This window comes from Harpia harpyja, chromosome 10 (genome assembly GCF_026419915.1).
Source record: "Harpia harpyja isolate bHarHar1 chromosome 10, bHarHar1 primary haplotype, whole genome shotgun sequence".
Taxonomy (NCBI): Eukaryota; Metazoa; Chordata; class Aves; order Accipitriformes; family Accipitridae; genus Harpia; species Harpia harpyja.
In genome coordinates this window covers 9,782,349-9,852,557 of record NC_068949.1, presented here as the reverse complement: position 1 = coordinate 9,852,557, position 70,209 = coordinate 9,782,349, and positions in this window count along the sequence as shown.

The following is a 70,209-nucleotide window of genomic DNA, read 5'->3' as shown; positions in this document are numbered from 1 at the left end:
GTTCTGCCTGTAGATAGTGCACCAAGAGAAGGTGAAGAGCAGCACTAGCTTTCAGGGCTGCGACCTTCCTTGTGGGAGAAGGACTCGGACGTTTGCCTTTTCGGAAAGAGGCTCTGCCGAGGACGAGCACCATGAGACGTGCTGTCTCTAGGAAAGCGCAGATCCCCAGTGCTATTGTGCCTGTAGATAAGGTGCCAAGGGAAGGTGAAGAGCAGCACCAGCTTTCAGGGCTGCGACCTTCCTTGTGGGAGAAGGAGTGGGACGTTTGCTTTATTGGAAAGGGGCTCTGCCGAGGACGAGCACCATGAGAATGTGCTCTGTCTAGGAAAGCACATATCCCCAGTGCTTTTGTGCCTGTAGATAGTGCACCAACAGAAGGTGAAGAGCAGCACCAGCTTTCAGGGCTGCGACCTTCCTTGTGGGAGAAGGAGTCGGACGTTTGCTTTATCGGAAAGAGGCTCTGCCGAGGACGAGCACCATGAGAATGTGCTGTGTCTAGGAAAGCACATATCCCCAGTGCTTTTCTGCCTGTAGAGAGTGCACCAAAAGAAGGTGAAGACCCGCAAATGCTTCAAGGGCTGCGCCCTTCCTTGTGGAAGAAGGAGTGGGACGTTTGCCTTTTCGGAAAGAGGCTCTGCCGAGGACGAGCACCAGGAGATGTGCTGTTTCTAGGAAAGCACAGATTCCCAGTGCTGTTGTGCCTGTAGATAGGGCACGAAGGGATGGTAAAGAGCAGGAAGATCTTTCAGGGCTGCGACCTTCAATGAGGGAAAAGGAGTGGGACGTTTGCCTTTTCGGAAAGAGGCTCTGCCGAGGACGAGCACCAGGATATGTGCTGTGTCTAGGAAAGCACAGATTCCCAGTGCTGTTGTGCCTCTAGATAGGGTGCCAAGGGAAGGGGAAGATCAGCACCAGCTTTCAGGGCGGCGACCTTCCATTTGGGAGAATGTGTCGAACATTTGCATTTTCGGAAAGAGGCTCCGCTGAGGACGAGCACCATGAGATGTGCTGTCTCTAGGAAAGCACAGATCCCCACTGCTGCTGTGCTTGTAGATAATGCACCAAGAGAAGGTGAACACCCGCAGGTGCTTCAAGGGCTGCGACCTTCCATTTGGGAGAAGGAGACGGATGTTTGCCTTTTCGGAAAGAGGCTCTGCCGAGGATGAGCACCATGAGATGTGCTGTCTTTAGGAAAGCACAGATACCCACTGCTGTTGTGCCTGTAGATAGTGAACCAATAGAAGGTGAAGAGCAGCACCAGCTTTCAGGGCTGCGACCTTCATTGTGGGAGAAGGACTGGGACGTTTGCCTTTTCAGAAAGAGGCTCCGCCGAGAACGAGTACCATTAGATGTGCTCTCTCTAGTTAAGCACAGATCCGCACTGCTGTTGTGCCTGTAGATAAGGTGCCAAGGGCAGGTAAAGAGCAGCACCAGCTTTCAGGGCTGCGACCTTCCTTGTGGGAAAAGGAGTGGGACGTTTGCCTTTTCGGAAAGAGGCTCTGCCGAGGACGAGCACCATGAGATGTGCTGTCTCTAGGAAAGCACAGATTCCCAGTGCTGTTGTGCCTGTAGATAGGGTGCCAAGGGAAGGGGAAGGTCAGCACCAGCTTTCAGGGCGGCGACCTTCCATTTGGGAGAATGTGTCGAACATTTGCATTTTCGGAAAGAGGCTCTGCTGAGGACGAGCACCATGAGATGTGCTGTCTCTAGGAAAGCCCATATCCCTACTGCTGTTCTGCCTCTAGATAGGGCGCCAAGGTGAGGGGAAGAGCAGCAGTAACTTTCAGGGCTGAGACCTTCCTTGTTCGTGAAGGATTGGGACGTTTGCTTTATCGGAAAGAGGCTCTGCCTATGATGAGCACCATGAGATGTGCTGTCTCTAGTTTAGCACAGATCCCCACTGCTGTTCTGCCTATAGATACGGTGCCAAGGGAAGGTGAAGACCCGCAAGTTCTTCAAGGGCTGCGACCTTCCATGAGGGAGGAAGAGTGGGACGTTTGCCTTTTCGGAAAGATCTCTGCCGAGGACGAGGACCACGAGATGTACTGTCTCTAGTTTAGCACAGATCCCCAGTGCTGTTCTGCCTGTAGATAGGGTGCCAAGGGAAGGTGAAGAGCAGCACCAGCTTTCAGAGCGGCGACCTTCCTTGTGGGAGAAGGAGTGGGACGTTTGCCTTTTCGGAAAGAGGCTCTGCCGAGCAAGAGCACCAGCAGTTGTGCTGTCTCTATGAAAGCACAGATCCCCAGTGCTGTTGTGCCTGTAGATAGGGCGCCAGGGTATGGTAAAGACAAGCACCAGCTTTCAGGGCAGCGACCTTCCATTTGGGAGAAGGTGTCGAACATTTGCATTTTCGGAATGAGGCTCTGCCGAGGACGAGCACCATGAGATGTGCTGTCTCTGGGAAAGCACAGATCCCCAGTGCTGTTCTACCTATAGATAGGGTGCCAAGGGAAGGGGAAGGTCAGCACCAGCTTTCAGGGCGGCGACCTTCCATTTGGGAGAATGTGTCGAACATTTGCATTTTCGGAAAGGGGCTCTGCCGAGGACGAGCACCATGAGATGTGCTGTCTCTAGGAAAGCGCATATCCCTACTGCTGTTCTGCCTCTAGATAGGGCGCCAAGGTGAGGGGAAGAGCAGCAGTAACTTTCAGGGCTGCGACCTTCCTTGTTGGTGAAGGATTGGGACGTTTGCTTTATCGGAAAGAGGCTCTGCCTATGATGAGCACCATGAGATGTGCTGTCTCTAGTTTAGCACAGATCCCCACTGCTGTTCTGCCTGTAGATAGTGCACCAAGAGAAGGTGAAGAGCAGCACCAGCTTTCAGGGCTGCGTCCTTCCTTGTGGGAGAAGGAGTCGGACGTTTGCTTTATCGGAAAGAGGCTCCGCCGAGGACGAGCACCATGAGATGTGCTGTCTCTATTTAAGCACAGATCCCCAGTGCTGTTCTACCTATAGATAGGGTGCCAAGGGAAGGGGAAGAGCAGCACCAGCTTTCAGGGCTGCGACCTTCCTTGTGGGAGAAGGAGTGGGACGTTTGCCTTTTCGGAAAGAGGCTCTGCCGAGGACGAGGACCACGAGATGTACTGTCTCTAGGAAAGCACAGATCCCCAGTGCTGTTCTGCCTGTAGATAGGGTGCCAAGGGAAGGTGAAGAGCAGCACCAGCTTTCAGAGCGGCGACCTTCCTTGTGGGAGAAGGAGTGGGACGTTTGCCTTTTCGGAAAGAGGCTCTGCCGAGCACGAGCACCATGAGATGTGCTGTCTCTAGGAAAGCACAGATCCCCAGTGCTGTTGTGCCTGTAGATAGGGCGCCAGGGTATGGTAAAGACCAGCACCAGTTTTCAGGGCTGCGACCTTCCATTTGGGAGAAGGTGTCGGACGGTTGCATTTTTGGAAAGAAGGCTCCACCAAGGACGAGCACCATGAGATGTGCTGTCTCTAGGATAGCACAGATCCCCAGTGCTGTTCTACCTATAGATAGGGTGCCAAGGGAAGGGGAAGATCAGCACCAGCTTTCAGGGCTGCAACCTTTCATTTGGGAGAAGGAGTAGGACGTTTGCATTTTCGGAAAGAGGCTCTGCCGAGGACGAGCACCATGAGATGTGCTGTCTCTAGGCAAGCACAGATCCCCACTGCTGTTGTGCCTGTAGATAGGGCACGAAGGGATGGTAAAGAGCAGCAAGATCTTTCAGGGCTGCGACCTTCCTTGAGGGACAAGGAGTCGGACGTTTGCCTTTTCGGAAAGAGGCTCTGCAGAGGACGAGCACCAGGATATGTGCTGTGTCTAGGAAAGCACAGATTCCCTGTTCTGTTGTGCCTGTAGATAGGGTGCCAAGGGAAGGGGAAGATCAGCACCAGCTTTCAGGGCGGCGACCTTCCATTTGGGAGAATGTGTCGAACATTTGCATTTTCGGAAAGGGGCTCTGCCGAGGACGAGCACCATGAGATGTGCTGTCTCTAGGAAAGCGCATATCCCTACTGCTGTTCTGCCTCTAGATAGGGCGCCAAGGGAAGGGGAAGACCCGCAAGTGCTTCAAGGGCCGCGCCATTCCTTGTGGGAGAAGGAGTGGGACGTTTGCCTTTTCGGAAAGAGGCTCTGCCGAGCACTAGCACCATGAGATGTGCTGTCTCTAGGAAAGCACAGATCCTCAGTGCTGTTGTGCCTGTAGATAGGGCGCCAGGGTATGGTAAAGACCAGCACCAGTTTTCAGGGCTGCGACCTTCCATTTCGGAGAAGGTGTCAGACGTTTGCATTTTTGGAAAGAAGGCTCCGCCGAAGACGAGCACCATGAGATGTGCTGTCTCTAGTTAAGCACAGATCCCCAGTGCTTTTGTACCTGTAGATAGGGTGCCAAGGGAAGGGGAAGAGCAGCACCAGCTTTCAGGGCTGCGCCCTTCCTTGTGGGAGAAGGAGTGGGACGTTTGCCTTTTCGGAAAGAGGCTCTGCCGAGGACGAGGACCACGAGATGTACTGTCTCTAGTTTAGCACAGATCCCCACTGCTGTTCTGCCTGTAGATAGGGTGCCAAGGGAAGGTGAAGAGCAGCACCAGCTTTCAGAGCGGCGACCTTCCTTGTGGGAGAAGGAGTGGGACGTTTGCCTTTTCGGAAAGAGGCTCTGCCGAGCAAGAGCACCAGCAGTTGTGCTGTCTCTATGAAAGCACAGATCCTCAGTGCTGTTGTGCCTGTAGATAGGGCGCCAGGGTATGGTAAAGACCAGCACCAGCTTTCAGGGCAGCGACCTTCCATTTGGGAGAAGGTGTCGAACATTTGCATTTTCGGAATGAGGCTCTGCCGAGGACGAGCACCATGAGATGTGCTGTCTCTGGGAAAGCACAGATCCCCAGTGCTGTTCTACCTATAGATAGGGTGCCAAGGGAAGGTGAAGAGCAGCACCAGCTTTCAGAGCGGCGACCTTCCTTGTGGGAGAAGGAGTCGGACGTTTGCATTTTCGGAAAGAGGCTCTGCCGAGGACGAGCACCATGAGATGTGCTGTCTCTAGGCAAGCACAGATCCCCACTGCTGTTGTGCTTGTAGATAACGTGCCAACGGAAGGTGAAGAGCAGCACCAGTATTCAGGGCGGTGACCTTCCTTGTGGAAGCAGGCGTGAGACGTTTGCCTTTTCGGAAAGAGGCTCTGCCGAGGACGAGCACCATGAGACGTGCTGTCTCTAGGAAAGCGCAGATCCCCAGTGCTATTGTGCCTGTAGATAAGGTGCCAAGGGAAGGTGAAGAGCAGCACCAGCTTTCAGGGCTGCGACCTTCCTTGTGGGAGAAGGAGTGGGACGTTTGCCTTTTCGGAAAGAGGCTCCGCCGAGGACGAGCACCATGAGATGTGCTGTCTCTAGGAAAGCAGAGATCCCCACTGCTGTTCTGCCTGTAGATAGTGCACGAAGAGAAGGTGAAGAGCAGCACCAGCTTTCAGGGCTGTGACCTTCCTAGTGGGAGAAGGACTGGGACGTTTCCCTTTTCGGAAAGAGTCTCCGCCGAGGACGAGCACCAGTAGATGTGCTGTCTCTAGGAAAGCACAGATCCCCACTGCTGTTCTGCCTGTAGATAGTGCACCAAGAGAAGGTGAAGAGCAGCACCAGCTTTCAGGGCTGCGACCTTCCTTGTGGGAGAAGGAGTGGGACGTTTGCCTTTTCGGAAAGAGGCTCTGCCGAGGACGAGGACCACGAGATGTACTGTCTCTAGGAAAGCACAGATCCCCAGTGCTGTTCTGCCTGTATATAGGGTGCCAAGGGAAGGTGAAGAGCAGCACCAGCTTTCAGAGCGGCGACCTTCCTTGTGGGAGAAGGAGTGGGACGTTTGCCTTTTCGGAAAGAGGCTCTGCCGAGCACGAGCACCATGAGATGTGCTGTCTCTAGGAAAGCACAGATCCCCAGTGCTGTTGTACCTGTAGATAGGGCGCCAGGGTATGGTAAAGACCAGCACCAGTTTTCAGGGCTGCGACCTTCCATTTGGGAGAAGGTGTCGGACGTTTGCATTTTTGGAAAGAAGGCTCCACCAAGGACGAACACCATGAGATGTGCTGTCTCTAGGAAAGCGCAGATCCCCAGTGCTATTGTGCCTGTAGATAAGGTGCCAAGGGAAGGTGAAGAGCAGCACCAGCTTTCAGGGCTGCGACCTTCCTTGTGAGAGAAGGAGTCGGACGTTTGCTTTATCGGAAAGAGGCTGTGCCGAGGACGAGCACCATGAGATGTGCTGTGTCTAGGAAAGCACATATCCCCAGTGCTTTTGAGCCTGTAGAGAGTGCACCAAAAGAAGGTGAAGACCCGCAAGTGCTTCAAGGGCTGCGACCTTCCTTGTGGGAGAAGGAGTCGGACGTTTGCCTTTTCGGAAAGAGGCTCTGCCGAGGACGAGCACCAGGAGATGTGCTGTCTCTAGGATAGCACAGATACCCAGTGCTGTTCTACCTATAGATAGGGTGCCAAGGGAAGGGGAAGTTCAGCACCATCTTCCAGGGCTGCGACCTTTCATTTGGGAGAAGGAGTCGGACGTTTGCATTTTCGGAAAGAGGCTCTGCCGAGGACGAGCACCATGAGATGTGCTGTCTCTAGGCAAGCACAGATCCCCACTGCTGTTGTGCCTGTAGATAACGTGCCAAGGGAAGGTGAAGAGCAGCACCAGCTTTCAGGGCGGCGAACTTCCTTGTGGGAGAAGGAGTGGGACGTTTGACTTTTCGAAAAGAGGCTCTGCCGAGGACGAGCACCACGAGATGTGCTGTCTAGAGTTAAGCACAGATACCCAGTGCTGTTGTGCCTTTAGATAGGGTGCCAAGGGAAGGGGAAGACCCGCACGTGTTTCAAGGGCTGCGACCTCCCTTGTGGGAGAAGGAGTCGGTCATTTGCGTTTTCGGAAAGAGGCTCTGACAAGGACGAGCACCATGAGATGTGCTGTCTCTAGGAAAGCACATATCCCCAGTGCTGTTGTGCCTGTAGATAGTGCACCAAGGGAACGTGAAGACCCACACGTGCTTCAAGGGCTGCGCTCTTCCTTGTGGGAGAAGGAGTCGGACGTTTGCCTTTTCGGAAAGAGGCTCTGCCGAGGACGAGCACCATGAGACGTGCTGTCTATACGAAAGCACAGATCCCCACTGCTGTTCTGCCTGTAGATAGTGCAACAAGAGAAGTAGAAGAGTAGTACCAGCTTTCAGGGCTGCGACCTTCCTTGTGGGAGAAGGAGTGGGACGTTTGCTTTATCGGAAAGAGTCTCTGCCGAGGACGAGCACCAGGATATGTGCTGACTTTAGAAAGCTACAGATCCCCCGTGCTTTTGTGCCTGTAGATAGTGCACCAAGAGAAGGTGAAGAGCAGCACCAGCTTTCAGGGCTACGACCTTCCTTGTGGGAGAAGGAGTCGGACGTTTGCCTTTTCGGAAAGAGGCTCTGCCGAGGACGAGCACCATGAGATGTGCTGTCTCTAGGAAAGCACAGATCCCCAGTGCTATTGTGCCTGTAGATAAGGTGCCAAGGGAAGGTGAAGAGCAGCAACAGCTTTCAGGGCTGCGACCTTCCTTGTGGGAGAAGGAGTGGGACGTTTGCCTTTTCGGAAAGAGGCTGTGCCGAGGACGAGCACCAGGAGATGTGCTGTCTCTAGTTTAGCACAGATCCCCAGTGCTGTTGTGCCTGTAGATAGGGTGCCAAGGGAAGGGGAAGATCAGCAACAGCTTTCAGGGCTGCGAACTTCCTTGTGGGAGAAGGAGTGGGACGTTTGCTTTATCGGAAAGAGGCTCTGCCGAGGACGAGCACCATGAGATGTGCTGTCTCTAGGAAAGCACATATCCCCAGTGCTTTTCTGCCTGTAGAGAGTGCACCAAGAGAAGGTGAAGACCCGCAAGTGCTTCAAGGGCTGCGCCCTTCCTTGTGGGAGAAGGAGTGGGACGTTTGCCTTTTGGGAAAGAGGCTCTGCCGAGGACGAGCACCATGAGATGTGCTGTCTCTAGAAAGCTACAGATCCCCCGTGCTTTTGTGCCTGTACATAGTGCACCAAGAGAAGGTGAAGATTAGTACCAGCTTTCAGGGCGGCGCCCTACCTTGTGGGAGAAGGAGTCGGACGTTTGCCTTTTCGGAAAGAGGCTCTGCCGAGGACGAGCACCATGAGATGTGCTGTGTCTAGGAAAGAACATATCCCCAGAGCGTTTCTGCCTGTAGAGAGTGCACCAAAAGAAGGTGAAGACCCGCAAGTGCTTCAAGGGCTGCGACCTTCCTTGTGGGACAAGGAGTCGGACGTTTGACTTTTCGGAAAGAGGCTCTGTCGAGGACGAGCACCAGGAGATGTGCTGTCTCTAGGAAAGTAAAGATCCTCAGTGCTGTTGTGCCTGTAGATAGGGCACCAAGAGAAGGTGAATACCTGCAAGTGCTTCAAGGGCTGCGCCCTTCCTTGTGGGAGAAGGAGTTGGACGTTTGCCAATTCGGAAAGAGGCTCTGCCAAGGACGAGCACCATGAGACGTGCTGTCTCTAGGAAAGCACAGATCCCCACTGCTGTTCTGCCTGTACATAGTGCAACAAGAGAAGTAGAAGAGTAGTACCAGCTTTCAGTGCTGCGACCTTCCTTGTGGGAGAAGGAGTGGGACGTTTGCCTTTTCGGAAAGAGGCTCTGCCGAGGACGAGCACCATGAGACGTGCTGTCTATAGGAAAGCACAGATCCCCACTGCTGTTCTGCCTGTACATAGTGCACCAAGAGAAGGTAAAGAGCAGCACCAGCTTTCAGGGCTGCGACCTTCCTTGTGGGAGAAGGAGTGGGACGTTTGCTTTTTCAGAAAGAGGCTCTGCCGAGGACGAGCAACATGAGACGTGCTGTCTCTAGGAAAGCACAGATCCCCAGTGCTATTTTGCCTGTAGATAAGGTGCCAAGGGAAGGTTAAGAGCAGCACCAGCTTTCAGGGCTGCGACCTTCCTTGTGGGAGAAGGAGTGGGACGTTTGCTTTATCGGAAAGAGGCTCGGCCGAGGACGAGCACCATGAGATGTGCTGTCTCTAGAAAGCTACAGATCCCCCGTGCTTTTGTGCCTGTATATAGTGCACCAAGAGAAGGTGAAGAGCAGCACCAGCTTTCAGGGCGGCGACCTTCCTTGTGGGAGAAGGAGTCGGACATTTGCCTTTTCGGAAAGAGGCTCTGCCGAGGACGAGCACCATGAGATGTGCTGTGTCTAGGAAAGCACAGATCCCCACTGCTGTTCTGCCTGTAGAGAGTGCACCAAAAGAAGGTGAAGACCCGCAAGTGCTTCAAGGGCTGCGACCTTCCTTGTTGGAGAAGGAGTCGGACGTTTGCCTTTTCGGAAAGAGGCTCTGCCGAGGACGAGCACCATGAGACGTGCTGTCTCTAGGAAAGCACAGATCCCCAGTGCTTTTGTGCCTGTAGATAAGGTGCAAAGGGAAGATGAAGAGCAGTAGCAGCTTTCAGGGCCGCGACTTTTCTTGTGGGAGAAGGAGTCGGACGTTTGCTTTATCGGAAAGAGTCACTGCCGAGGACGAGCACCATCAGATGTGCTGTCTCTAAGAAGCCACAGATCCCCAGTGCTTTTGTGCCTGTAGATAGTGCACCAAGAGAAGGTGAAGAGCAGCACCAGCTTTCAGGGCGGCGACCTTCCTTTTGGGAGAAGGAGTTGGAAGTTTGCCTTTTCGGAAAGAGGCTCTGCCGAGGACGAGCACCATGAGACGTGCTGTCTCTAAGAAGCCACAGATCCCCAGTGCTTTTGTGCCTGTAGATAGTGCAACAAGAGAAGTAGAAGAGTAGTACCAGCTTTCAGGGCTGCGACCTTCCTTTTGGGAGAAGGAGTCGGACGTTTGCGTTTTCGGAAAGAGGCTGTGCCGATGACGAGCACCATGAGATGTGCTGTCTCTAGGAAAGCACAGATGCCCACTGCTGTTCTGCCTGTAGATAAGGTGCCAAGTGAAGGTGAAGAGCAGCACCAGCTTTCAGGGCTGCCAATTTTCTTGTGGGAGAAGGAGTCGGACGTTTGCTTTATCGGAAAGAGGCTCTGCCAAGGACGAGCACCATGAGATGTGCTGTCTCTAGGAAAGCAGAGATCCTCAGTGCTGTTGTGCCTGTAGTTAGGGCACCAAGAGAAGGTGAAGACCCGCAAGTGCTTCAAGGGCTGCGCCCTTCCATGTGGGAGGAGGAGTGGGACGTTTGCCTTTTCGGAAAGAGGCTCTGCCGAGCACGAGCACCATGAGATGTGCTGTCTCTAGGAAAGCACAGATCCCCAGTGCTTTTGTGCCTGTAGATAGGGCGCCAGGGTATGGTAAAGAGCAGCACCAGTTTTCAGGGCTGCGACCCTCCGTTTCGGAGAAGGTGTCAGACGTTTGCATTTTTGGAAAGAAGGCTCCGCCGAAGACGAGCACCATGAGATGTGCTTTCTCTAGTTAAGCACAGATCCCCAGTGCGTTTGTACCTGTAGATAGGGTGCCAAGGGAAGGGGAAGAGCAGCACCAAATTTCAAGGCTGCGACCTTCCTTGTGGGAGAAGGAGTCGGACGTTTGCTTTATCGGAAAGAGGCTCTGCCGATGAGGAGCACCATGAGATGTGCTGTCTCTAGGAAAGCACAGATCCCCAGTGCTGTTGTGCCTGTAGATAGGGCGCCAGGGTATGGTAAAGACCAGCACCAGTTTTCAGGGCTGCGACCTTCCATTTGGGAGAAGGTGTCGGACGTTTGCATTTTTGGAAAGAAGGCTCCACCAAGGACGAACACCATGAGATGTGCTGTCTCTAGGAAAGCGCAGATCCCCAGTGCTATTGTGCCTGTAGATAAGGTGCCAAGGGAAGGTGAAGAGCAGCACCAGCTTTCAGGGCTGCGACCTTCCTTGTGAGAGAAGGAGTCGGACGTTTGCTTTATCGGAAAGAGGCTGTGCCGAGGACGAGCACCATGAGATGTGCTGTGTCTAGGAAAGCACATATCCCCAGTGCTTTTGTGCCTGTAGAGAGTGCACCAAAAGAAGGTGAAGACCCGCAAGTGCTTCAAGGGCTGCGACCTTCCTTGTGGGAGAAGGAGTCGGACGTTTGCCTTTTCGGAAAGAGGCTCTGCCGAGGACGAGCACCAGGAGATGTGCTGTCTCTAGGATAGCACAGATACCCAGTGCTGTTCTACCTATAGATAGGGTGCCAAGGGAAGGGGAAGTTCAGCACCATCTTCCAGGGCTGCGACCTTTCATTTGGGAGAAGGAGTCGGACGTTTGCATTTTCGGAAAGAGGCTCTGCCGAGGACGAGCACCATGAGATGTGCTGTCTCTAGGCAAGCACAGATCCCCACTGCTGTTGTGCCTGTAGATAACGTGCCAAGGGAAGGTGAAGAGCAGCACCAGCTTTCAGGGCGGCGAACTTCCTTGTGGGAGAAGGAGTGGGACGTTTGACTTTTCGAAAAGAGGCTCTGCCGAGGACGAGCACCACGAGATGTGCTGTCTAGAGTTAAGCACAGATACCCAGTGCTGTTGTGCCTTTAGATAGGGTGCCAAGGGAAGGGGAAGACCCGCACGTGTTTCAAGGGCTGCGACCTCCCTTGTGGGAGAAGGAGTCGGTCCTTTGCGTTTTCGGAAAGAGGCTCTGACAAGGACGAGCACCATGAGATGTGCTGTCTCTAGGAAAGCACATATCCCCAGTGCTGTTGTGCCTGTAGATAGTGCACCAAGGGAACGTGAAGACCCACACGTGCTTCAAGGGCTGCGCTCTTCCTTGTGGGAGAAGGAGTCGGACGTTTGCCTTTTCGGAAAGAGGCTCTGCCGAGGACGAGCACCATGAGACGTGCTGTCTATACGAAAGCACAGATCCCCACTGCTGTTCTGCCTGTAGATAGTGCAACAAGAGAAGTAGAAGAGTAGTACCAGCTTTCAGGGCTGCGACCTTCCTTGTGGGAGAAGGAGTGGGACGTTTGCTTTATCGGAAAGAGTCTCTGCCGAGGACGAGCACCAGGATATGTGCTGACTTTAGAAAGCTACAGATCCCCCGTGCTTTTGTGCCTGTAGATAGTGCACCAAGAGAAGGTGAAGAGCAGCACCAGCTTTCAGGGCTACGACCTTCCTTGTGGGAGAAGGAGTCGGACGTTTGCCTTTTCGGAAAGAGGCTCTGCCGAGGACGAGCACCATGAGATGTGCTGTCTCTAGGAAAGCACAGATCCCCAGTGCTATTGTGCCTGTAGATAAGGTGCCAAGGGAAGGTGAAGAGCAGCAACAGCTTTCAGGGCTGCGACCTTCCTTGTGGGAGAAGGAGTGGGACGTTTGCCTTTTCGGAAAGAGGCTGTGCCGAGGACGAGCACCAGGAGATGTGCTGTCTCTAGTTTAGCACAGATCCCCAGTGCTGTTGTGCCTGTAGATAGGGTGCCAAGGGAAGGGGAAGATCAGCAACAGCTTTCAGGGCTGCGAACTTCCTTGTGGGAGAAGGAGTGGGACGTTTGCTTTATCGGAAAGAGGCTCTGCCGAGGACGAGCACCATGAGATGTGCTGTCTCTAGGAAAGCACATATCCCCAGTGCTTTTCTGCCTGTAGAGAGTGCACCAAGAGAAGGTGAAGACCCGCAAGTGCTTCAAGGGCTGCGCCCTTCCTTGTGGGAGAAGGAGTCGGACGTTTGCCTTTTCGGAAAGAGGCTCTGCCGAGGACGAGCACCATGAGATGTGCTGTCTCTAGAAAGCTACAGATCCCCCGTGCTTTTGTGCCTGTACATAGTGCACCAAGAGAAGGTGAAGATTAGTACCAGCTTTCAGGGCGGCGCCCTACCTTGTGGGAGAAGGAGTCGGACGTTTGCCTTTTCGGAAAGAGGCTCTGCCGAGGACGAGCACCATGAGATGTGCTGTGTCTAGGAAAGAACATATCCCCAGAGCGTTTCTGCCTGTAGAGAGTGCACCAAAAGAAGGTGAAGACCCGCAAGTGCTTCAAGGGCTGCGACCTTCCTTGTGGGACAAGGAGTCGGACGTTTGACTTTTCGGAAAGAGGCTCTGTCGAGGACGAGCACCAGGAGATGTGCTGTCTCTAGGAAAGTAAAGATCCTCAGTGCTGTTGTGCCTGTAGATAGGGCACCAAGAGAAGGTGAATACCTGCAAGTGCTTCAAGGGCTGCGCCCTTCCATGTGGGAGGAGGAGTGGGACGTTTGCCTTTTCGGAAAGAGGCTCTGCCGAGCACGAGCACCATGAGATGTGCTGTCTCTAGGAAAGCACAGATCCCCAGTGCTTTTGTGCCTGTAGATAGGGCGCCAGGGTATGGTAAAGAGCAGCACCAGTTTTCAGGGCTGCGACCCTCCGTTTCGGAGAAGGTGTCAGACGTTTGCATTTTTGGAAAGAAGGCTCCGCCGAAGACGAGCACCATGAGATGTGCTTTCTCTAGTTAAGCACAGATCCCCAGTGCGTTTGTACCTGTAGATAGGGTGCCAAGGGAAGGGGAAGAGCAGCACCAAATTTCAAGGCTGCGACCTTCCTTGTGGGAGAAGGAGTCGGACGTTTGCTTTATCGGAAAGAGGCTCTGCCGATGAGGAGCACCATGAGATGTGCTGTCTCTAGGAAAGCACAGATCCCCAGTGCTTTTCTGCCTGTAGAGAGTGCACCAAGAGAAGGTGAAGACCCGCAAGTGCTTCAAGGGCTGCGCCCTTCCTTGTGGGAGAAGGAGTGGGACGTTTGTCTTTTCGGAAAGAGGCTCTGCCAAGGACGAGCACCACGAGATGTGCTGTCTAGAGTTAAGCACAGATACCCAGTGCTGTTGTGCCTTTAGATAGGGTGCCAAGGGAAGGTGAAGACCCGCACGTGTTTCAAGGGCAGCGACCTCCCTTGTGGGAGAAGGAGTCGGACGTTTGCCTTTTCGGAAAGAGGCTCTGCCGAGGACGAGCACCATGAGATGTGCTGTCTCTAGGAAAGTAAAGATCCTCAGTGCTGTTGTGCCTGTAGATAGGGCACCAAGAGAAGGTGAATACCTGCAAGTGCTTCAAGGGCTGCGCCCTTCCTTGTGGGAGAAGGAGTTGGACGTTTGCCAATTCGGAAAGAGGCTCTGCCAAGGACGAGCACCATGAGACGTGCTGTCTCTAGGAAAGCACAGATCCCCACTGCTGTTCTGCCTGTACATAGTGCAACAAGAGAAGTAGAAGAGTAGTACCAGCTTTCAGTGCTGCGACCTTCCTTGTGGGAGAAGGAGTGGGACGTTTGCCTTTTCGGAAAGAGGCTCTGCCGAGGACGAGCACCATGAGACGTGCTGTCTATAGGAAAGCACAGATCCCCAGTGCTTTTGTGCCTGTAGATAAGGTGCCAAGGGAAGGTGAAGAGCAGCACCAGCTTTCAGGGCTGCGACCTTCCTTCTGGGAGAAGGAGTGGGACATTTGCTTTTTCGGATAGAGGCTCTGCCGAGGACGAGCACCAGGAGATGTGCTGTCTCTAGGAATGCAGAGATCCTCAGTGCTGTTGTGCCTGTAGATAGGGCACCAAGAGAAGATGAAGACCCGCAAGTGCTTCAAGGTCTGCGCCCTTCCTTGTGGGAGAAGGAGTCGGACGTTTGCCTTTTCGGAAAGAGGCTCTTCCGAGGACGAGCACCATGAGACGTGCTCTCTATAGGAAAGCACAGATCCCCACTGCTCTTCTGCCTATAGATAGTGCAACAAGAGAAGGAGAAGAGCAGCACCAGCTTTCAGGGCTGTGACCTTCCTTGTGGGAGAAGGTGTCGGACGTTTGCCTTTTCGGAAAGAGGCTCTGCCGAGGACGAGCACCATGAGATGTGCTGTCTCTAGGAAGCCACAGATCCCCTGTACTTTTGTGCCTGTAGATAGTGCACCAAGAGAAGGTGAAGAGCAGCAACAGCTTTCAGGGCGGCGACCTTCCTTGTGGGAGAAGGAGTGGGACAATTGCTTTTTCGGAAAGAGGCTCTGCCGAGGACGAGCACCGTGAGATGTACTGTCTCTAGGAAAGCACATATCACCACTGCTGTTCTGCCTGTAGATAGTGCACCAAGAGTAGGTGAAGAGCAGCACCAGCTTTCAGGTCTGCGACCTTCCATTTGGGAGAAGGATTCGGACATTTGCCTTTCCGAAAAGAGGCTCTGCCGAGGACGAGCACCATGAGATGTGTTGTCTCTAGGCAAGCACAGATCCCCAGTGCTGTTGTGCCTGTAGATAGTGCACCAAGGGAAGGTGAAGACCCTCAAGTGCTTCAAGGGCTGCGCCCTTCCTTGTGGGAGAAGGAGTGGGACGTTTGCCTTTTCGGAAACAGGCTCTGCCGTGAACGAGCACCATGAGATGTGCTGTCTCTAGGAAAGCACAGATGCCCAGTGCTGTTATTCCTGTAGATAGGGCGCCAAGAGAAGTTGAAGAGCAGCAAGATCTTTCAGCGCTGCGACCTTCCTTTTGAGAGAAGGAATGGGACGTTTACCTTTTTGGAAAGAGGATCTGCCGAGGACGAGCACCATGAGATGTGCTGTCTCTAGGAAAGCACATATCCCCACTGATGTTCTGCCTGTAGATAGTGCACCAAGAGAAGGTGAAGAGCAGCACCAGCTTTCAGGGCTGCGACCTTGCATTTGGAAGAAGGAGTAGGACGTTTGCATTTTCAAAAAGAGGCTCTGCCGAGGATGAGCACCACGAGATGTACTGTGTCTAGTTAAGCACAGATCCCCACTGCTGTTGTGTCTATAGACAGGGTGCCAAGGGAAGATGAAGACCCGCACGTGCTTCAAGGGCTGCGACCTTCCCTGTGGGAGAAGTAGTCGGACGTTTGCTTTATTGGAAAAAGGCTCTGCCGAGGACGAGCACCACGAGATGTGCTGTCTCTAGGAAACCACAGATGCCCAGTGCTGTTGTTCCTGTAGATAGGGCACCAAGGGATGGTAAAGAGCAGCAAGATCTTTCAGGGCTGCGACCTTCCTTGTGGGAGAAGGAGTCGTATGTTTGCCATTTGGGAAAGAGGCTCTGCCGAGGACGAGCACCATGAGATGTGCTGTCTCTAGGAAAGCACAGACCCGCAGTGCTCTTGTGCCTGTAGATAGTGCGCCAAGAGAAGGTGAAGATGCGCAAGTGCTTCAAGGGCTGCACCCTTCCTTGTGGGAGAAGGAGTCGTATGTTTGCCTTTTCGGATAGAGGCTCTGCCGAAGACGAGCACCATGAGATGTGCTGTCTCTAGGAAAGCACAGATCCCCAGTGCTGTTGTGCCTGTAGATAGGGCGCCAAGGGAAGGGGAAGACCCGCAAGTGCTTCAAGGGCCGCGCCCTTCCTTGTGGGAGAAGGAGTGGGACGTTTGCCTTTTCGGAAAGAGGCTCTGCCGAGCACTAGCACCATGAGATGTGCTGTCTCTAGGAAAGCACAGATCCTCAGTGCTGTTGTGCCTGTAGATAGGGCGCCAGGGTATGGTAAAGACCAGCACCAGTTTTCAGGGCTGCGACCTTCCATTTCGGAGAAGGTGTCAGACGTTTGCATTTTTGGAAAGAAGGCTCCGCCGAAGACGAGCACCATGAGATGTGCTGTCTCTAGTTAAGCACAGATCCCCAGTGCTTTTGTACCTGTAGATAGGGTGCCAAGGGAAGGGGAAGAGCAGCACCAGCTTTCAGGGCTGCGCCCTTCCTTGTGGGAGAAGGAGTGGGACGTTTGCCTTTTCGGAAAGAGGCTCTGCCGAGGACGAGGACCACGAGATGTACTGTCTCTAGTTTAGCACAGATCCCCACTGCTGTTCTGCCTGTAGATAGGGTGCCAAGGGAAGGTGAAGAGCAGCACCAGCTTTCAGAGCGGCGACCTTCCTTGTGGGAGAAGGAGTGGGACGTTTGCCTTTTCGGAAAGAGGCTCTGCCGAGCAAGAGCACCAGCAGTTGTGCTGTCTCTATGAAAGCACAGATCCTCAGTGCTGTTGTGCCTGTAGATAGGGCGCCAGGGTATGGTAAAGACCAGCACCAGCTTTCAGGGCAGCGACCTTCCATTTGGGAGAAGGTGTCGAACATTTGCATTTTCGGAATGAGGCTCTGCCGAGGACGAGCACCATGAGATGTGCTGTCTCTGGGAAAGCACAGATCCCCAGTGCTGTTCTACCTATAGATAGGGTGCCAAGGGAAGGTGAAGAGCAGCACCAGCTTTCAGAGCGGCGACCTTCCTTGTGGGAGAAGGAGTCGGACGTTTGCATTTTCGGAAAGAGGCTCTGCCGAGGACGAGCACCATGAGATGTGCTGTCTCTAGGCAAGCACAGATCCCCACTGCTGTTGTGCTTGTAGATAACGTGCCAACGGAAGGTGAAGAGCAGCACCAGTATTCAGGGCGGTGACCTTCCTTGTGGAAGCAGGCGTGAGACGTTTGCCTTTTCGGAAAGAGGCTCTGCCGAGGACGAGCACCATGAGACGTGCTGTCTCTAGGAAAGCGCAGATCCCCAGTGCTATTGTGCCTGTAGATAAGGTGCCAAGGGAAGGTGAAGAGCAGCACCAGCTTTCAGGGCTGCGACCTTCCTTGTGGGAGAAGGAGTGGGACGTTTGCCTTTTCGGAAAGAGGCTCCGCCGAGGACGAGCACCATGAGATGTGCTGTCTCTAGGAAAGCAGAGATCCCCACTGCTGTTCTTCCTGTAGATAGTGCACGAAGAGAAGGTGAAGAGCAGCACCAGCTTTCAGGGCTGTGACCTTCCTAGTGGGAGAAGGACTGGGACGTTTCCCTTTTCGGAAAGAGTCTCCGCCGAGGACGAGCACCAGTAGATGTGCTGTCTCTAGGAAAGCACAGATCCCCACTGCTGTTCTGCCTGTAGATAGTGCACCAAGAGAAGGTGAAGAGCAGCACCAGCTTTCAGGGCTGCGACCTTCCTTGTGGGAGAAGGAGTGGGACGTTTGCCTTTTCGGAAAGAGGCTCTGCCGAGGACGAGGACCACGAGATGTACTGTCTCTAGGAAAGCACAGATCCCCAGTGCTGTTCTGCCTGTATATAGGGTGCCAAGGGAAGGTGAAGAGCAGCACCAGCTTTCAGAGCGGCGACCTTCCTTGTGGGAGAAGGAGTGGGACGTTTGCCTTTTCGGAAAGAGGCTCTGCCGAGCACGAGCACCATGAGATGTGCTGTCTCTAGGAAAGCACAGATCCCCAGTGCTGTTGTGCCTGTAGATAGGGCGCCAGGGTATGGTAAAGACCAGCACCAGTTTTCAGGGCTGCGACCTTCCATTTGGGAGAAGGTGTCGGACGGTTGCATTTTTGGAAAGAAGGCTCCACCAAGGACGAACACCATGAGATGTGCTGTCTCTAGGAAAGCGCAGATCCCCAGTGCTATTGTGCCTGTAGATAAGGTGCCAAGGGAAGGTGAAGAGCAGCACCAGCTTTCAGGGCTGCGACCTTCCTTGTGAGAGAAGGAGTCGGACGTTTGCTTTATCGGAAAGAGGCTGTGCCGAGGACGAGCACCATGAGATGTGCTGTGTCTAGGAAAGCACATATCCCCAGTGCTTTTGTGCCTGTAGAGAGTGCACCAAAAGAAGGTGAAGACCCGCAAGTGCTTCAAGGGCTGCGACCTTCCTTGTGGGAGAAGGAGTCGGACGTTTGCCTTTTCGGAAAGAGGCTCTGCCGAGGACGAGCACCAGGAGATGTGCTGTCTCTAGGATAGCACAGATACCCAGTGCTGTTCTACCTATAGATAGGGTGCCAAGGGAAGGGGAAGTTCAGCACCATCTTCCAGGGCTGCGACCTTTCATTTGGGAGAAGGAGTCGGACGTTTGCATTTTCGGAAAGAGGCTCTGCCGAGGACGAGCACCATGAGATGTGCTGTCTCTAGGCAAGCACAGATCCCCACTGCTGTTGTGCCTGTAGATAACGTGCCAAGGGAAGGTGAAGAGCAGCACCAGCTTTCAGGGCGGCGAACTTCCTTGTGGGAGAAGGAGTGGGACGTTTGACTTTTCGAAAAGAGGCTCTGCCGAGGACGAGCACCACGAGATGTGCTGTCTAGAGTTAAGCACAGATACCCAGTGCTGTTGTGCCTTTAGATAGGGTGCCAAGGGAAGGGGAAGACCCGCACGTGTTTCAAGGGCTGCGACCTCCCTTGTGGGAGAAGGAGTCGGTCCTTTGCGTTTTCGGAAAGAGGCTCTGACAAGGACGAGCACCATGAGATGTGCTGTCTCTAGGAAAGCACATATCCCCAGTGCTGTTGTGCCTGTAGATAGTGCACCAAGGGAACGTGAAGACCCACACGTGCTTCAAGGGCTGCGCTCTTCCTTGTGGGAGAAGGAGTCGGACGTTTGCCTTTTCGGAAAGAGGCTCTGCCGAGGACGAGCACCATGAGATGTGCTGTCTCTAGGAAAGCACAGATCCCCAGTGCTATTGTGCCTGTAGATAAGGTGCCAAGGGAAGGTGAAGAGCAGCAACAGCTTTCAGGGCTGCGACCTTCCTTGTGGGAGAAGGAGTGGGACGTTTGCCTTTTCGGAAAGAGGCTGTGCCGAGGACGAGCACCAGGAGATGTGCTGTCTCTAGTTTAGCACAGATCCCCAGTGCTGTTGTGCCTGTAGATAGGGTGCCAAGGGAAGGGGAAGATCAGCAACAGCTTTCAGGGCTGCGAACTTCCTTGTGGGAGAAGGAGTGGGATGTTTGCTTTATCGGAAAGAGGCTCTGCCGAGGACGAGCACCATGAGATGTGCTGTCTCTAGGAAAGCACATATCCCCAGTGCTTTTCTGCCTGTAGAGAGTGCACCAAGAGAAGGTGAAGACCCGCAAGTGCTTCAAGGGCTGCGCCCTTCCTTGTGGGAGAAGGAGTGGGACGTTTGCCTTTTCGGAAAGAGGCTCTGTCGAGGACGAGCACCAGGAGATGTGCTGTCTCTAGGAAAGTAAAGATCCTCAGTGCTGTTGTGCCTGTAGATAGGGCACCAAGAGAAGGTGAATACCTGCAAGTGCTTCAAGGGCTGCGCCCTTCCTTGTGGGAGAAGGAGTTGGACGTTTGCCAATTCGGAAAGAGGCTCTGCCAAGGACGAGCACCATGAGACGTGCTGTCTCTAGGAAAGCACAGATCCCCACTGCTGTTCTGCCTGTACATAGTGCAACAAGAGAAGTAGAAGAGTAGTACCAGCTTTCAGTGCTGCGACCTTCCTTGTGGGAGAAGGAGTGGGACGTTTGCCTTTTCGGAAAGAGGCTCTGCCGAGGACGAGCACCATGAGACGTGCTGTCTATAGGAAAGCACAGATCCCCACTGCTGTTCTGCCTGTACATAGTGCACCAAGAGAAGGTAAAGAGCAGCACCAGCTTTCAGGGCTGCGACCTTCCTTGTGGGAGAAGGAGTGGGACGTTTGCTTTTTCAGAAAGAGGCTCTGCCGAGGACGAGCAACATGAGACGTGCTGTCTCTAGGAAAGCACAGATCCCCAGTGCTATTTTGCCTGTAGATAAGGTGCCAAGGGAAGGTTAAGAGCAGCACCAGCTTTCAGGGCTGCGACCTTCCTTGTGGGAGAAGTAGTGGGACGTTTGCTTTATCGGAAAGAGGCTCGGCCGAGGACGAGCACCATGAGATGTGCTGTCTCTAGAAAGCTACAGATCCCCCGTGCTTTTGTGCCTGTATATAGTGCACCAAGAGAAGGTGAAGAGCAGCACCAGCTTTCAGGGCGGCGACCTTCCTTGTGGGAGAAGGAGTCGGACATTTGCCTTTTCGGAAAGAGGCTCTGCCGAGGACGAGCACCATGAGATGTGCTGTGTCTAGGAAAGCACAGATCCCCACTGCTGTTCTGCCTGTAGAGAGTGCACCAAAAGAAGGTGAAGACCCGCAAGTGCTTCAAGGGCTGCGACCTTCCTTGTTGGAGAAGGAGTCGGACGTTTGCCTTTTCGGAAAGAGGCTCTGCCGAGGACGAGCACCATGAGACGTGCTGTCTCTAGGAAAGCACAGATCCCCAGTGCTTTTGTGCCTGTAGATAAGGTGCAAAGGGAAGATGAAGAGCAGTAGCAGCTTTCAGGGCCGCGACTTTTCTTGTGGGAGAAGGAGTCGGACGTTTGCTTTATCGGAAAGAGTCACTGCCGAGGACGAGCACCATCAGATGTGCTGTCTCTAAGAAGCCACAGATCCCCAGTGCTTTTGTGCCTGTAGATAGTGCACCAAGAGAAGGTGAAGAGCAGCACCAGCTTTCAGGGCGGCGACCTTCCTTTTGGGAGAAGGAGTTGGAAGTTTGCCTTTTCGGAAAGAGGCTCTGCCGAGGACGAGCACCATGAGACGTGCTGTCTCTAAGAAGCCACAGATCCCCAGTGCTTTTGTGCCTGTAGATAGTGCAACAAGAGAAGTAGAAGAGTAGTACCAGCTTTCAGGGCTGCGACCTTCCTTTTGGGAGAAGGAGTCGGACGTTTGCGTTTTCGGAAAGAGGCTGTGCCGATGACGAGCACCATGAGATGTGCTGTCTCTAGGAAAGCACAGATGCCCACTGCTGTTCTGCCTGTAGATAAGGTGCCAAGTGAAGGTGAAGAGCAGCACCAGCTTTCAGGGCTGCCAATTTTCTTGTGGGAGAAGGAGTCGGACGTTTGCTTTATCGGAAAGAGGCTCTGCCAAGGACGAGCACCATGAGATGTGCTGTCTCTAGGAAAGCAGAGATCCTCAGTGCTGTTGTGCCTGTAGTTAGGGCACCAAGAGAAGGTGAAGACCCGCAAGTGCTTCAAGGGCTGCGCCCTTCCATGTGGGAGGAGGAGTGGGACGTTTGCCTTTTCGGAAAGAGGCTCTGCCGAGCACGAGCACCATGAGATGTGCTGTCTCTAGGAAAGCACAGATCCCCAGTGCTTTTGTGCCTGTAGATAGGGCGCCAGGGTATGGTAAAGAGCAGCACCAGTTTTCAGGGCTGCGACCCTCCGTTTCGGAGAAGGTGTCAGACGTTTGCATTTTTGGAAAGAAGGCTCCGCCGAAGACGAGCACCATGAGATGTGCTTTCTCTAGTTAAGCACAGATCCCCAGTGCGTTTGTACCTGTAGATAGGGTGCCAAGGGAAGGGGAAGAGCAGCACCAAATTTCAAGGCTGCGACCTTCCTTGTGGGAGAAGGAGTCGGACGTTTGCTTTATCGGAAAGAGGCTCTGCCGATGAGGAGCACCATGAGATGTGCTGTCTCTAGGAAAGCACAGATCCCCAGTGCTGTTGTGCCTGTAGATAGGGCGCCAGGGTATGGTAAAGACCAGCACCAGTTTTCAGGGCTGCGACCTTCCATTTGGGAGAAGGTGTCGGACGTTTGCATTTTTGGAAAGAAGGCTCCACCAAGGACGAACACCATGAGATGTGCTGTCTCTAGGAAAGCGCAGATCCCCAGTGCTATTGTGCCTGTAGATAAGGTGCCAAGGGAAGGTGAAGAGCAGCACCAGCTTTCAGGGCTGCGACCTTCCTTGTGAGAGAAGGAGTCGGACGTTTGCTTTATCGGAAAGAGGCTGTGCCGAGGACGAGCACCATGAGATGTGCTGTGTCTAGGAAAGCACATATCCCCAGTGCTTTTGTGCCTGTAGAGAGTGCACCAAAAGAAGGTGAAGACCCGCAAGTGCTTCAAGGGCTGCGACCTTCCTTGTGGGAGAAGGAGTCGGACGTTTGCCTTTTCGGAAAGAGGCTCTGCCGAGGACGAGCACCAGGAGATGTGCTGTCTCTAGGATAGCACAGATACCCAGTGCTGTTCTACCTATAGATAGGGTGCCAAGGGAAGGGGAAGTTCAGCACCATCTTCCAGGGCTGCGACCTTTCATTTGGGAGAAGGAGTCGGACGTTTGCATTTTCGGAAAGAGGCTCTGCCGAGGACGAGCACCAAGAGATGTGCTGTCTCTAGGCAAGCACAGATCCCCACTGCTGTTGTGCCTGTAGATAACGTGCCAAGGGAAGGTGAAGAGCAGCACCAGCTTTCAGGGCGGCGAACTTCCTTGTGGGAGAAGGAGTGGGACGTTTGACTTTTCGAAAAGAGGCTCTGCCGAGGACGAGCACCACGAGATGTGCTGTCTAGAGTTAAGCACAGATACCCAGTGCTGTTGTGCCTTTAGATAGGGTGCCAAGGGAAGGGGAAGACCCGCACGTGTTTCAAGGGCTGCGACCTCCCTTGTGGGAGAAGGAGTCGGTCCTTTGCGTTTTCGGAAAGAGGCTCTGACAAGGACGAGCACCATGAGATGTGCTGTCTCTAGGAAAGCACATATCCCCAGTGCTGTTGTGCCTGTAGATAGTGCACCAAGGGAACGTGAAGACCCACACGTGCTTCAAGGGCTGCGCTCTTCCTTGTGGGAGAAGGAGTCGGACGTTTGCCTTTTCGGAAAGAGGCTCTGCCGAGGACAAGCACCATGAGACGTGCTGTCTATACGAAAGCACAGATCCCCACTGCTGTTCTGCCTGTAGATAGTGCAACAAGAGAAGTAGAAGAGTAGTACCAGCTTTCAGGGCTGCGACCTTCCTTGTGGGAGAAGGAGTGGGACGTTTGCTTTATCGGAAAGAGTCTCTGCCGAGGACGAGCACCAGGATATGTGCTGACTTTAGAAAGCTACAGATCCCCCGTGCTTTTGTGCCTGTAGATAGTGCACCAAGAGAAGGTGAAGAGCAGCACCAGCTTTCAGGGCTACGACCTTCCTTGTGGGAGAAGGAGTCGGACGTTTGCCTTTTCGGAAAGAGGCTCTGCCGAGGACGAGCACCATGAGATGTGCTGTCTCTAGGAAAGCACAGATCCCCAGTGCTATTGTGCCTGTAGATAAGGTGCCAAGGGAAGGTGAAGAGCAGCAACAGCTTTCAGGGCTGCGACCTTCCTTGTGGGAGAAGGAGTGGGACGTTTGCCTTTTCGGAAAGAGGCTGTGCCGAGGACGAGCACCAGGAGATGTGCTGTCTCTAGTTTAGCACAGATCCCCAGTGCTGTTGTGCCTGTAGATAGGGTGCCAAGGGAAGGGGAAGATCAGCAACAGCTTTCAGGGCTGCGAACTTCCTTGTGGGAGAAGGAGTGGGACGTTTGCTTTATCGGAAAGAGGCTCTGCCGAGGACGAGCACCATGAGATGTGCTGTCTCTAGGAAAGCACATATCCCCAGTGCTTTTCTGCCTGTAGAGAGTGCACCAAGAGAAGGTGAAGACCCGCAAGTGCTTCAAGGGCTGCGCCCTTCCTTGTGGGAGAAGGAGTCGGACGTTTGCCTTTTCGGAAAGAGGCTCTGCCGAGGACGAGCACCATGAGATGTGCTGTCTCTAGAAAGCTACAGATCCCCCGTGCTTTTGTGCATGTACATAGTGCACCAAGAGAAGGTGAAGATTAGTACCAGCTTTCAGGGCGGCGCCCTACCTTGTGGGAGAAGGAGTCGGACGTTTGCCTTTTCGGAAAGAGGCTCTGCCGAGGACGAGCACCATGAGATGTGCTGTGTCTAGGAAAGAACATATCCCCAGAGCGTTTCTGCCTGTAGAGAGTGCACCAAAAGAAGGTGAAGACCCGCAAGTGCTTCAAGGGCTGCGACCTTCCTTGTGGGACAAGGAGTCGGACGTTTGACTTTTCGGAAAGAGGCTCTGTCGAGGACGAGCACCAGGAGATGTGCTGTCTCTAGGAAAGTAAAGATCCTCAGTGCTGTTGTGCCTGTAGATAGGGCACCAAGAGAAGGTGAATACCTGCAAGTGCTTCAAGGGCTGCGCCCTTCCTTGTGGGAGAAGGAGTTGGACGTTTGCCAATTCGGAAAGAGGCTCTGCCAAGGACGAGCACCATGAGACGTGCTGTCTCTAGGAAAGCACAGATCCCCACTGCTGTTCTGCCTGTACATAGTGCAACAAGAGAAGTAGAAGAGTAGTAACAGCTTTCAGTGCTGCGACCTTCCTTGTGGGAGAAGGAGTGGGACGTTTGCCTTTTCGGAAAGAGGCTCTGCCGAGGACGAGCACCATGAGACGTGCTGTCTATAGGAAAGCACAGATCCCCACTGCTGTTCTGCCTGTACATAGTGCACCAAGAGAAGGTAAAGAGCAGCACCAACTTTCAGGGCTGCGACCTTCCTTGTGGGAGAAGGAGTGGGACGTTTGCTTTTTCAGAAAGAGGCTCTGCCGAGGACGAGCAACATGAGACGTGCTGTCTCTAGGAAAGCACAGATCCCCAGTGCTATTTTGCCTGTAGATAAGGTGCCAAGGGAAGGTTAAGAGCAGCACCAGCTTTCAGGGCTGCGACCTTCCTTGTGGGAGAAGGAGTGGGACGTTTGCCTTTTCGGAAAGAGGCTCTGCCGAGGATGAGCACCATGAGATGTGCTGTCTATAGGAAAGCACAGATCCCCATTGCGATTGTGCCAGTAGATAATGTGCCAAGGGAAGGAGAAGAGCAGCACCAGCTTTCAGGGCTACGACCTTCCTTGTGGGAGAAGGAGTCGGACGTTTGCCTTTTCGGAAAGAGGCTCTGCCGAGGATGAGCACCATGAGATGTGCTGTCTATAGGAAAGCACAGACCCCATTGCGATTGTGCCAGTAGATAATGTGCCAAGGGAAGGAGAAGAGCAGCACCAGCTTTCAGGGCTACGACCTTCCTTGTGGGAGAAGGAGTCAGACATTTGCCTTTTCGGAAAGAGGCTCTGCCTAGGACGAGCACCATGAGACGTGCTGTCTCTAGGAAACCAGAGATGCCCAGTGCTGTTTTGCCTGTAGATAGGGCACCAAGAGAAGGTGAAGAGCAGCACCAGCTTTCAGGGCTGCGACCTTCCTTGTGGGAGAAGGAGTCGGACGTTTGCCTTTTCGGAAAGAGGCTCTGCCGAGGACGAGCACCAGGAGATTTGCTGTCTCTAGGAAAGCAGAGATCCTCAGTGCCGTTGTGCCTGTAGGTAGGGCACCAAGAGAAGGTGAAGACCCGCAAGTGCTTCAAGGGCTGCGACCTTCCTTGTGGGAGAAGGAGTGGGAAGTTTGCCTTTTTGGAAAGAGGCTCTGCGCAGGACGAGCACCATGAGACGTGCTGTCTATAGGAAAGCACAGATCCGCACTGCTGTTGTGCCTGTAGATAGGGCACCAACGGAAGGTGAAGATCCGCAAGTGCTTCAAGGCCTGCGAATTCCCTTGTGGGAGAAGGAGTGGGACGTTTGCTTTTTCGGAAAGAGGCTCTGCCGAGGACGAGCACCATGAGATGTGCTGTCTATAGGAAACGACAGATCCCCACTGCTCTTCTGCCTATAGATAGTGCAACAAGAGAAGGAGAAGAGCAGCACCAGCTTTCAGGGCTGCGACCTTCCTTGTGGGAGAAGGAGTCGGACGTTTGCCTTTTCGGAAAGAGACTAGGCCGAGGACGAGCACCATGAGATGTGCTGTCTCTAGGAAACCACAGATCCCCAGTGCTTTTGTGCCTGTAGATAGTGCACCAAGAGAACGTGAAGAGCAGCACCAGCTTTCAGGGCTGCGACCTTCCTGGTGGGAGAAGGAGTGGGACGTTAGCCTTTTCGGAAAGAGGCTCTGCCGAGGACGAGCACCAGGAGATGTGCTGTCTCTAGGAAACCACAGATCCCCACTGCTGTTGTGCCTGTAGATAGTGCACCAAGAGAAGGTGAAGAGCAGCACCAGCTTTCAGGGCGGCGACCTTCCATTTAGAAGAAGGAGTCGGACGTTTGCCTTTTCGGAAAGAGGCTCTGCCGACGACGAGCACCACGAGAAGTGGTGTTCTAGTTAAGCACAGATCCCCACTGCTGTTCTGCCTGTAGATAGGGTGCCAAGGGAAGGTGATGATCAGCACCATCTTTCAGGGCTGCGCCCTTCTTTGTGAGAGAAGGAGTGGGACGTTTGCCTTTTCGGAAAGAGGCTCTGCTGACGACGAGCACCAGGAGATGTGCTGTCTCTAGTTAAGTACAGATCCCCAGTGCTGTTGTGCCTGTAGATAGTGCACCAAGGGAATGTGACGACCCGCAAGTGCTTCAAGGGCTGCGCCCTTCCTTGTGGGAGAAGGAGTGGGACACTTGCCTTTTCGGAAACAGGCTCTGCCGAGGACGACCACCATGAGATGTGCTGTCTCTAGGAAAGCACAGATGCCCAGTGCTGTTATTCCTGTAGATAGGGCGCCAAGAGAAGGTGAAGAGCAGCAAGATCTTTCAGCGCTGCGACCTTCCATTTGGGAGAAGGAATGGGACGTTTGCCTTTTTGGAAAGAGGCTCTGCCGAGGACGCGCACCAGGAGATGTGCTGTCTCTAGGAAAGCACAGACCCGCAGTGCTCTTGTGCCTGTAGATAGTGCGCCAAGATAAGCTGAAGAACATCACCAGCTTTCAGGGTGGGGACCTTCCTTGTGGGAGAAGGAGTGGGACGTTTGCATTTTCGGAAAGAGGCTCTGCCGACGACGAGCTCCATGAGATTTGCTGTCTCTACGAAAGCATAGATCCCCAGTGCTGTTGTGCCTGTAGATAGTGCGTCAAGAGAAGGTGAAGATGCGCAAGTGCTTCAAGGGCTGCGCCCTTCCTTGTGGGAGAAGGAGTCGTACGTTTGCCTTTTCGGAAAGAGGCTCTGCCGAAGACGAGCACCATGAGATGTGCTTTCTCTAGGAAAGTACAGATCCCCAGTGCTGTTGTGCCTGTAGATAGGGCACCAAGGGATGGTAAAGAGCAGCAAGATCTTTCAGGGCTGCGACCTTCCTTGTGGGAGAAGGAGTTGGACGTTTGCTTTTCCGGAAAGATGCTCTTCCGAGGACGAGCACCATGAGACGTGCTGTCAATAGGAAAGGTCAGATCCCCAGTGCTGTTGTGCCTGTAGGTAGGGCGCCAAAAGAAGGTGAAGAGCAGCAAGAGTTTTCAGGGCTGCGACCTTCCTTGTGAGAGAAGGAGTGGGACGTTTGCATTTTTGGAAAGAGGCTCTGCCGACGACGAGCACCAGGAGATGTGCTGTCTCTAGGAAAGCACATATCCCCACTGCTGTTGTGCCTGTAGATAGTGCACCAAGAGAAGGTGAAGACCCGCAAGTGCTTCAAGGGCGGCGCCCTTCCTTGTGGTAGAAGGATTCGGATGTTTGCCTTTTTGGAGAGAGGCTCTGCCGAGGACGAGCACCAGGAGATGTGCTGTCTCTAGGAAAGCACAGATCCCCACTGCTGTTCTGCCTGTACATAGTGCGCCAAGAGAATGTGAAGAGCAGCACCAGCTTTTAGGGCTGCGACCTTCCTTGTGGGAGAAGGCGTCGGACGTTTGCCTTTTCGTATAGAGGCTCTGCCGAGGACGAGCACCAGGAGATGTGCTGTCTCTAGGAAAGCACTGTCCTGGTTTCAGCTGGGATAGAGTTAACTGTCTTCCTAGTTGCGGGTACAGTGCTATGTTTTGAGTTCAGTATGCGAAGAATGTTGATAACACTGATGTTTTCATTTGTTGCTCAGTAGTGTTTAGTCTAATGTCAAGGATTTTTCAGCTTCTCATGCCCAGCCAGTGAGAAAGCTGGAGGGGCACAAGAAGTTGGCACAGGACATAGCCAGGGCACCTGACCCAAACTGGCCAACGGGGTGTTCCATACCATGGGACGTCCCATCCAGTATAGGAACGGGGAAGTGGGGGCAGGGATTCGCCGCTCGGGGACTGGCGGGGTGTCGGTCGGCGGGTGGTGAGCAATTGCACTGCGCATCATTTGTACATTCCAATCCTTTCATTATTGCTGTTGTCATTTTATTAGTGTTATCATTATCATTATTAGTTTCTTCTTTTTCTGTTCTATTAAACCCTTCTTATCTCAACCCATGGGTTTTGCTTCTTTTCCCGATTTTCTCCCCCATCCCACTGGGAGGGGGGGAGTGAGTGAGCGGCTGCGTGGTGTTTAGTTGCTGGCTGGGGTTAAACCACGACAGTCCTTTTTGGCGCCCAACGTGGGGCACGAAGGGTTGAGATAACGACAAACCTGACCAGAGCTTGTTAAAACAAATTTGTTATAAGCATTCATTATATCGATCTAATAGTCGCTGGTCATTATGTTGATTTATGTGTTCTTAGAGTTGTTGCTCTGGTTTTTAAAGTTCTGTTATGTATCACCTCGCTTGCTGTATGTAGTCCCTCTTCTGCTGCTTATCATCCGTGGGAGGTGGATTAAGGTTTTCGCTTTGATGTATTGTACAACACTGGTTTATGGTATGATAAAGTCGTCGGCTGTGGGATTAATCCGGTACTTGCACTCAGCATTGTCACCTTTATACTGTGGAAGCCATCTGTGGGAAACTATTAATAATTATACCATTTACCTTTCCTCCTTGGAAAACCAGTCTATGGGTGGGATACCTTTCTTCCCCTCTCCTTTCTCCTTCAGTCCAGTTACAATGGTGTTTGAGAATTTTGAAAAATTTGAATACTCTTGGGATGTTGGGACCAGCACGGTCCTAGGCCTACTGCTAGGAATTAGCATGCTTCTGAATGTGGTTCAGCTCTCGTTTAAGGTTAAACAACTATTTAAGAAAATCACCCAGAGATCTGCCCCAAGGCTGGATAATTATGAGTGGCAGGGTGTGTGGGGTAGTATGGGCAAGTACCTAGAAAAGTGGGCACCTCCAATGTTTTGGAAATTCACCCCTGAACAAGTGCAGAATCCAGAAGAACTAGTAAAATATTTGGAAAAGGTATGCTGTCACCCCGGCAGCTCCAGAGAGATACAAATTACTGCAACGTGCTGGGGCCTGGCCCATGCCTATCGAGCCCTGTTCGACACCACTCAGTACCCTCAAGGGGAAGAGAAGGTCTCTGGACCTAACAACAAAACGATGAGCACTGCGGTCACTCAAACCTCGGCAACGGGCACTGCGGCCCCTCCAGCCTCGGCAATGAGCACGGCAGCTACCCAAACCTCGGCAATGGGCACTGAGGTCCCTCCAGCCCCAGCAACGAGCACAGCAGCTACCCAAACCTTGGCAACAGACACTGCGGTTATCCAAGACCTGGCGAGCAGTACTGCAACTGAACCAACGGACCAACCTGCACCAGTATCAGTTGCCCCCGTACAGAAAAAGAAATATACAAAAAAATCAGTTCGCTTAGCGAAGGATGAAGGCGAACCAGGGTCATCACGGGAACAGGAGGAAGAGGCAGAACCAGAGGTAATAACCCAGTCCCTCTCCTTGATATGCGGGATATGCGAAAAGATTTTGGCCGCCGTATAGGTGAGCATATTATCACCTGGCTCCTCCGATGCTGGGACAATGGGGCTAATAGCTTGGAATTAGAAGGTAGGGAAGCCAAGCAGCTGGGATCGCTTGCCAGGGAAGGTGGCATTGACAAGGCAATTGGAAGAGGGACACAAGCCATCAGCCTCTGGAGGCGACTCCTGTCAAGTGTGAAGGAAAGGTACCCCTTTAAGGAAGATGTTATATATCAATCAAGCAAGTGGACAACCATGGAAAAAGGTATCCAATATCTGAGGGAATTAGCTGTGCTAGAGACAATTCATCATGATCCGGACAACCCACAATTACCCAAAGATCCAGACGAAGTCCAATGCACACGACCCATGTGGCGGAAGTTTGTACGGAGCGCACCATCGTCCTATGCCAACTCACTGGCAATAATGACCTGGAAAGACAAAGAGGCACCGACAGTGGATGAAGTGGCTCGCCAACTCCGTCAATACGAAGAAAATCTCTCCTCCTCCCTACAAGCCTGCATTTTGGCTGTGGAGAAGCTGTCCGAGGATTTCCAGCAATTCAAAGAGGAGATGTCCTGTTGCCCACCTGTAAGGACCAATGTCTCAGCTATTAGGAGTGAGCGCTCCTCTGCCCAAGAGAGAGAATATAGAAGGTACACACCGCGAGGTGCCCTGTGGTTTTACTTATGTGATCATGGAGAGGACATGAGGAAATGGGATGGAAAACCTACCTCGGTCCTAAATGCACGGGTACGTGAGCTGCGAGGAAAAAACACCACAAAAGGGGATTCTACCAGGAAAAATGCCGCTCCGGTTTCCAAACAGAGTAGAAGGGCTGATCTTATTTCTGATCCTCTTGAAGGGACTTCTGAGCCAATTTTACGAGAAGCGAATACTGGATACTCTGACCAGAATTAGAGGGGCCCTGCCTCCAGCCAGGTGGAGGAAAGGGATAACCGGGTCTATTGGACTGTGTGGATTCGATGGCCTGGCACGTTAGACCCACAGGAGTATAAGGCTCTAGTAGACACCGGCGCACAGTGTACTTTAATGCCATCAAGTTATGAAGGGGCAGAACCCATTTCTATTTCTGGTGTGACAGGGGGATCCCAAGACTTAACTGTATTGGAAGCTGAAGTAAGCCTAACTGGGAATGAATGGCAGAAACACCCCATTGTGACTGGTCCAGAGGCTCCGTGCATCCTTGGCATAGACTATCTCAGGAGAGGGTATTTTAAGAACCCAAAGGGGTATCGATGGGCTTTTGGTATAGCTGCCTTGGAGACGGAGGGCACGGAACAGCTGTCTACCCTGCCTGGTCTCTCCCAAGACCCTTCGATTGTGGGGTTGCTGAGGGTTGAAGAACAACAAGTACCAATTGCTACCACGACGGTGCACCGGCGCCAATATCGCACCAACCGAGACTCTCTGATTCCCATCCACAAGTTGATTCGCCAACTGGAGAGCCAAGGAGTGATCAGCAAAACTCGCTCACCCTTTAATAGTCCCATATGGCCCGTGCGAAAGTCTAATGGGGAGTGGAGACTAACAGTTGACTATCGCGGCCTGAATGAAGTTACGCCACCGCTGAGTGCTGCCGTTCCAGATATGCTAGAACTTCAATACGAACTAGAGTCAAAGGCAGCCAAGTGGTACGCTACAATTGACATTGCTAATGTGTTTTTCTCAATCCCTCTGGCAGCAGAGTGTCGTCCACAATTTGCCTTTACTTGGAGGGGTGTCCAGTACACTTGGAATCGATTGCCCCAGGGGTGGAAACACAGCCCCACCATTTGCCATGGACTAATCCAGACTGCACTGGAAAAAGGTGAAGCTCCGGAACACCTGCAATACATTGATGACATCATCGTATGGGGCAACACGGCAGAAGAAGTCTTTGAGAAAGGGAAGAAAATAATCCAAATCCTTCTGAAAGCCGGTTTTGCCATAAAAGAAAGTAAGGTCAAGGGACCTGCACGGGAGATCCAGTTTTTAGGAATAAAATGGCAAGATGGGCGTCGTCAGATCCCAATGGATGTGATTAACAAAATAGCAGCTACGTCTCCACCAATTAATAAAAAGGAAACACAGGCCTTCTTAGGTGTCGTGGGGTTTTGGAGAATGCATATTCCAAATTACAGTCTGATTGTAAGCCCTCTCTATCAAGTGACCCGGAAGAAGAATGATTTTAAATGGGGCCCTGAGCAACAACAAGCCTTTGAACAAATTAAACGGGAGATTGTTCACGCAGTAGCCCTTGGACCAGTCCGGACAGGACAAGATGTTAAAAATGTGCTCTATACTGCAGCTGGGGAGAATGGCCCTACCTGGAGCCTCTGGCAGAAAGCACCTGGGGAGACCCGAGGCCGACCCCTGGGGTTTTGGAGTCGAGGATATCGGGGATCCGAAGCTCGCTATACTCCAACTGAAAAAGAGATATTGGCAGCATATGAAGGAGTTCAAGCTGCCTCAGAAGTGGTTGGTACTGAAACACAGCTCCTCTTAGCACCCCGACTGCCAGTGCTGGGCTGGATGTTCAAAGGGAGGGTCTCCTCTACACATCACGCGACTGATGCCACGTGGAGTAAGTGGATTGCACTGATCACACAACGGGCTCGCATAGGAAACCCCAGTCGCCCAGGAATTTTGGAAGTGATCACGGACTGGCCAGAAGGCAAAGATTTTGGAATGTCGCCAGAGGAGGAGGTGGCACGTGCTGAAGAGGCCCCGCTGTATAATAAACTGCCAGAAAATGAGAGGCAATATGCCCTGTTCACTGACGGGTCCTGTCGCATCGTGGGAAAGCATCGGAGGTGGAAAGCTGCCGTATGGAGTCCTACACGACAAGTTGCAGAAACTGCTGAAGGAGAAGGTGAATCGAGTCAGTTTGCAGAGGTGAAAGCCATCCAGCTAGCATTAGATATTGCTGAAAGAGAAAAGTGGCCAGTGCTCTATCTCTATACTGACTCATGGATGGTGGCAAATGCCCTGTGGGGGTGGCTACAGCAATGGAAGCAGAGCAACTGGCAGCGCAGAGGTAAACCCATCTGGGCTGCCGCACTGTGGCAAGATATTGCATCCCGGCTAGAGAACCTGGTTGTAAAAGTACGTCATGTAGATGCTCACATACCCAAGAGTCGGGCCACTGAAGAACATCAAAACAACCAAGAGGTGGATCAGGCTGCCAAGATTGAAGTGGCTCAGGTGGACCTGGACTGGCAACATAAGGGTGAGCTATTTATGGCTCGGTGGGCCCATGATGCTTCAGGCCATCAGGGAAGAGATGCCACATATAGATGGGCTCGTGACCGAGGGGTGGACTTGACCATGGACACTATTGCACAGGTTATCCATGAATGTGAAACATGTGCTGCAATTAAGCAAGCCAAGCGGTTAAAGCCCCTGTGGTATGGAGGGCGATGGCTGAAATATAAATATGGAGAAGCCTGGCAGATTGCCTACATCACACTCCCACAAACTCGCCAAGGCAAGCGCTATGTGCTCACGATGGTGGAAGCAACCACTGGGTGGCTGGAAACATATTCTGTGCCCCATGCCACCGCCCGGAACACTATCCTGGGCCTAGAAAAGCAAGTCTTGTGGCGACATGGCACCCCAGAACGAATTGAGTCAGACAACGGGACTCATTTCCGAAACAACCTCATAGACACCTGGGCCAAAGAGCATGGCATTGAGTGGGTGTATCATATCCCCTATCATGCACCAGCCTCTGGGAAAATTGAGCGATACAATGGACTGTTAAAGACTACATTGAGAGCAATGGGGGGTGGAACTTTCAAACATCGGGATACACATTTAGCAAAAGCCACCTGGTTAGTCAACACCAGAGGATCTGCCAATCGGGGTGGCCCCGCCCAGTCAGAATTTTTACATACTGTAGAAGGGGATAAAGTCCCTGTAGTGCACATAAAAAATATGTTAGGGAAGACAGTCTGGGTTACTCCTGCCTCAGGCAAAGGTAAACCCATTCATGGGATTGCTTTTGCTCAAGGGCCTGGGTGCACTTGGTGGGTGATGCGAAAAGATGGGGAAGTCCGATGTGTGCCTCAAGGGGATTTAATTTTAGGTGAGAACAGACAGAATTAAACTGTATATTAGTTGCTATATAACCCTGCTACTGTATGTTATCCTTACTATAATTACGTGCTATATCCATAGTACTATAGTAAGAATCACTTAGATCAAGCAAGAAAAGAACTGTGATAAAACTGAGCAAAGCGCAGTAGTGATGGAACCAGAACTGACTCCAGCATGCAACAATCCAACGGTGCACACCATCCTCCTGCTGCGCCAAATGTCACCTGCTTGTCACACTGCACTGAAGCCCAATTCTGCTCTACCGACTGAGAGGACTTTGCACCATCCCTCCTGCCCAGAAAGACTGGTATGACAGATGGAGCCCAGAGTCGGAAACTAAATGAACTCAATGAACATTTTATGAACATGACCCATGAACTAAAGGAATAATATCTCTGTGTGTGTATACACATATATATATATCATTGCCCATATGTCTTAAAGGGATGGAAAGGTGATGATTGATCAGGATCTAACTAAAGGTATGGGAACTGTGCATGACGTCAATGGTATAGAATAAGGGGTGGATACTGTCCTGGTTTCAGCTGGGATAGAGTTAACTGTCTTCCTAGTAGCTGGTACAGTGCTATGTTTTGAGTTCAGTATGCGAAGAATGTTGATAACACTGATGTTTTCAGTTGTTGCTCAGTAGTGTTTAGACTAATGTCAAGGATTTTTCAGCTTCTCATGCCCAGCCAGTGAGAAAGCTGGAGGGGCACAAGAAGTTGGCACAGGACACAGCCAGGGCACCTGACCCAAACTGGCCAACGGGGTATTCCATACCATGGGACGTCCCATCCAGTATAGGAACGGGGAAGTGGGGGCAGGGATTCGCCGCTCGGGGACTGGCGGGGTGTCGGTCGGCGGGTGGTGAGCAATTGCACTGCGCATCATTTGTACATTCCAATCCTTTCATTATTGCTGTTGTCATTTTATTAGTGTTATCATTATCATTATTAGTTTCTTCTTTTTCTGTTCTATTAAACCCTTCTTATCTCAACCCATGGGTTTTGCTTCTTTTCCCGATTTTCTCCCCCATCCCACTGGGAGGGGGGGAGTGAGTGAGCGGCTGCGTGGTGTTTAGTTGCTGGCTGGGGTTAAACCACGACAGTCCTTTTTGGCGCCCAACGTGGGGCACGAAGGGTTGAGATAACGACAAACCTGACCAGAGCTTGTTAAAACAAATTTGTTATAAGCATTCATTATATCGATCTAATAGTCGCTGGTCATTATGTTGATTTATGTGTTCTTAGAGTTGTTGCTCTGGTTTTTAAAGTTCTGTTATGTATCACCTCGCTTGCTGTATGTAGTCCCTCTTCTGCTGCTTATCATCCGTGGGAGGTGGATTAAGGTTTTCGCTTTGATGTATTGTACAACACTGGTTTATGGTATGATAAAGTCGTCGGCTGTGGGATTAATCCGGTACTTGCACTCAGCATTGTCACCTTTATACTGTGGAAGCCATCTGTGGGAAACTATTAATAATTATACCATTTACCTTTCCTCCTTGGAAAACCAGTCTATGGGTGGGATACCTTTCTTCCCCTCTCCTTTCTCCTTCAGTCCAGTTACAATGGTGTTTGAGAATTTTGAAAAATTTGAATACTCTTGGGATGTTGGGACCAGCACGGTCCTAGGCCTACTGCTAGGAATTAGCATGCTTCTGAATGTGGTTCAGCTCTCGTTTAAGGTTAAACAACTATTTAAGAAAATCACCCAGAGATCTGCCCCAAGGCTGGATAATTATGAGTGGCAGGGTGTGTGGGGTAGTATGGGCAAGTACCTAGAAAAGTGGGCACCTCCAATGTTTTGGAAATTCACCCCTGAACAAGTGCAGAATCCAGAAGAACTAGTAAAATATTTGGAAAAGGTATGCTGTCACCCCGGCAGCTCCAGAGAGATACAAATTACTGCAACGTGCTGGGGCCTGGCCCATGCCTATCGAGCCCTGTTCGACACCACTCAGTACCCTCAAGGGGAAGAGAAGGTCTCTGGACCTAACAACAAAACGATGAGCACTGCGGTCACTCAAACCTCGGCAACGGGCACTGCGGCCCCTCCAGCCTCGGCAATGAGCACGGCAGCTACCCAAACCTCGGCAATGGGCACTGAGGTCCCTCCAGCCCCAGCAACGAGCACAGCAGCTACCCAAACCTTGGCAACAGACACTGCGGTTATCCAAGACCTGGCGAGCAGTACTGCAACTGAACCAACGGACCAACCTGCACCAGTATCAGTTGCCCCCGTACAGAAAAAGAAATATACAAAAAAATCAGTTCGCTTAGCGAAGGATGAAGGCGAACCAGGGTCATCACGGGAACAGGAGGAAGAGGCAGAACCAGAGGTAATAACCCAGTCCCTCTCCTTGATATGCGGGATATGCGAAAAGATTTTGGCCGCCGTATAGGTGAGCATATTATCACCTGGCTCCTCCGATGCTGGGACAATGGGGCTAATAGCTTGGAATTAGAAGGTAGGGAAGCCAAGCAGCTGGGATCGCTTGCCAGGGAAGGTGGCATTGACAAGGCAATTGGAAGAGGGACACAAGCCATCAGCCTCTGGAGGCGACTCCTGTCAAGTGTGAAGGAAAGGTACCCCTTTAAGGAAGATGTTATATGTCAATCAAGCAAGTGGACAACCATGGAAAAAGGTATCCAATATCTGAGGGAATTAGCTGTGCTAGAGACAATTCATCATGATCCGGACAACCCACAATTACCCAAAGATCCAGACGAAGTCCAATGCACACGACCCATGTGGCGGAAGTTTGTACGGAGCGCACCATCGTCCTATGCCAACTCACTGGCAATAATGACCTGGAAAGACAAAGAGGCACCGACAGTGGATGAAGTGGCTCGCCAACTCCGTCAATACGAAGAAAATCTCTCCTCCTCCCTACAAGCCTGCATTTTGGCTGTGGAGAAGCTGTCCGAGGATTTCCAGCAATTCAAAGAGGAGATGTCCTGTTGCCCACCTGTAAGGACCAATGTCTCAGCTATTAGGAGTGAGCGCTCCTCTGCCCAAGAGAGAGAATATAGAAGGTACACACCGCGAGGTGCCCTGTGGTTTTACTTATGTGATCATGGAGAGGACATAAGGAAATGGGATGGAAAACCTACCTCGGTCCTAAATGCACGGGTACGTGAGCTGCGAGGAAAAAACACCACAAAAGGGGATTCTACCAGGAAAAATGCCGCTCCGGTTTCCAAACAGAGTAGAAGGGCTGATCTTATTTCTGATCCTCTTGAAGGGACTTCTGAGCCAATTTTACGAGAAGCGAATACTGGATACTCTGACCAGAATTAGAGGGGCCCTGCCTCCAGCCAGGTGGAGGAAAGGGATAACCGGGTCTATTGGACTGTGTGGATTCGATGGCCTGGCACGTTAGACCCACAGGAGTATAAGGCTCTAGTAGACACCGGCGCACAGTGTACTTTAATGCCATCAAGTTATGAAGGGGCAGAACCCATTTCTATTTCTGGTGTGACAGGGGGATCCCAAGACTTAACTGTATTGGAAGCTGAAGTAAGCCTAACTGGGAATGAATGGCAGAAACACCCCATTGTGACTGGTCCAGAGGCTCCGTGCATCCTTGGCATAGACTATCTCAGGAGAGGGTATTTTAAGAACCCAAAGGGGTATCGATGGGCTTTTGGTATAGCTGCCTTGGAGACGGAGGGCACGGAACAGCTGTCTACCCTGCCTGGTCTCTCCCAAGACCCTTCGATTGTGGGGTTGCTGAGGGTTGAAGAACAACAAGTACCAATTGCTACCACGACGGTGCACCGGCGCCAATATCGCACCAACCGAGACTCTCTGATTCCCATCCACAAGTTGATTCGCCAACTGGAGAGCCAAGGAGTGATCAGCAAAACTCGCTCACCCTTTAATAGTCCCATATGGCCCGTGCGAAAGTCTAATGGGGAGTGGAGACTAACAGTTGACTATCGCGGCCTGAATGAAGTTACGCCACCGCTGAGTGCTGCCGTTCCAGATATGCTAGAACTTCAATACGAACTAGAGTCAAAGGCAGCCAAGTGGTACGCTACAATTGACATTGCTAATGTGTTTTTCTCAATCCCTCTGGCAGCAGAGTGTCGTCCACAATTTGCCTTTACTTGGAGGGGTGTCCAGTACACTTGGAATCGATTGCCCCAGGGGTGGAAACACAGCCCCACCATTTGCCATGGACTAATCCAGACTGCACTGGAAAAAGGTGAAGCTCCGGAACACCTGCAATACATTGATGACATCATCGTATGGGGCAACACGGCAGAAGAAGTCTTTGAGAAAGGGAAGAAAATAATCCAAATCCTTCTGAAAGCCGGTTTTGCCATAAAAGAAAGTAAGGTCAAGGGACCTGCACGGGAGATCCAGTTTTTAGGAATAAAATGGCAAGATGGGCGTCGTCAGATCCCAATGGATGTGATTAACAAAATAGCAGCTACGTCTCCACCAATTAATAAAAAGGAAACACAGGCCTTCTTAGGTGTCGTGGGGTTTTGGAGAATGCATATTCCAAATTACAGTCTGATTGTAAGCCCTCTCTATCAAGTGACCCGGAAGAAGAATGATTTTAAATGGGGCCCTGAGCAACAACAAGCCTTTGAACAAATTAAACGGGAGATTGTTCACGCAGTAGCCCTTGGACCAGTCCGGACAGGACAAGATGTTAAAAATGTGCTCTATACTGCAGCTGGGGAGAATGGCCCTACCTGGAGCCTCTGGCAGAAAGCACCTGGGGAGACCCGAGGCCGACCCCTGGGGTTTTGGAGTCGAGGATATCGGGGATCCGAAGCTCGCTATACTCCAACTGAAAAAGAGATATTGGCAGCATATGAAGGAGTTCAAGCTGCCTCAGAAGTGGTTGGTACTGAAACACAGCTCCTCTTAGCACCCCGACTGCCAGTGCTGGGCTGGATGTTCAAAGGGAGGGTCTCCTCTACACATCACGCGACTGATGCCACGTGGAGTAAGTGGATTGCACTGATCACACAACGGGCTCGCATAGGAAACCCCAGTCGCCCAGGAATTTTGGAAGTGATCACGGACTGGCCAGAAGGCAAAGATTTTGGAATGTCGCCAGAGGAGGAGGTGGCACGTGCTGAAGAGGCCCCGCTGTATAATAAACTGCCAGAAAATGAGAGGCAATATGCCCTGTTCACTGACGGGTCCTGTCGCATCGTGGGAAAGCATCGGAGGTGGAAAGCTGCCGTATGGAGTCCTACATGACAAGTTGCAGAAACTGCTGAAGGAGAAGGTGAATCGAGTCAGTTTGCAGAGGTGAAAGCCATCCAGCTAGCATTAGATATTGCTGAAAGAGAAAAGTGGCCAGTGCTCTATCTCTATACTGACTCATGGATGGTGGCAAATGCCCTGTGGGGGTGGCTACAGCAATGGAAGCAGAGCAACTGGCAGCGCAGAGGTAAACCCATCTGGGCTGCCGCACTGTGGCAAGATATTGCATCCCGGCTAGAGAACCTGGTTGTAAAAGTACGTCATGTAGATGCTCACATACCCAAGAGTCGGGCCACTGAAGAACATCAAAACAACCAAGAGGTGGATCAGGCTGCCAAGATTGAAGTGGCTCAGGTGGACCTGGACTGGCAACATAAGGGTGAGCTATTTATGGCTCGGTGGGCCCATGATGCTTCAGGCCATCAGGGAAGAGATGCCACATATAGATGGGCTCGTGACCGAGGGGTGGACTTGACCATGGACACTATTGCACAGGTTATCCATGAATGTGAAACATGTGCTGCAATTAAGCAAGCCAAGCGGTTAAAGCCCCTGTGGTATGGAGGGCGATGGCTGAAATATAAATATGGAGAAGCCTGGCAGATTGCCTACATCACACTCCCACAAACTCGCCAAGGCAAGCGCTATGTGCTCACGATGGTGGAAGCAACCACTGGGTGGCTGGAAACATATTCTGTGCCCCATGCCACCGCCCGGAACACTATCCTGGGCCTAGAAAAGCAAGTCTTGTGGCGACATGGCACCCCAGAACGAATTGAGTCAGACAACGGGACTCATTTCCGAAACAACCTCATAGACACCTGGGCCAAAGAGCATGGCATTGAGTGGGTGTATCATATCCCCTATCATGCACCAGCCTCTGGGAAAATTGAGCGATACAATGGACTGTTAAAGACTACATTGAGAGCAATGGGGGGTGGAACTTTCAAACATCGGGATACACATTTAGCAAAAGCCACCTGGTTAGTCAACACCAGAGGATCTGCCAATCGGGGTGGCCCCGCCCAGTCAGAATTTTTACATACTGTAGAAGGGGATAAAGTCCCTGTAGTGCACATAAAAAATATGTTAGGGAAGACAGTCTGGGTTACTCCTGCCTCAGGCAAAGGTAAACCCATTCATGGGATTGCTTTTGCTCAAGGGCCTGGGTGCACTTGGTGGGTGATGCGAAAAGATGGGGAAGTCCGATGTGTGCCTCAAGGGGATTTAATTTTAGGTGAGAACAGACAGAATTAAACTGTATATTAGTTGCTATATAACCCTGCTACTGTATGTTATCCTTACTATAATTACGTGCTATATCCATAGTACTATAGTAAGAATCACTTAGATCAAGCAAGAAAAGAACTGTGATAAAACTGAGCAAAGCGCAGTAGTGATGGAACCAGAACTGACTCCAGCATGCAACAATCCAACGGTGCACACCATCCTCCTGCTGCGCCAAATGTCACCTGCTTGTCACACTGCACTGAAGCCCAATTCTGCTCTACCGACTGAGAGGACTTTGCACCATCCCTCCTGCCCAGAAAGACTGGTATGACAGATGGAGCCCAGAGTCGGAAACTAAATGAACTCAATGAACATTTTATGAACATGACCCATGAACTAAAGGAATAATATCTCTGTGTGTGTATACACATATATATATATCATTGCCCATATGTCTTAAAGGGATGGAAAGGTGATGATTGATCAGGATCTAACTAAAGGTATGGGAACTGTGCATGACGTCAATGGTATAGAATAAGGGGTGGATACTGTCCTGGTTTCAGCTGGGATAGAGTTAACTGTCTTCCTAGTAGCTGGTACAGTGCTATGTTTTGAGTTCAGTATGAGAAGAATGTTGATAACACTGATGTTTTCAGTTGTTGCTCAGTAGTGTTTAGACTAATGTCAAGGATTTTTCAGCTTCTCATGCCCAGCCAGTGAGAAAGCTGGAGGGGCACAAGAAGTTGGCACAGGACACAGCCAGGGCACCTGACCCAAACTGGCCAACGGGGTATTCCATACCATGGGACGTCCCATCCAGTATAGGAACGGGGAAGTGGGGGCAGGGATTCGCCGCTCGGGGACTGGCGGGGTGTCGGTCGGCGGGTGGTGAGCAATTGCACTGCGCATCATTTGTACATTCCAATCCTTTCATTATTGCTGTTGTCATTTTATTAATGTTATCATTATCATTATTAGTTTCTTCTTTTTCTGTTCTATTAAACCATTCTGATCTCAACCCACGGGTTTTGCTTCTTTTCCTGATTTTCTCCCCCATCCCACTGGGGGGAGTGAGTGAGCAGCTGCGTGGTGTATAGTTGCTGGCTGGGGTTAAAACACGAAAAGCACATATCACCAGTGCTGTTGTGCCTGTAGATAGGGCACCAAGGGAATTTGAAGAGAAGCACCAGCTTTCAGGGCTGCGACCTTCCTTGTGGGAGAAGGAGTGGGACGTTTGCTTTATCGGAAAGAGGCTCTGCCGAGGACGAGCACCATGAGATTTGCTGTCTCTAGGAAACCACAGATCCCCAGTGCTGTTGTGCCAGTAGATAGTGCACCAAGAGAAGGTGAAGATCAGCACCAGCTTTCAGGGCTGCGACCTTCCTTGTGGGAGAAGGAGTGGGACGTTTGCCTTTTTGGAAAGAGGCTCAGCCGAGGACGAGCACCATGAGATGTGCTGTCTCTAGGAAAGCAGAGATCCTCAGTGCTGTTGTGCCTGTAGATAGGGCACCAAGAGAAGGTGAAGACCCGCAAGTGCTTCAAGGGCTGCGACCTTCCTTGTGGAAGAAGGAGTCGGACGTTTGCCTTTTCGGGAAGAGGCTCTGCCGAGGACAAGCACCATGAGATGTGCTGTTTCTAGGAAACCACAGATCCAAGTGCTTTTGTGCCTGTAGATAGTGCACCAAGAGAAGGTGAAGAGCAGCACCAGCTTTCAGGGCGGCGACCTTCCTTGTGGGAGAAGGAGTGGGACGTTTGCTTTTTCGGAAAGAGGCTCCGCCGAGGACGAGCAACATGAGATGTGCTGTCTCTAGGAAAGCACAGATCTTCAGTGCTGTAGTGCCTGTAGATAGGGCACCAAGAGAAGGTGAAGACCCGCAGGTGCTTCAAGGGCTGCGACCTTCCATTTGGAAGAAGGAGACGGATGTTTGCCTTTTCGGAAAGAGGCTCTGCCGAGGATGAGCACTATGAGATGTGCAGTCTCTAGTTAAGCACAGATGCCCACTAGTGTTGTACCTGTAGATAAGGTGCCAAGGGAAGGTAAAGAGCAGCACCAGCTTCAGGGCTGTGACCTTCCTTGTGGGAGAAGGAGTGGGACGTTTGCCTTTTCGGAAAGAGGCTCTGCCGAGGACGAGCAACATGAGATGTGCTGTCTCTAGTTAAGTACAGATCCCCAGTGCTGTTCTGCCTGTAGATAGGGTGGCAAGGGAAGGGGAAGAGTAGCACGAGCTTTCAGGGCGGCGACATTCCATTTGGGAGAAGGAGTGGGACGTTTGCTTTTTCGGAAAGAGGCTCTGCCGAGGACGAGCACCATGAGATGTGCTGTCTCTAGGAAACCACAGATCCCCAGTGCTGTTCTGCCTGTCGATACTGCACCAAGAGAAGGTGAAGATCAGCACCAGCTTTCAGGGCGGCGACCTTTCTTGTGGGTGAAGGATTGCAACGTTTGCCTTTTCGGAAAGAGGGTCTGCCGAGGACGAGCACCATGAGTTGTGCTGTCTCTAGTTAAGGTCAGATCCCCACTGCTGTTGTGCTTGTGAATGAGCTGCACGGGGAACGTGAAGAGGAGCACCAGCTTTAAGGGCTGCGCCCTTCCTTGTGGGAGAAGGAGTCGGACGTTTGACTTTTCGCAAAGAGGCTCTGCCGAGGACGAGCACCATGAGATGTGCTGTCTCTAGGCAAGCACAGATCAACAGTGCAGTTGTGCCTGTAAATAGTGCACGAAGAGAAGGTGAAGAGCAGCACCAGCTTTCAGGGCGGTGACCTTCCTTGTGGGAGAAGGAGTCGGACGTTTGCATTTTCGGAAAGAGGCTCTGCCGAGGACGAGCACCAGGAGATGTGCTGTCTCTAGGAAACCACAGATCCCCACTGCTGTTCTGCCTGTAGATAGTGCACCAAGAGAAGGTGAAGATCAGCACCAGCTTTCAGGGCTGCGACCTTCCTTGTGGGAGAAGGAGTCGGACGTTTGCCTTTTCGGAAAGAGGCTCTGCCGAGGACGAGCACCATGAGATGTGCTGTCTCTAGGAAGCCACAGAAACCCTGTGTTTTTGTGCCTGTAGATAGTGCACCAAGAGAAGGTGAAGAGCAGCACCAGCTTTCAGGGCTGCGACCTTCCTTGTGGGAGAAGGAGTCGGACATTTGCTTTATCGGAAAGAGGCTCTGCCGAGGACGAGCACCATGAGATTTGCTGTCTCTAGGAAAGCACAGATCCCCACTGCTATTCTGCCTGTAGAGAGTGCACCAAGAGAAGGTGAAGATCAGCACCAGCTTTCAGGGCTGCGACCTTCCTTGTTGGAGAAGGAGTCGGATGTTTGCCTTTTCGGGAAGAGGCTCTGCCGAGGACGAGCACCATGAGATGTGCTGTCTCTAGGAAACCACAAATCCCCACTGCTGTTCTGCCTGTAGATAGTGCACCAAGAGAAGGTGAAGAGCAGCACCAGCTTTCAGGGCGGCGACCTTCCTTGTGGAGAAGGAGTCGGACGTTTGCCTTTTCGGAAAGAGGCTCTGCCGAGGACGAGCACCATGAGATGTGCTGTCTCTAGGAATGCACAGATCCTCACTGCTGTTGTGCCTGTAGATAGGGCACCAAGAGAAGGTGAAGATCCGCAAGTGCTTCAAGGGCTGCGCCCTTCCTTGTGGGAGAAGACGTCGGACGTTTGCCTTTTCGGAAAGAGGCTCTGCCGAGGACGACCACCATGAGACGTGCTGTCTCTAGGAAACCAGAGATCCCCAGTGCTTTTGTGCCTGTAGATAGTGCACCAAGAGAAGGTGAAGAGCAGCACCAGCTTTCAGGGCTGCGACATTCCTTGTGGGAGAAGGAGTCGGACGTTTGCATTTTCGGAAAGAGGCTCTGCCGAGGACGAGCACCATGAGATGTGCTGTCTCTAGGAAACCACAGTTCCCCACTGCTGTTCTGCCTGTAGATAGTGCACCAAGAGAAGGTGAAGATCAGCACCAGCTTTCAGGGCTGCGACCTTCCTTGTGGGAGAAGGAGTGGGACGTTTGCCTTTTTGGAAAGAGGCTCAGCCGAGGACGAGCACCATGAGATGTGCTGTCTCTAGGAAAGCAGAGATCCTCAGTGCTGTTGTGCCTGTAGATAGGGCACCAAGAGAAGGTGAAGACCCGCAAGTGCTTCAAGGGCTGCGACCTTCCTTGTGGAAGAAGGAGTCGGACGTTTGCCTTTTTGGAAAGAGGCTCTGCCAAGGACGACCACCATGAGACTTGCTGTCTCTAGGAAAGCACAGATCCCCAGTGCTTTTGTGCCTGTAGATAGTGCACCAAGAGAAGGTGAAGATCAGCACCAGCTTTCAGGGCTGCGACCTTCCTTGTGGGAGAAGGAGTGGGACGTTTGCATTTTCGGAAAGAGGTTCTGCCGAGGACGAGCACCATGAGATGTGCTGTCTCTAGGAAAGCAGAGATCCTCAGTCCTGTTGTGCCTGTAGATAGGGCACCAAGAGAAGGTGAAGACCCGCAAGTGCTTCAAGGGCTGCGACCATCCTTGTTGGAGAAGGAGTCGGACGTTTGCCTTTTCGGAAAGAGGCTCTGCCGAGGACGAGCACCATGAGATGTGCTGTCTCTAGGAAGGCACAGATTCCCAGTGCTTTTGTGCCTGTACATAGTGCACCAAGAGAAGGTGAAGATCAGCACCAGCTTTCAGGGCTGCGACCTTCCTTGTGGGAGAAGGAGTCGGACGTTTGCCTTTTCGGAAATAGGCTCTGCCGAGGACGAGCACCATGAGATGTGTTGTATCTAGGAAACCACAGATCCCCAGTGCTTTTGTGCCTGTAGATAGTGAACCAAGAGAAGGTGAAGAGCAGCACCAGCTTTCAGGGCTGCGACCTTTCTTGTGGGAGAAGGAGTGGGACGTTTTCCTGTTCCCAAAGAGGCTCTGCCGAGGACGAGCACCATGAGATGTGCTGTCTCTAGGAAAGCAGAGATCCTCAGTGCTGTTGTGCCTGTAGATAGGGCACCAACGGAAGGTGAAGATCCGCAAGTGCTTCACGGGCTGCGACCTTCCTTGTGGGAGAAGGAGTCGGACGTTTGCATTTTCGGAAAGAGGCTCTGCCGAGGACGAGCACCATGAGATGTGCTGTCTCTAGGAAACCACAGTTCCCCACTGCTGTTCTGCCTGTAGATAGTGCACCAAGAGAAGGTGAAGATCAGCACCAGCTTTCAGGGCTGCGACCTTCCTTGTGGGAGAAGGAGTGTGACGTTTGCCTTTTTGGAAAGAGGCTCAGCCGAGGACGAGCACCATGAGATGTGCTGTCTCTAGGAAAGCAGAGATCCTCAGTCCTGTTGTGCCTGTAGATAGGGCACCAAGAGAAGGTGAAGACCCGCAAGTGCTTCAAGGGCTGCGACCTTCCTTGTGGGAGAAGGAGTCGGACGTTTGCCTTTTAGGAAAGAGGCTCTGCCGAGGACGACCACCATGAGACGTGCTGTCTCTAGGAAAGCACAGATCCCCAGTGCTTTTGTGCCTGTAGATAGTGCACCAAGAGAAGGTGAGGATCAGCACCAGCTTTCAGGGCTGCGACCTTCCTTGTGGGAGAAGGAGTGGGACGTTTGCATTTTCGGAAAGAGGTTCTGCCGAGGACGAGCACCATGAGATGTGCTGTCTCTAGGAAAGCAGAGATCCTCAGTCCTGTTGTGCCTGTAGATAGGGCACCAAGAGAAGGTGAAGACCCACAAGTGCTTCAAGGCCTGCGACCTTCCTTGTTGGAGAAGGAGTCGGACGTTTGCCTTTTCGGGAAGAGGCTCTGCCGATGACGAGCACCATGAGATGTGCTGTCTCTAGGAAACCACAGATCCCCAGTGCTTTTGTGCCTGTACATAGTGCACCAAGAGAAGGTGAAGATCAGCACCAGCTTTAAGGGCTGCGACCTTCCTTGTGGGAGAAGGAGTCGGACGTTTGCCTTTTTGGAAATAGGCTCTGCCGAGGACGAGCACCATGAGATGTGCTGTCTCTAGGAAACCACAGATCCCCAGTGCTTTTGTGCCTGTAGATAGTGCACTAAGAGAAGGTGAAGAGCAGCACCAGCTTTCAGGGCTGCGACCTTTCTTGTGGGAGAAGGAGTGGGACGTTTTCCTTTTCCCAAAGAGGCTCTGCCGAGGACGAGCACCATGAGATGTGCTGTCTCTAGGAAAGCAGAGATCCTCAGTGCTGTTGTGCCTTTAGATAGGGCACCAACGGAAGGTGAAGATCCGCAAGTGCTTCAAGGGCTGCGACCTTCCTTGTGGGAGAAGGAGTCGGACGTTTGCTTTATCGGAAAGAGGCTCTGCCGAGGACGAGCACCATGAGATTTGCTGTCTCTAGGAAAGCACAGATCCCCAGTGCTGTTGTGCCTGTAGATAGTGCACCAAGAGAAGGTGAAGAGCAGCACCAGCTTTCAGGGCGGCGACCTTCCTTGTGGGAGAAGGAGTCGGACGTTTGCTTTTTCGGAAAGAGGCTCTGCCGAGGACGAGCACCAGGAGATGTGCTGTCTCTAGGAAAGCAGAGATCCTCAGTGCTGTTCTGCCTGTAGATAGTGCACCAAGAGAAGGTGAAGACCCGCAAGTGCTTCAAGGGCTGCGACCTTCCTTGTGGGAGAAAGAGTGGGACGTTTGCTTTTTCGGAATGAGGCTCTTCCGAGGACTAGCACCATGAGATGTGCTGTCTCTAGGAAAGCACAGATCCCCACTGCTGTTCTGCCTGTAGATAGTGCACCAAGAGAAGGTGAAGAGCAGCACCAGCTTTCAGGGCTGCGACCTTCCTTGTGGGAGAAGGAGTGGGACGTTTGCTTTTTCGGAAAGAGGCTCTGCCAAGGACAAGCACCATGAGATGTGCTGTCTCTAGGAAAGCAGAGATCCTCAGTCCTGTTGTGCCTGTAGATAGGGCACCAAGAGAAGGTGAAGACCCGCAAGTGCTTCAAGGGCTGCGACCTTCCTTGTGGGAGAAGGAGTCGGACGTTTGCCTTTTCGGAAAGAGGCTCTGCCGAGGACGAGCACCATGAGATGTGCTGTCTCTAGGAAGCCACAGAAACCCTGTGTTTTTGTGCCTGTAGATAGTGCACCAAGAGAAGGTGAAGAGCAGCACCAGCTTTCAGGGCTGCGACCTTCCTTGTGGGAGAAGGAGTCGGACGTTTGCTTTATCGGAAAGAGGCTCTGCCGAGGACGAGCACCATGAGATTTGCTGTCTCTAGGAAAGCACAGATCCCCACTGCTATTCTGCCTGTAGAGAGTGCACCAAGAGAAGGTGAAGATCAGCACCAGCTTTCAGGGCTGCGACCTTCCTTGTGGGAGAAGGAGTCGGATGTTTTCCTTTTCGGGAAGAGGCTCTGCCGAGGACGAGCACCATGAGATGTGCTGTCTCTAGGAAACCACAAATCCCCACTGCTGTTCTGCCTGTAGATAGTGCACCAAGAGAAGGTGAAGAGCAGCACCAGCTTTCAGGGCGGCGACCTTCCTTGTGGAGAAGGAGTCGGACGTTTGCCTTTTCGGAAAGAGGCTCTGCCGAGGACGAGCACCATGAGATGTGCTGTCTCTAGGAATGCACAGATCCTCACTGCTGTTGTGCCTGTAGATAGGGCACCAAGAGAAGGTGAAGATCCGCAAGTGCTTCAAGGGCTGCGACCTTCCTTGTGGGAGAAGACGTCGGACGTTTGCCTTTTCGGAAAGAGGCTCTGCCGAGGACGACCACCATGAGACGTGCTGTCTCTAGGAAACCAGAGATCCCCAGTGCTTTTGTGCCTGTAGATAGTGCACCAAGAGAAGGTGAAGAGCAGCACCAGCTTTCAGGGCTGTGACCTTCCTTGTGGGAGAAGGAGTCGGACTTTTGCATTTTCGGAAAGAGGCTCTGCCGAGGACGAGCACCATGAGATGTGCTGTCTCTAGGAAACCACAGTTCCCCACTGCTGTTCTGCCTGTAGATAGTGCACCAAGAGAAGGTGAAGATCAGCACCAGCTTTCAGGGCTGCGACCATCCTTGTGGGAGAAGGAGTGGGACGTTTGCCTTTTTGGAAAGAGGCTCAGCCGAGGATGAGCACCATGAGATGTGCTGTCTCTAGGAAAGCAGAGATCCTCAGTGCTGTTGTGCCTGTAGATAGGGCACCAAGAGAAGGTGAAGACCCGCAAGTGCTTCAAGGGCTGCGACCTTCCTTGTGGAAGAAGGAGTCGGACGTTTGCCTTTTTGGAAAGAGGCTCTGCCGAGGACGACCACCGTGAGACGTGCTGTCTCTAGGAAAGCACAGATCCCCAGTGCTTTTGTGCCTGTAGATAGTGCACCAAGAGAAGGTGAAGATCAGCACCAGCTTTCAGGGCTGCGATCTTCCTTGTGGGAGAAGGAGTGGGACGTTTGCATTTTCGGAAAGAGGTTCTGCCGAGGACGAGCACCATGAGATGTGCTGTCTCTAGGAAAGCAGAGATCCTCAGTCCTGTTGTGCCTGTAGATAGGGCACCAAGAGAAGGTGAAGACCCGCAAGTGCTTCAAGGGCTGCGACCTTCCTTGTTGGAGAAGGAGTCGGACGTTTGCCTTTTCGGGAAGAGGCTCTGCCGATGACGAGCACCATGAGATGTGCTGTCTCTAGGAAGCCACAGATCCCCAGTGCTTTTGTGCCTGTACATAGTGCACCAAGAGAAGGTGAAGATCAGCACCAGCTTTCAGGGCTGCGACCTTCCTTGTGGGAGAAGGAGTCGGACGTTTGCCTTTTCGGAAATAGGCTCTGCCGAGGACGAGCACCATGAGATGTGCTGTCTCTAGGAAACCACAGATCCCCAGTGCTTTTGTGCCTGTAGATAGTGCACCAAGAGAAGGTGAAGAGCAGCACCAGCTTTCAGGGCTGCGACCTTTCTTGTGGGAGAAGGAGTGGGACGTTTTCCTTTTCCCAAAGAGGCTCTGCCGAGGACGAGCACCATGAGATGTGCTGTCTCTAGGAAAGCAGAGATCCTCAGTGCTGTTGTGCCTTTAGATAGGGCACCAACGGAAGGTGAAGATCCGCAAGTGCTTCAAGGGCTGCGACCTTCCTTGTGGGAGAAGGAGTGTGACGTTTGCCTTTTTGGAAAGAGGCTCAGCCGAGGACGAGCACCATGAGATGTGCTGTCTCTAGGAAAGCAGAGATCCTCAGTCCTGTTGTGCCTGTAGATAGGGCACCAAGAGAAGGTGAAGACCCGCAAGTGCTTCAAGGGCTGCGACCTTCCTTGTGGGAGAAGGAGTCGGACGTTTGCCTTTTAGGAAAGAGGCTCTGCCGAGGACGACCACCATGAGACGTGCTGTCTCTAGGAAAGCACAGATCCCCAGTGCTTTTGTGCCTGTAGATAGTGCACCAAGAGAAGGTGAGGATCAGCACCAGCTTTCAGGGCTGCGACCTTCCTTGTGGGAGAAGGAGTGGGACGTTTGCATTTTCGGAAAGAGGTTCTGCCGAGGACGAGCACCATGAGATGTGCTGTCTCTAGGAAAGCAGAGATCCTCAGTCCTGTTGTGCCTGTAGATAGGGCACCAAGTGAAGGTGAAGACCCGCAAGTGCTTCAAGGGCTGCGACCTTCCTTGTTGGAGAAGGAGTCGGACGTTTGCCTTTTCGGGAAGAGGCTCTGCCGATGACGAGCACCATGAGATGTGCTGTCTCTAGGAAAGCACAGATCCCCAGTGCTTTTGTGCCTGTACATAGTGCACCAAGAGAAGGTGAAGATCAGCACCAGCTTTCAGGGCTGCGACCTTCCTTGTGGGAGAAGGAGTCGGACGTTTGCCTTTTTGGAAATAGGCTCTGCCGAGGACGAGCACCATGAGATGTGCTGTCTCTAGGAAACCACAGATCCCCAGTGCTTTTGTGCCTGTAGATAGTGAACCAAGAGAAGGTGAAGAGCAGCACCAGCTTTCAGGGCTGCGACCTTTCTTGTGGGAGAAGGAGTGGGACGTTTTCCTTTTCCCAAAGAGGCTCTGCCGAGGACGTGCACCATGAGATGTGCTGTCTCTAGGAAAGCAGAGATCCTCAGTGCTGTTGTGCCTTTAGATAGGGCACCAACGGAAGGTGAAGATCCGCAAGTGCTTCAAGGGCTGCGACCTTCCTTGTGGGAGAAGGAGTCGGACGTTTGCTTTATCGGAAAGAGGCTCTGCCGAGGACGAGCACCATGAGATTTGCTGTCTCTAGGAAAGCACAGATCCCCAGTGCTGTTGTGCCTGTAGATAGTGCACCAAGAGAAGGTGAAGAGCAGCACCAGCTTTCAGGGCGGCGACCTTCCTTGTGGGAGAAGGAGTCGGACGTTTGATTTTTCGGAAAGAGGCTCTGCCGAGGACGAGCACCATGAGATGTGCTGTCTCTAGGAAAGCAGAGATCCTCAGTGCTGTTCTGCCTGTAGATAGTGCACCAAGAGAAGGTGAAGACCCGCAAGTGCTTCAAGGGCTGCGACCTTCCTTGTGGGAGAAAGAGTGGGACGTTTGCTTTTTCGGAATGAGGCTCTTCCGAGGACTAGCACCATGAGATGTGCTGTCTCTAGGAAAGCACAGATCCCCACTGCTGTTCTGCCTGTAGATAGTGCACCAAGAGAAGGTGAAGAGCAGCACCAGCTTTCAGGGCTGCGACCTTCCTTGTGGGAGAAGGAGTGGGACGTTTGCTTTTTCGGAAAGAGGCTCTGCCAAGGACAAGCACCATGAGATGTGCTGTCTCTAGGAAAGCAGAGATCCTCAGTCCTGTTGTGCCTGTAGATAGGGCACCAAGAGAAGGTGAAGACCCGCAAGTGCTTCAAGGGCTGCGACCTTCCTTCTGGGAGAAGGAGTCGGACGTTTGCCTTTTAGGAAAGAGGCTCTGCCGAGGACGAGCACCATGAGACGTGCTGTCTCTAGGAAAGCACAGATCCCCAGTGCTTTTGTGCCTGTAGATAGTGCACCAAGAGAAGGTGAAGATCAGCACCAGCTTTCAGGGCTGCGAGCTTCCTTGTGGGAGAAGGAGTGGGACGTTTGCATTTTCGGAAAGAGGTTCTGCCGAGGACGAGCACCATGAGATGTGCTGTCTCTAGGAAAGCAGAGATCCTCAGTCCTGTTGTGCCTGTAGATAGGGCACCAAGAGAAGGTGAAGACCCGCAAGTGCTTCAAGGGCTGCGACCTTCCTTGTTGGAGAAGGAGTCGGACGTTTGTCTTTTCGGGAAGAGGCTCTGCCGATGACGAGCACCATGAGATGTGCTGTCTCTAGGAAGCCACAGATCCCCAGTGCTTTTGTGCCTGTACATAGTGCACCAAGAGAAGGTGAAGATCAGCACCAGCTTTCAGGGCTGCGACCTTCCTTGTGGGAGAAGGAGTCGGACGTTTGCCTTTTCGGAAATAGGCTCTGCCGAGGACGAGCACCATGAGATGTGCTGTCTCTAGGAAACCACAGATCCCCAGTGCTTTTGTGCCTGTAGATAGTGAACCAAGAGAAGGTGAAGAGCAGCACCAGCTTTCAGGGCTGCGACCTTTCTTGTGGGAGAAGGAGTGGGACGTTTTCCTTTTCGGAAAGAGGCTCTGCCGAGGACGAGCACCATGAGATGTGCTGTCTCTAGGAAAGCAGAGATCCTCAGTGCTGTTGTGCCTTTAGATAGGGCACCAACGGAAGGTGAAGATCCGCAAGTGCTTCAAGGGCTGCGACCTTCCTTGTGGGAGAAGGAGTCGGACGTTTGCATTTTCGGAAAGAGGCTCTGCCGAGGACGAGCACCATGAGATTTGCTGTCTCTAGGAAAGCACAGAACCCCAGTGCTGTTGTGCCTGTAGATAGGGCACCAAGAGAAGGTGAAGAGCAGCACCAGCTTTCAGGGCGGCGACCTTCCTTGTGGGAGAAGGAGTCGGACGTTTGCTTTTTCGGAAAGAGGCTCTGCCGAGGACGAGCACCAGGAGATGTGCTGTCTCTAGGAAAGCAGAGATCCTCAGTGCTGTTCTGCCTGTAGATAGTGCACCAAGAGAAGGTGAGGACCCGCAAGTGCTTCAAGGGCTGCGACCTTCCTTGTGGGAGAAAGAGTGGGACGTTTGCTTTTTCGGAATGAGGCTCTTCCGAGGACGAGCACCATGAGATGTGCTGTCTCTAGGAAAGCACAGATCCCCACTGCTGTTCTGCCTGTAGATAGTGCACCAAGAGAAGGTGAAGAGCAGCACCAGCTTTCAGGGCTGCGACCTTCCTTGTGGGAGAAGGAGCCGGACGTTTGCCTTTTCGGGAAGAGGCTCTGCCGAGGACGAGCACCATGAGATGTGCTGTCTCTAGGAAACCACAAATCCCAAGAGCTTTTGTGCCTGTAGATAGTGCACCAAGAGAAGGTGAAGAGCAGCACCAGCTTTCAGGGCAGCGAGCTTCCTTGTGGGAGAAGGAGTTGGACGTTTGCCTTTTCGGAAAGAGGCTCTGCCGAGGATGAGCACCATGAGACGTGCTGTCTCTAGGAAACCACAGATCCCCACTGCTGTTCTGCCTGTAGATAGTGCACCAAGAGAAGGTGAAGAGCAGCACCAGCTTTCAGGGCGGCGACCTTCCTTGTGGAGAAGGAGTCGGACGTTTGCCTTTTCGGGAAGAGGCTCTGCCGAGGACGAGCACCATGAGATGTGCTGTCTCTAGGAATGCACAGATCCTCACTGCTGTTGTGCCTGTAGATAGGGCACCAAGAGAAGGTGAAGATCCGCAAGTGCTTCAAGGGCTGCGCCCTTCCTTGTGGGAGAAGAGGTCGGACGTTTGCCTTTTCGGAAAGAGGCTCTGCCGAGGACGACCACCATGAGATGTACTGTCTCTAGGAAACCACAGATCCCCAGTGCTTTTGTGCCTGTAGATAGTGCACCAAGAGAAGGTGAAGAGCAGCACCAGCTTTCAGGGCGGCGACCTTCCTTGTGGGAGAAGGAGTCGGACGTTTGCCTTTTCGGAAAGAGGCTCTGCCGAGGACGAGCACCATGAGATGTGCTGTCTCTAGGAAACCACAGATCCCCAGTGCTTTTGTGCCTGTAGATAGTGCACCAAGAGAAGGTGAAGATCAGCACCAGCTTTCAGGGCTGCGACCTTCCTTGTGGGAGAAGGAGTGGGACGTTTGCATTTTCGGAAAGAGGTTCTGCCGAGGACGAGCACCATGAGATGTGCTGTCTCTAGGAAAGCAGAGATCCTCAGTCCTGTTGTGCCTGTAGATAGGGCACCAAGAGAAGGTGAAGACCCGCAAGGTCTTCAAGGGCGGTGACCTTCCTTGTGGGAGAAGGAGTCGGACGTGTGCCTTTTCGGAAAGAGGCTCTGCCGAGGACGAGCACCATGAGATGTGCTGTCTCTAGGAAGCCACAGATCCCCTGTGTTTTTGTGCCTGTAGATAGTAAACCAAGAGAAGGTGAAGAGCAGCACCAGCTTTCAGGGCTGCGACCTTCCTTGTGGGAGAAGGAGTGGGACGTTTTCCTTTTCGGAAAGAGGCTCTGCCGAGGACGAGCACCATGAGATGTGCTGTCTCTAGGAAAGCAGAGATCCTCAGTGCTGTTGTGCCTGTAGATAGGGCACCAACGGAAGGTGAAGACCCGCAAGTTCTTCAAGGGCTGCGACTTTCCTTGTGGGAGAAAGAGTGGGACGTTTGCTTTTTCGGAATGAGGCTCTTCCGAGGACGAGCACCATGAGATGTGCTGTCTCTAGGAAAGCACAGATCCCCACTGCTGTTCTGCCTGTAGATAGTGCACCAAGAGAAGGTGAAGAGCAGCACCAGCTTTCAGGGCTGCGACCTTCCTTGTGGGAGAAGGAGTGGGACGTTTGCTTTTTCGGAAAGAGGCTCTGCCAAGGTCAAGCACCATGAGATGTGCTGTCTCTAGGAAAGCAGAGATCCTCAGTCCTGTTGTGCCTGTAGATAGGGCACCAAGAGAAGGTGAAGACCCGCAAGTGCTTCAAGGGCTGCGACCTTCCTTGTGGGAGAAGGAGTCGGATGTTTGCCTTTTCGGAAAGAGGCTCTGCCGAGGACGACCACCATGAGACGTGCTGTCTCTAGGAAAGCACAGATCCCCAGTGCTTTTGTGCCTGTAGATAGTGCACCAAGAGAAGGTGAGGATCAGCACCAGCTTTCAGGGCTGCGACCTTCCTTGTGGGAGAAGGAGTGGGACGTTTGCATTTTCGGAAAGAGGTTCTGCCGAGGACGAGCACCATGAGATGTGCTGTCTCTAGGAAAGCAGAGATCCTCAGTCCTGTTGTGCCTGTAGATAGGGCACCAAGTGAAGGTGAAGACCCGCAAGTGCTTCAAGGGCTGCGACCTTCCTTGTTGGAGAAGGAGTCGGACGTTTGCCTTTTCGGGAAGAGGCTCTGCCGATGACGAGCACCATGAGATGTGCTGTCTCTAGGAAACCACAGATCCCCAGTGCTTTTGTGCCTGTACATAGTGCACCAAGAGAAGGTGAAGATCAGCACCAGCTTTCAGGGCTGCGACCTTCCTTGTGGGAGAAGGAGTCGGACGTTTGCCTTTTTGGAAATAGGCTCTGCCGAGGACGAGCACCATGAGATGTGCTGTCTCTAGGAAACCACAGATCCCCAGTGCTTTTGTGCCTGTAGATAGTGAACCAAGAGAAGGTGAAGAGCAGCACCAGCTTTCAGGGCTGCGACCTTTCTTGTGGGAGAAGGAGTGGGACGTTTTCCTTTTCCCAAAGAGGCTCTGCCGAGGACGAGCACCATGAGATGTGCTGTCTCTAGGAAAGCAGACATCCTCAGTGCTGTTGTGCCTTTAGATAGGGCACCAACGGAAGGTGAAGATCCGCAAGTGCTTCAAGGGCTGCGACCTTCCTTGTGGGAGAAGGAGTCGGACGTTTGCTTTATCGGAAAGAGGCTCTGCCGAGGACGAGCACCATGAGATTTGCTGTCTCTAGGAAAGCACAGATCCCCAGTGCTGTTGTGCCTGTAGATAGTGCACCAAGAGAAGGTGAAGAGCAGCACCAGCTTTCAGGGCGGCGACCTTCCTTGTGGGAGAAGGAGTCGGACGTTTGATTTTTCGGAAAGAGGCTCTGCCGAGGACGAGCACCATGAGATGTGCTGTCTCTAGGAAAGCAGAGATCCTCAGTGCTGTTCTGCCTGTAGATAGTGCACCAAGAGAAGGTGAAGACCCGCAAGTGCTTCAAGGGCTGCGACCTTCCTTGTGGGAGAAAGAGTGGGACGTTTGCTTTTTCGGAATGAGGCTCTTCCGAGGACTAGCACCATGAGATGTGCTGTCTCTAGGAAAGCACAGATCCCCACTGCTGTTCTGCCTGTAGATAGTGCACCAAGAGAAGGTGAAGAGCAGCACCAGCTTTCAGGGCTGCGACCTTCCTTGTGGGAGAAGGAGTGGGACGTTTGCTTTTTCGGAAAGAGGCTCTGCCAAGGACAAGCACCATGAGATGTGCTGTCTCTAGGAAAGCAGAGATCCTCAGTCCTGTTGTGCCTGTAGATAAGGCACCAAGAGAAGGTGAAGACCCGCAAGTGCTTCAAGGGCTGCGACCTTCCTTCTGGGAGAAGGAGTCGGACGTTTGCCTTTTCGGAAAGAGGCTCTGCCGAGGACGACCACCATGAGACGTGCTGTCTCTAGGAAAGCACAAATCCCAAGAGCTTTTGTGCCTGTAGATAGTGCACCAAGAGAAGGTGAAGAGCAGCACCAGCTTTCAGGGCAGAGAGCTTCCTTGTGGGAGAAGGAGTTGGACGTTTGCCTTTTCGGAAAGAGGCTCTGCCGAGGATGAGCACCATGAGACGTGCTGTCTCTAGGAAACCACAGATCCCCACTGCTGTTCTGCCTGTAGATAGTGCACCAAGAGAAGGTGAAGAGCAGCACCAGCTTTCAGGGCGGCGACCTTCCTTGTGGAGAAGGAGTCGGACGTTTGCCTTTTCGGGAAGAGGCTCTGCCGAGGACGACGACCATGAGATGTGCTGTCTCTAGGAATGCACAGATCCTCACTGCTGTTGTGCCTGTAGATAGGGCACCAAGAGAAGGTGAAGATCAGCAAGTGCTTCAAGGGCTGCGCCCTTCCTTGTGGGAGAAGACGTCGGACGTTTGCCTTTTCGGAAAGAGGCTCTGCCGAGGACGACCACCATGAGACGTACTGTCTCTAGGAAACCACAGATCCCCAGTGCTTTTGTGCCTGTAGATAGGGCACCAAGAGAAGGTGAAGAGCAGCACCAGCTTTCAGGGCGGCGACCTTCCTTGTGGGAGAAGGAGTCGGACGTTTGCATTTTCGGAAAGAGGCTCTGCCGAGGACGAGCACCAGGAGATGTGCTATCTCTAGGAAACCACAGATCCCCAGTGCTTTTGTGCCTGTAGATAGTGCACCAAGAGAAGGTGAAGATCAGCACCAGCTTTCAGGGCTGCGACCTTCCTTGTGGGAGAAGGAGTGGGACGTTTGCATTTTCGGAAAGAGGTTCTGCCGAGGACGAGCACCATGAGATGTGCTGTCTCTAGGAAAGCAGAGATCCTCAGTCCTGTTGTGCCTGTAGATAGGGCACCAAGAGAAGGTGAAGACCCGCAAGGTCTTCAAGGGCGGTGACCTTCCTTGTGGGAGAAGGAGTCGGACGTTTGCCTTTTCGGAAAGAGGCTCTGCCGAGGACAAGCACCATGAGATGTGCTGTCTCTAGGAAGCCACAGATCCCCTGTGTTTTTGTGCCTGTAGATAGTAAACCAAGAGAAGGTGAAGAGCAGCACCAGCTTTCAGGGCTGCGACCTTCCTTGTGGGAGAAGGAGTGGGACGTTTTCCTTTTCGGAAAGAGGCTCTGCGGAGGACGAGCACCATGAGATGTGCTGTCTCTAGGAAAGCAGAGATCCTCAGTGCTGTTGTGCCTGTAGATAGGGCACCAACGGAAGGTGAAGACCCGCAAGTTCTTCAAGGGCTGCGACCTTCCTTGTGGGAGAAAGAGTGGGACGTTTGCTTTTTCGGAATGAGGCTCTTCCGAGGACGAACAGCATGAGATGTGCTGTCTCTAGGAAAGCACAGATCCCCACTGCTGTTCTGCCTGTAGATAGTGCACCAAGAGAAGGTGAAGAGCAGCACCAGCTTTCAGGGCTGCGACCTTCCTTGTGGGAGAAGGAGTGGGACGTTTGCTTTTTCGGAAAGAGGCTCTGCCAAGGTCAAGCACCATGAGATGTGCTGTCTCTAGGAAAGCAGAGATCCTCAGTCCTGTTGTGCCTGTAGATAGGGCACCAAGAGAAGGTGAAGACCCGCAAGTGCTTCAAGGGCTGCGACCTTCCTTGTGGGAGAAGGAGTCGGATGTTTGCCTTTTCGGAAAGAGGCTCTGCCGAGGACGACCACCATGAGATGTGCTGTCTCTAGGAAAGCACAGATCCCCAGTGCTTTTGTGCCTGTAGATAGTGCACCAAGAGAAGGTGAAGATCAGCACCAGCTTTCAGGGCTGCGACCTTCCTTGTGGGAGAAGGAGTGGGACGTTTGCATTTTCGGAAAGAGGTTCTGCCGAGGACGAGCACCAGGAGATGTGCTGTCTCTAGGAAAGCAGAGATCCTCAGTCCTGTTGTGCCTGTAGATAGTGCACCAAGAGAAGGTGAAGACCCGCAAGTGCTTCAAGGGCTGCGACCTTCCTTGTTGGAGAAGGAGTCGGACGTTTGCCTTTTCGGGAAGAGGCTCTGCCGATGACGAGCACCATGAGATGTGCTGTCTCTAGGAAGCCACAGATCCCCAGTGCTTTTGTGCCTGTACATAGTGCACCAAGAGAAGGTGAAGATCAGCACCAGCTTTCAGGGCTGCGACCTTCCTTGTGGGAGAAGGATTCGGACGTTTGCCTTTTCGGAAATAGGCTCTGCCGAGGACGAGCACCATGAGATGTGCTGTCTCTAGGAAACCACAGATCCCCAGTGCTTTTGTGCCTGTAGATAGTGAACCAAGAGAAGGTGAAGAGCAGCACCAGCTTTCAGGGCTGCGACCTTTCTTGTGGGAGAAGGAGTGGGACGTTTTCCTTTTCGGAAAGAGGCTCTGCCGAGGATGAGCACCATGAGATGTGCTGTCTCTAGGAAAGCAGAGATCCTCAGTGCTGTTGTGCCTTTAGATAGGGCACCAACGGAAGGTGAACATCCGCAAGTGCTTCAAGGGCTGCGACCTTCCTTGTGGGAGAAGGAGTCGGACGTTTGCTTTATCGGAAAGAGGCTCTGCCGAGGACGAGCACCATGAGATTTGCTGTCTCTAGGAAAGCACAGATCCCCAGTGCTGTTGTGCCTGTAGATAGTGCACCAAGAGAAGGTGAAGAGCAGCACCAGCTTTCAGGGCGGCGACCTTCCTTGTGGGAGAAGGAGTCGGACGTTTGCTTTTTCGGAAAGAGGCTCTGCCGAGGACGAGCACCAGGAGATGTGCTGTCTCTAGGAAAGCAGAGATCCTCAGTGCTGTTCTGCCTGTAGATAGTGCACCAAGAGAAGGTGAAGACCCGCAAGTGCTTCAAGGGCTGCGACCTTCCTTGTGGGAGAAAGAGTGGGACGTTTGCTTTTTCGGAATGAGGCTCTTCCGAGGACGAGCACCATGAGATGTGCTGTCTCTAGGAAAGCACAGATCCCCACTGCTGTTCTGCCTGTAGATAGTGCACCAAGAGAAGGTGAAGAGCAGCACCAGCTTTCAGGGCTGCGACCTTCCTTGTGGGAGAAGAAGTCGGACGTTTGCTTTTTCGGGAAGAGGCTCTGCCGAGGACGAGCACCATGAGATGTGCTGTCTCTAGGAAACCACAAATCCCAAGAGCTTTTGTGCCTGTAGATAGTGCACCAAGAGAAAGTGAAGAGCCGCACCAGCTTTCAGGGCGGCGAGCTTCCTTGTGGGAGAAGGAGTTGGACGTTTGCCTTTTCGGAAAGAGGCTCTGCCGAGGATGAGCACCATGAGACGTGCTGTCTCTAGGAAACCACAGATCCCCACTGCTGTTCTGCCTGTAGATAGTGCACCAAGAGAAGGTGAAGAGCAGCACCAGCTTTCAGGGCGGCGACCTTCCTTGTGGAGAAGGAGTCGGACGTTTGCCTTTTCGGGAAGAGGCTCTGCCGAGGACGAGCACCATGAGATGTGCTGTCTCTAGGAATGCACAGATCCTCACTGCTGTTGTGCCTGTAGATAGTGCACCAAGAGAAGGTGAAGATCCGCAAGTGCTTCAAGGGCTGCGCCCTTCCTTGTGGGAGAAGACGTCGGACGTTTGCCTTTTCGGAAAGAGGCTCTGCCGAGGACGAGCACCATGAGACGTACTGTCTCTAGGAAACCACAGATCCCCAGTGCTTTTGTGCCTGTAGATAGTGCACCAAGAGAAGGTGAAGAGCAGCACCAGCTTTCAGGGCGGCGACCTTCCTTGTGGGAGAAGGAGTCGGACGTTTGCATTTTCGGAAAGAGGCTCTGCCGAGGACGAGCACCATGAGATGTGCTGTCTCTAGGAAACCACAGTTCCCCACTGCTGTTCTGCCTGTAGATAGTGCACCAAGAGAAGGTGAAGATCAGCACCAGCTTTCAGGGCTGCGACCTTCCTTGTGGGAGAAGGAGTGGGACGTTTGCATTTTCGGAAAGAGGTTCTGCCGAGGACGAGCACCATGAGATGTGCTGTCTCTAGGAAGCCACAGATCCCCTGTGTTTTTGTGCCTGTAGATAGTAAACCAAGAGAAGGTGAAGAGCAGCACCAGCTTTCAGGGCTGCGACCTTCCTTGTGGGAGAAGGAGTCGGACGTTTTCCTTTTCGGAAAGAGGCTCTGCCGAGGACGAGCACCATGAGATGTGCTGTCTCTAGGAAAGCAGAGATCCTCAGTGCTGTTGTGCCTGTAGATAGGGCACCAACGGAAGGTGAAGACCCGCAAGTGCTTCAAGGGCTGCGACCTTCCTTGTGGGAGAAGGAGTCGGACGTTTGCTTTTTTGGAAAGAGGCTCTGCCGAGGACGAGCACCATGAGATTTGCTGTCTCTAGGAAAGCACAGATCCCCACTGCTGTTCTGCCTGTAGATAGTGCACCAAGAGAAGGTGAAGAGCAGCACCAGCTTTCAGGGCGGTGATATTCCTTGTGGGAGAAGGAGTCGGACGTTTTCTTTTTCGGAAAGAGGCTCTGCCGAGGACGAGCACCATGAGATGTGCTGTCTCTAGGAAAGCACAGATCCTCAGTGCTGTTCTGCCTGTAGATAGTGCACCAAGAGAAGGTGAAGACCCGCAAGTGCTTCAAGGGCTGCGACCTTCCTTGTGGGAGAAGGCGTCGGACATTTGCCTTTTCGGAATGAGGCTCTGCCGAGGACGACCACCATGAGACGTGCTGTCTCTAGGAAAGCACAGATCCCCAGTGCTTTTGTGCCTGTAGATAGGGCACCAAGAGAAGGTGAAGAGCAGCACCAGCTTTCAGGGCTGCGACCTTCCTTGTGGGAGAAGGAGTCGGACGTTTGCCTTTTCGGGAAGACGCTCTGCCGAGGACGAGCACCATGAGATGTGCTGTCTCTAGGAAACCACAAATCCCCACTGCTGTTCTGCCTGTAGATAGTGCACCAAGAGAAGGTGAAGAGCAGCACCAGCTTTCAGGGCGGCGACCTTCCTTGTGGAGAAGGAGTCGGACGTTTGCCTTTTCGGAAAGAGGCTCTGCCGAGGACGAGCACCATGAGACGTGCTGTCTCTAGGAAACCACAGATCCCCAGTGCTTTTGTGCCTGTAGATAGTGCAGCAAGAGGAGGTGAAGAGCAGCACCAGCTTTCAGGGCGGCGACCTTCCTTGTGGGAGAAGGAGTCGGACGTTTGCCTTTTCGGAAAGAGGCTCTGCCGAGGACGACCACCATGAGACGTGCTGTCTCTAGGAAACCACAGATCCCCAGTGCTTTTGTGCCTGTAGATAGTGCAGCAAGAGGAGGTGAAGAGCAGCACCAGCTTTCAGGGCGGCGACCTTCCTTGTGGGAGAAGGAGTCGGACGTTTGCATTTTCGGAAAGAGGCTCTGCCGAGGACGAGCACCATGAGATGTGCTGTCTCTAGGAAACCACAGTTCCCCACTGCTGTTCTGCCTGTAGATAGTGCACCAAGAGAAGGTGAAGATCAGCACCAGCTTTCAGGGCTGCGACCTTCCTTGTGGGAGAAGGAGTGGGACGTTTGCCTTTTCGGAAAGAGGTTCTGCCGAGGACGAGCACCATGAGATGTGCTGTCTCTAGGAAACCACAGATCCCCAGTGCTTTTGTGCCTGTAGATAGTGAACCAAGAGAAGGTGAAGAGCAGCAACAGCTTTCAGGTCTGCGACCTTTCTTGTGGGAGAAGGAGTGGGACGTTTTCCTTTTCGGAAAGAGGCTCTGCCGAGGACGAGCACCATGAGATGTGCTGTCTCTAGGAAAGCACAGATTCCCAGTGCTATTGTACCTGTAGATAAGGTGCCAAGGGAAGGTGAAGAGCAGCACCAGCTTTCAGGGCGGCGACCTTCCATGTGGGAGAAGGTGTCGGACGTTTGCTTTATCGGAAAGACGCTCTGCCGAGGACGAGCACCATGAGATGTGCTGTCTCTTGGAAACCACAGATCCCCAGTGCTTTTGTGCCTGTAGATAGTGCTCGAAGAGAAGGTGAAGAGCAGCACCAGCTTTCAGGGCTGCGACCTTCCTTGTGGGAGAAGGAGTCGGACGTTTGACTTTTTGGGAAGAGGCTCTGCCGAGGACGAGCACCATGAGATGTGCTGTCTCTAGGAAATCACAGATCCCCAGAGCTTTTGAGCCTGTAGATAGTGCACCAAGAGAAGGTGAAGAGCAGCACCAGCTTTCAGGGCTGCGACCTTCCTTGTGGGAGAAGGAGTCGGACGTTTGCCTTTTCGGGAAGAGGCTCTGCCGAGGACGAGCACCATGAGATGTGCTGTCTCTAGGAAGGCAGAGATCCTCAGTGCTGTTGTGGCTGTAGATAGGGCACCAACGGAAGGTGAAGACCCGCAAGTGCTTCAAGGGCTGCGCCCTTCCTTGTGGGAGAAGTAGTCGGACGTTTGCCTTTTCGGAAAGAGGCTCTGCCGAGGACGAGCAGCATGAGATGTGCTGTCTCTAGGAAAGCACAGATCCCCACTGCTGTTCTGCCTGTAGATAGTGCACCAAGAGAAGGTGAAGAGCAGCAACAGCTTTCAGGGCAGCGACCTTCCTTGTGGGAGAAGGAGTGGGACGTTTGCTTTTTCGGAAAGCGATTCTGCAAACGACGAGCACAAGGAGATGTGCTGTCTCTAGGAAAACACAGATCCCCAGTGCTATTGTGCCTGTAGATAAGGTGCCAAGGGAAGGTGAAGAGCAGCACCAGCTTTCAGGGCGGCGACCCTCCATGTGGGAGAAGGAGTCCGACGTTTGCCTTTTCGGAAAGAGGCTCTGCCGAGGACGAGCACCATGAGATGTGCTGTCTATAGGAAAGCACCGATCTCGCACTGCTGTTCTGCCTGTAGGTAGTGCAGCAAGAGAAGGAGAAGGGCAGCACCAGGTTTCAGGGCTGCGACCTTCCTTGTGGGAGAAGGAGTCGGACGGTTGCCTTTTCGGAAAGAGGCTCTGAGGAGGACGAGCACCATGAGACGTGCTGTCTCTAGGAAGCCACAGATCCCCAGTGCTTTTGTGCCTGTAGATAGTGAACCAAGAGAAGGTGAAGAGCAGCACCAGCTTTCAGGGCTGCGACCTTCCTTGTGGGAGAAGGAGTCGGACGTTTGCCTTTTCGGGAAGAGGCTGTGCCGAGGACGAGCACCATGAGATGTGCTGTCTCTAGGAAACCACAGATGCCCAGTGCTTTTGTGCCTGTAGATAGTGCACCAAGAGAAGGTGAAGAGCAGCACCAGCTTTCAGGGCTGCGACCTTCCTTGTGGGAGAAGGAGTCGGACGTTTGCCTTTTCAGAAAGAGGCTCCGCCGAGGACGACCACCATGAGATGTGCTGTCTCTAGGAAAGCACAGATCTTCAGTGCTGTAGTGCCTGTAGATAGGGCACCAAGAGAAGGTGAAGACCCGCAGGTGCTTCAAGGGCTGCGACCTTCCATTTGGAAGAAGGAGACGGATGTTTGCCTTTTCGGAAAGAGGCTCTGCCGAGGACGAGCACCATGACATGTGCTGTCTCTAGGAAAGCACAGATCCCCAGTGCTTCTGTCCCTGTAGATAAGGTGCCAAGGGAAGGTGAAGAGCAGCACCAGCTTTCAGGGCTGCGACCTTCCTTCTGGGAGAAGGAGTCGGACGTATGCCTTTCGGGAAGAGGCTCTGCCGAGGACGAGCAACATGAGATGTGCTGTCTCTAGTTAAGTACAGATCCCCAGTGCTGTTCTGCCTGTAGATAGGGTGGCAAGGTAAGGGGAAGAGTAGCACGAACTTTCAGGGCGGCGACATTCCATTTGGGAGAAGGAGTGGGACGTTTGCTTTTTCGGAAAGAGGCTCTGCCGAGGACGAGCACCATGAGATGTGCTGTCTCTAGTTAAGGTCAGATCCCCACTGCTGTTGTGCTTGTGAATGAGCTGCACGGGGAACGTGAAGAGGAGCACCAGCTTTAAGGGCTGCGCCCTTCCTTGTGGGAGAAGGAGTGGGACGTTTGTCTTTTTCGGAGAGATGCTCTGCCGAGGACGAGCACCATGAGATGTGCTGTCTCTAGTTAAGCACAGATCCCCAGTGCTGTTGTGCCTGTAGGTATGGTGCCAAGGGAAGGTGAAGACCCACACGTGCTTCAAGGGCTGCGACCTTCATTGTTGGAGAAGGAGTGGGACGTTTGCCTTTTCGCAAAGAGGCTCTGCCGAGGACGAGCACCATGAGATGTGCTGTCTCTAGGCAAGCACAGATCAACAGTGCAGTTGTGCCTGTAAATAGTGCACGAAGAGAAGGTGAAGAGCAGCACCAGCTTTCAGGGCTGCGACCTTCCTTGTGGGAGACGGAGTCGGACGTTTGCCTTTTTGGGAAGAGGCTCTGCCGAGGATGAGCACCATGAGATGTGCTGTTTCTAGGAAAGCACAGATCCCCACTGCTGTTCTGCCTGTAGATAGTGCACCAAGAGAAGGTGAAGATCAGCACCAGCTTTCAGGGCTGCGACCTTCCTTGTGGGAGAAGTAGTGGGAAGTTTGCTTTTTCGGAAAGAGGCTCTGCCAAGGACAAGCACCATGAGATGTGCTGTCTCTAGGAAAGCACAGATCCTCACTGCTGTTGTGCCTGTAGATAGGGCACTAAGAGAAGGTGAAGACCCGCAAGTGCTTCAAGGCCTGCGCCCTTCCTTGTGGGAGAAGGAGTGGGACGTTTGCCTTTTCGGAAAGAGGCTCTGCCGAGGACGAGCACCATGAGATGTGCTGTCTCTAGGAAGCCACAGAAACCCTGTGTTTTTGTGCCTGTAGATAGTGCACCAAGAGAAGGTGAAGAGCAGCACCAGCTTTCAGGGCTGCGACCTTCCTTGTGGGAGAAGGAGCGGGACGTTTGCCTTTTCGGGAAGAGGCTCTGCCGAGGACAAGCACCATGAGATGTGCTGTCTCTAGGAAACCATAGATCCCCAGTGCTTTTGTGCCTGTAGATAGTGCACCAAGAGAAGGTGAAGAGCAGCACCAGCTTTCAGGGCTGCGCCCTTCCTTGTGGGAGAAGGAGTGGGACGTTTGCTTTTTCGGACAGAGGCTCTGCCGAGGACGAGCACCATGAGACGTGCTGTCTCTAGGAAAGCAGAGATCCTCAGTGCTGTTGTGCCTGTAGATAGGGCACCAACGGAAGGTGAAGACCCGCAAGTGCTTCAAGGGCTGCGACCTTCCTTGTGGGAGAAGGAGTCGGACGTTTGCTTTATCGGAAAGAGGCTCTGCCGAGGACAAGCACCATGAGATGTGCTGTCTCTAGGAAACCACAGATCCCCAGTGCTTTTGTGCCTGTAGATAGTGCACCAAGAGAAGGTGAAGAGCAGCACCAGCTTTCAGGGCGGCGACCTTCCTTGTGGGAGAAGGAGTCGGACGTTTGCTTTTTCGGAAAGAGGCTCTGCCGAGGATGAGCACCATGAGATGTGCTTTCTCTAGGAAAGCACAGATTCCCAGTGCTATTGTGCCTGTAGATAAGGTGCCAAGGGAAGGTGAAGAGCAGCACCAGCTTTCAGGGCGGCGACCTTCCATGTGGGAGAAGTAGTCGGACGTTTGCTTTATCGGAAAGACGCTCTTCCGAGGACGAGCACCATGAGATGTGCTGTCTCTTGTAAACCACAGATCCCCAGTGCTTTTGTGCCTGTAGATAGTGCACGAAGAGAAGGTGAAGAGCAGCACCAGCTTTCAGGGCTGCGACCTTCCTTGTGGGAGAAGGAGTCGGACGTTTGCCTTTTTGGGAAGAGGCTCTGCCGAGGACGAGCACCATGAGATGTGCTCTCTCTAGGAAAGCACAGATCCCCACTGCTGTTCTGCATGTTGATAGTGCACCAAGAGAAGGTGAAGAGCAGCACCAGCTTTCAGGGCTGCGTCCTTCCTTGTGGGAGAATTAGTGGGTCGTTTGCTTTTTCGGAAAGAGGCTCTGCCAAGGACAAGCACCATGAGATGTGCTGTCTCTAGGAAAGCAGAGATCCTCAGTGCTGTTGTGCCTGTAGATAGGGCACCAAGAGAAGGTGAAGATCAGCACCAGCTTTCAGGGCTGCGACCTTCCTTGTGGGAGAAGACGTCGGACGTTTGCCTTTTCGGAAACAGGCTCTGCCAAGGACGACGACCATGAGACGTGCTGTCTCTAGGAAACCACAGATCCCCAGTGCTTTTGTGCCTGTAGATAGTGCACCAAGAGAAGGTGAAGAGCAGCACCAGCTTTCAGGGCGGAGACCTTCCTTGTGGGAGAAGGAGTCGGACGTTTGCATTTTCGGAAAGAGGCTCTGCCGAGGACGAGCACCATGAGATGTGCTGTCTCTAGGAAACCACAGTTCCCCACTGCTGTTCTGCCTGTAGATAGTGCACCAAGAGAAGGTGAAGATCAGCACCAGCTTTCAGGGCTGCGACCTTCCTTGTGGGAGAAGGAATGGGACGTTTGCATTTTCGGAAAGAGGTTCTGCCGAGGACGAGCACCATGAGATGTGCTGTCTCTAGGAAAGCAGAGAACCTCAGTGCTGTTGTGCCTGTAGATAGGGCACCAAGAGAAGGTGAAGACCTGCAAGTGCTTCAAGGGCTGCGACCTTCCTTGTGGGAGAAGGAGTGGGACGTTTTCCTTTTCGGAAAGAGGCTCTGCCGAGGACGAGCACCATGAGATGTGCTGTCTCTAGGAAAGCAGAGATACTCAGTGCTGTTGTGCCTGTAGATAGGGCACCAACGGAAGGTGAATACCCGCAAGTGCTTCAAGGGCTGCGACCTTCCTTGTGGGAGAAGGAGTCGGACGTTTGCTTTATCGGAAAGAGGCTCTGCCGAGGACGAGCACCATGAGATTTGCTGTCTCTAGGAAAGCACAGATCCCCACTGCTCTTCTGCCTGTAGAGAGTGCACCAAGAGAAGGTGAAGAGCAGCACCAGCTTTCAGGGCGGTGACCTTCCTTGTGGGAGAAGGAGTCGGACGTTTGCTTTTTCGGATAGAGGCTCTGCCGAGGACGAGCACCAGGAGATGTGCTGTCTCTAGGAAAGCACAGATCCTCAGTGCTGTTCTGCCTGTAGATAGTGCACCAAGAGAAGGTGAAGACCCGCAAGTGCTTCAAGGGCTGCGACCTTCCTTGTGGGAGAAGGCGTCGGACATTTGCCTTTTCGGAATAAGGCTCTGCCGAGGACGAGCACCATGAGACGTGCTGTCTCTAGGAAAGCACAGATCCCCAGTGCTTTTGTGCCTGTAGATAGGGCACCAAGAGAAGGTGAAGAGCAGCACCAGCTTTCAGGGCTGCGACCTTCCTTGTGGAGAAGGAGTCGGACGTTTGCCTTTTCGGGAAGAGGCTCTGCCGAGGACGAGCACCATGAGATGTACTGTCTCTAGGAAACCACAAATCCCCACTGCTGTTCTGCCTGTAGATAGTGCACCAAGAGAAGGTGAAGAGCAGCACCAGCTTTCAGGGCGGCGACCTTCCTTGTGGAGAAGGAGTCGGACGTTTGCCTTTTCGGAAAGAGGCTCTGCCGAGGACGAGCACCATGAGATGTGCTGTCTCTAGGAATGCACAGATCCTCACTGCTGTTGTGCCTGTAGATAGGGCACCAAGAGAAGGTGAAGATCCGCAAGTGCTTCAAGGGCTGCGCCCTTCCTTGTGGGAGAAGACGTCGGACGTTTGCCTTTTCGGAAAGAGGCTCTGCCGAGGACGACCACCATGAGACGTGCTGTCTCTAGGAAACCACAGATCCCCAGTGCAGTTGTGCCTGTAAATAGTGCACGAAGAGAAGGTGAAGAGCAGCACCAGCTTTCAGGGCTGCGACCTTCCTTGTGGGAGACGGAGTCGGACGTTTGCCTTTTTGGGAAGAGGCTCTGCCGAGGATGAGCACCATGAGATGTGCTGTTTCTAGGAAAGCACAGATCCCCACTGCTGTTCTGCCTGTAGATAGTGCACCAAGAGAAGGTGAAGATCAGCACCAGCTTTCAGGGCTGCGATCTTCCTTGTGGGAGAAGGAGTCGGACGTTTGCCTTTTCGGAAAGAGGCTCTGCCGAGGACGAGCACCATGAGATGTGCTGTCTCTAGGAAGCCACAGAAACCCTGTGTTTTTGTGCCTGTAGATAGTGCACCAAGAGAAGGTGAAGAGCAGCACCAGCTTTCAGGGCTGCGACCTTCCTTGTGGGAGAAGGAGTCGGACGTTTGCCTTTTCGGGAGGAGGCTCTGCCGAGGACGAGCACCATGAGATGTGCTGTCTCTAGGAAGCCACAGATCCCCAGAGCTTTTGTGCCTGTAGATAGTGCACCAAGAGAAGGTGAAGAGCAGCACCAGCTTTCAGGGCTGCGACCTTCCTTGTGGGAGAAGGAGTCGGACGTTTTCCTTTTCGGAAAGAGGCTCTGCCGAGGACGAGCACCATGAGATGTGCTGTCTCTAGGAAAGCAGAGATCCTCAGTGCTGTTGTGCCTGTAGATAGGGCACCAACGGAAGGTGAAGACCCGCAAGTGCTTCAAGGGCTGCGACCTTCCTTGTGGGAGAAGTAGTCGGACGTTTGCTTTATCGGAAAGAGGCTCTGCCGAGGACGAGCACCATGAGATTTGCTGTCTCTAGGAAAGCACAGATCCCCAGTGCTGTTGTGCCAGTAGATAGTGCACCAAGAGAAGGTGAAGAGCAGCACCAGCTTTCAGGGCGGAGACCTTCCTTGTGGGAGAAGGAGTCGGACGTTTGCTTTTTCAGAAAGAGGCTCTGCCGAGGACGAGCACCATGAGATGTGCTGTCTCTAGGAAAGCAGAGATCCTCAGTGCTGTTCTGCCTGTAGATAGTGCACCAAGAGAAGGTGAAGACACACAAGTGCTTCAAGGCCTGCGATCTTCCTTGTGGGAGAAAGAGTGGGACGTTTGCTTTTTCGGAAAGAGGCTCTGCCGAGGACGAGCACCATGAGATGTGCTGTCTCTAGGAAACCACAGATCCTCAGTGCTGTTGTGCCTGTAGATAGTGCACCAAGAGAAGGTGAAGACCTGCAAGTGCTTCAAGGGCTGCGACCTTCCTTGTGGGAGAAGGAGTCGGATGTTTGCCTTTTCGGGAAGAGGCTCTGCCGAGGACAAGCACCATGAGATGTGCTGTCTCTAGGAAGCCACAGATCCCCTGTGTTTTTGTGCCTGTAGATAGTGAACCAAGAGAAGGTGAAGAGCAGCACCAGCTTTCAGGGCTGCGACCTTCCTTGTGGGAGAAGGAGTTGGATGTTTGCCATTTCGGGAAGAGGCTCTGCCGAGGACAAGCACCATGAGATGTGCTGTCTCTAGGAAACCACAGATCCACAGTGCTTTTGTGCCTGTAGATAGTGCACCAAGAGAAGGTGAAGAGCAGCACCAGCTTTCAGGGCTGCGACCTTCCTTGTGGGAGAAGGAGTCGGACGTTTGCCTTTTTGGGAAGAGGCTCTGCCGAGGACGAGCACCATGAGATGTGCTGTCTCTAGGAAAGCACAGATCCCCACTGCTGTTCTGCCTGTTGATAGTGCACCAAGAGAAGGTGAAGAGCAGCACCAGCTTTCAGGGCTGCGTCCTTCCTTGTGGGAGAATTAGTGGGTCGTTTGCTTTTTCGGAAAGAGGCTCTGCCAAGGACAAGCACCATGAGATGTGCTGTCTCTAGGAAAGCACAGATCCTCACTGCTGTTGTGCCTGTAGATAGGGCACCAAGAGAAGGTGAAGACCCGCAAGTGCTTCAAGGGCTGCGACCTTCCTTGTGGGAGAAGACGTCGGACGTTTGCCTTTTCGGAAACAGGCTCTGCCGAGGACGACGACCATGAGACGTGCTGTCTCTAGGAAACCACAGATCCCCAGTGCTTTTGTGCCTGTAGATAGTGCACCAAGAGAAGGTGAAGAGCAGCACCAGCTTTCAGGGCGGCGACCTTCCTTGTGGGAGAAGGAGTCGGACGTTTGCATTTTCGGAAAGAGGCTCTGCCGAGGACGAGCACCATGAGATGTGCTGTCTCTAGGAAGCCACAGATCCCCTGTGTTTTTGTGCCTGTAGATAGTGAACCAAGAGAAGGTGAAGAGCAGCACCAGCTTTCAGGGCTGCGACCTTCCTTGTGGGAGAAGGAGTGGGACGTTTTCCTTTTCGGAAAGAGGCTCTGCCGAGGACGAGCACCATGAGATGTGCTGTCTCTAGGAAAGCAGAGATACTCAGTGCTGTTGTGCCTGTAGATAGGGCACCAACGGAAGGTGAATACCCGCAAGTGCTTCAAGGGCTGCGACCTTCCTTGTGGGAGAAGGAGTCGGACGTTTGCTTTATCGGAAAGAGGCTCTGCCGAGGACGAGCACCATGAGATTTGCTGTCTCTAGGAAAGCACAGATCCCCACTGCTCTTCTGCCTGTAGAGAGTGCACCAAGAGAAGGTGAAGAGCAGCACCAGCTTTCAGGGCGGTGACCTTCCTTGTGGGAGAAGGAGTCG